Here is a 64,361-nt window from a genome sequence, read left to right on the forward strand (position 1 = left end):
CACATCTGTCACTCCCACTCATCAAAATAGTCAAAAGATAGTTTAGTTATAGAAGCATTCTAAGTTTCCAACGACTTAGACAACAAACTCTAAGTCTATAAATTTGGAATGTTAAACATACACCATAACTTCCTAAACAATCTCAAGGTCCACCTTAAAATGAACTGAACCTTATGAGTCTTACTTTTATGTCTCGCAAAATTGTCTTGAGTCTTACAAACCAAAATTGCTCAGGATCAATTTTGAAGAAACTAAAGACGTACTCTATTTAATGCTAAAGAATTTATTAAATAACAGTGCACCACAAATTAAATATTTTGTTCTAATAAACACCTTAATATTGTTACTGCATTTTCTTAAATATGTTGCACAACCATTATGAATTAATATGAACAAATATAAGATTAATACTTGTGAAATATTTTAGACTTATTGTTTGACATACAATCCAATTTGGGGTGTATGAAGCCAACTAAATCCAAAATCTTTAGTAGAGTATCTTAATGATCCTTTTCTAAATGATCACTTCCACTGATTAAGATATTCTTCAGCGAAATTAATGATATGCGTACTCATAATTGATTTGGCCAACTAACTAATGAAGATATAATTCCCCACCATTAGTTGGACATACTAAATAATCAATATGTTGTTCCAATTATAGTCCAACTAAAGGAATAACTAATGAGGACATAACTCACCATCATAGTTGGACATACTAAAATAATAAAATACACTTTCCAAAATCAAGTTAAAATTTGGCTCCAAAGATACATTTTATTCTTGGAATCCAAAGAGGTATATCATATCACATAACTTACTATAGTTGATCCAAATAACCAAGTAAGCTTCATGAAACAATTAATAAAAGGTGGTAAATTTTGGGAAGTAACTAAATACATATTTTGCTGATTGCGGTAATTTGGGGCAAACAAAGGAGTATTCGAGTTGTCGAACCACAGAGAGATGGGGTACTAATCACTAGCTACTAGGTTACTCATATGAAACTAGTCTGAACGAAACTTTAAGGTTGGGTAATTGCAGAAAATAACAATCAGAATAAAATAAATAAAAAGGTTTTGTAAACAATAAAGCAAAACATGATTCTTGGGATCACAATGTTTAATCACCTAGTGCCAATTTAATCGTTTGTAATATTTAGTTTGGAATTAAGATTTGTATGGGAATGCAAGGTGGAATCGAATTACTCCTGTAATCTCTATTCCTAGTGAATTTCCACTCCCGTGGCTTAAACACCCAATAAGATCGAAGATCAGCATTCAATTATTCCCAATTACTACCATCTCCCGATTGGCAACAATCTAGAATAAGATTCCCCCAATAAGTTCTCCTTTCCCAATGTCCAACCATTAGGTGCAATCGTGTGTGCCCTAATTTATGCCCCAACTCTCATTGGTGACACAAACATGACTATGAAGCTAGTAATTTAGGCCTTTAATTACCAACAACAACAGATTAAAGCAAGATTGCAACACAAATCATAAAACCAAACATAAATATATTAAGAAATTAACGAACTAGGCACATAGGTTCATAAACAAATTCACCCAAAAATCCCTAAGGGTTTTAGCCACTCATGGCCATAATAACAATCAATTCAACGTTTAAAGATAAACAAATAACAAAGGGAATAAGAGAAAGAGTGAAAGAGTTCTCCCGAATCTTTCTAGCCAGTTCTCTATTCCAAAGCTAGTTGTAAATCTTCAAATTGGTCCTCTTTGTGTTTTGCTCTTGATTGCCTTCCAAAACCCAAAATCTAGGAAAAGAAGAATTCCTAGGGTTGGTGGAAGATGATCCTTTTATAGCAGCAACCGAATGGAATTATTTTAGGAAGGTTCCAAATTTTAGCTTTCCGCTATCTCGACGCGTCGAGCCTCTAATCTGGGCACTCTTGAAGCTACTGGAAATTTTCGACGCGTCGAGAGGCTGCTCGACGCGTCAAGGCTGTGATGCTCCGACTTCTTCATCTTTTGATCCTTTCATGCTTGAAATTCTTCCCTTGCTTTTACACTTAGCCTGTAATGGTGAAAAAACACTACCAAGCACCGTAAGGTATTCAAAACAAGTGTAAAATCATATTCTAACGAGAAAGCAAGGAAAACAAGTATTAAATAGGCACGATTAGGTAACTTTGCTACTGAGATGAATCAAAATAATTATAAAAACATGCACAGATGTGATAACATCATTTACCCATGCAAACTATGAAACTTAAAATTATAAGTGAACTAAATTTATAAACTCCAAGAAATTGTGATAACATTATTATCCCTAGTGGGTTGAGGGATTTATTGACATAAAACTTGCTTGTAGGCTAAAGTTTTGATTCTATTAAATCCAATTAAACCCTTATGATAATATTTTATCTCAATTACTAAATGGACAGAAGAAGCTAGTGACATAAAACTTGCCTGTGAGCTAAAGTTTTACTCAATTAGATCCAACTGAAATTTTATGATGAAACAATTATCAAATAAGTTGAAGAATCAAGTGACATAAAACTTGTCTGTAGACTAAAGTTCTACTCAATAAGATTCATCACAACTATTATGATAAAAACTTTAAATCATGTTCATTTCCTTAATCCCTGTGAGTAAATTAAGAAATATGATCTAAAATTTACATCATAAAATTAAACTTTATGATAGAGATGAAAATTATTTACAAATAACCATAAAGTAAATAAAATTGATTTATTTCTATCATCACTCATAAAACTACTAAACTACATTCCGATACATAATTGTATGTGGGCTAAATTATGAGCATAGTTCATTATTTCATCCTAATTAATCATACAAATACAACGAAATTGCCTGTGGGCTAAATTTCACCATATTACATACAATTAATCACAATTGATATGTCTAAAACTTTATGTGACCCAACAACTCAATATATGATTTTAATTGATAAAGGATGCTTTGGCTACTCCCCAACTAATTAAAATTATAAGATCACTAGACAATTATCATTGCCATCTTTATGTAATTTAAACTTTAGACAATTTTAGTAAATTAAAGATGTTGTGACTACTCTTTAATTAATCTAAAATTGTAATCACTTGGCAAAAGGAGAATTTAAAGCCTAACAAACAAATTAAACCAACACATGATAGACAATTAGACAGAGTAGCGTCGCAAGGGGACTAGTAGCAACAAGGCTTTTAAGCCAGGGCCATAGAACTAGTATTCCTCTCCAAGAAACTTTCCTAAGTCATGCGTTCTCATGTTTGAAGTAAAAATCGTTTGGAAGATCTAAAGATTGTAGATTCACCAATGGATAAGGCTTTAAATTGATGAACTAAATTAACGGACTAAACGTGCTTAAATTCAGACACTACCGCAACTAATTTTATGCATAAAGTTCAACTTAATAAGGAACTGAATCCATTCTCAAACTATGCTTTCTAAAGGCATAATAAATCGCATAATCTAAAAATAAAATATTATGCTTGGAACAGATATGCATAAAATTAATTAATAAACTCATATATTCTAAATAAATTGCATAACTTAAAGCAATTTATAATATGAGATTTTAAAGTATAAACTTAATATTCAAACATTAATGAGTCCCAATTAAACCAAAAGGGACCCATCATTTTGAATAATAATGTAATAAATATATACTTTTTAGATTGTAAGTCCATGGTAAAATGTTTTAATGCATAAAATTAAATTTATGAGAAATAACTGAATTGACAAATTATAACAATATCAAGCCAAAAGTATATGTTATCATTTGTAAATCAAAATCTCACAAAACCTAATTACAAAATTAAACTCAATATTATGCACTTAATGTGATCAAATATTCATTTATTCATACTTAACCAAATATGGGCAAAAACATTGATCATAATTCAAAGACTAAATGAATTATGGAATAAATGTACAATAATGACAATAGTTAGTTGACTTAAAAAAAAAAATTTACCCATTGCCACATAAACATAATTGGAAAAAATTCAGGATTCATAAATAAAACTATAATAATAATGTTATTATTAAAATATTAATGGTAATAAGTAACCTTATAAACACCATTAATATTTGATAATAATAACCAAAATATGGTAATATACCTTCTTTAATGTTTCCATTCTTCTTAAAGAAATAAGATGTGACAATTTCAAATTATAGCGGTCAAACTATAACTATAGCACTAATTACCAAAAAATAATGATAAAAACTTAATGACTTGCCTTAATGATGCCGATCGCATCTACCATAGTATTAAAATTCTCTCATCTTCACCGTCAGTGATCTCGATGCAACGTCTACTAGTGCGTAACAATAACCACCAAATAGGTAATCATTCCAAACATAATAGATTACCAAGCAATAATAATTATTATGAAAGTTAATAAACGAGATTAGCCCCTAAACTTAATAACAGTAATTAATAATGTCATTTATTAACTATAATAAAAGGCAAAATTGTAATTAAGGAGATATCAAATGGCAATCTCATATTACCATATAATAATTACCAAAAACTATAATGTCTTTTAAGGAGACTAAAATTAGGGTAATAATCAAATTACCATTGTAAAGGCAATATATCAACTATATTGCTTATTATATTATTAAAGGAATTAATATTATTATTAAGGCTTGAAAACTATTGATAGATTAAAAATATAATCAACTTAAACAATAGTTGTAATTCTTAATAGCCAAACTAACAATTATTATAATCCTTAAATTCTTAATGGCTTATAAATAGGACCAAGACTATAATTATAGCACTTAATAACTCAAATTAGACCCATAAATCTCAATGGTCCAAGTGAGCTATGACATGGATATAAAATGGTCTAGTACTGAAATATATTCAAACTTAATACCAATAATGAATACCATTAACAAAATATGGTAGTAAGTAATAATTAAGACTCAATTAACATGTTATGCATAATAATCAATATCATTACCATAATAAACATGTTACAAGTCAAAAATAAAATAGCTATAATTATCATTAAATATCACTCAATAATGATGGGATCCAAACTTTAATGACTCAAGATAGATCCCAAATAGCTTGTTCAAAATAGATTTTAAAGTCCCAAGTAAGATATATGACTAAAATATGCTCAAAATTAAATGAGAAACCAAACAAGCTATTTTAATAGGTCATAATGTCCAAAATTAACCTAAGGATCCAAAATTGAATGATAATCAATAATAAATTTATGGACTATGAATTAATAATATGCTAAATCCATTCTTAAAACATGCTTTTCTAAATGCCTAAGTATAACAATAAAATGATTATGTAATAAATACACATAGCATGCTTGGATTTGCATATTAATATATTATTAACTCATATATCCCAAATAAATTGCAATACTTCAGGCAATTTAATATACACATCAATATTAAATTAAAATTCAAATAGCAAATTTAAAACTTAATATTTATCTAAAATTAAATAATAATTTAATTATGAATTTAATGTCAAAATTAATAGGAAACTAAATGGCATTAATATTTCAAAACAAGCAATTACCATACATTTACCATTTTTCAAAATAATATACAATATTAATTAAGATAATATAAATATGGCAATTTGAAACTAAATAATTACCATGTACCATAATTAATATGTAATATTAACTAAAGCAAATAAATATGGTAAAAATAATAAATTAAAGGTAAATTGCTCTTTAAGGAATATACCAGTACGAACTCTTTCGTCTTCTTCCTTGCGTCACCAGAAAATCAGCGCTTATGTTCCGGAGGCGAAGCTTATAACAGAGGACCGAAACAAGAGGAAGAAAAAAATTGGCAGCCTTGAAGCCCGCACGCCTTAGATCGAGCAACAGCGGCAAGAACAGCTAGCATCATTGCCTTATGCGTTTGTTCTCCTCCATCCGCTTCTCCACCGCCCGACCGGAAACACAGGGGAAATTTGCAATAGGCTGCCGCCGTCGTATTCATCGCGACGCCACAACCGACCAACGAGAGCCTGGAGAATCATTCACTTATCACCGTCGTCGCACCGTGGTCACCAGAAAACCATCGCCACCGCCGATAACCTTAGTCACGTCGCTTCTGGTCGCCAACAACTCCATGTTGCATTGTCGGCGCAAGCTTAGTTCAATAGCATCTCCATTGTCCACTCAACGGTCGCCGACAAGAGAAAAAAAATTAGAACCTTTCGAGATTAAAAAAATGAAATTAAATTGCTTAATGCCAAAATAAAAATAAAAATCATCAGTCCAAAAAATCATATACAAAATCTTAATGTATTTTTAAAAAAAATTAACATTGTTTGTAGGCAAAACAATCAACCAGACAGAGATTGATAAAGGCTCTGATACAAAATGTTATATTTAATATAATCTAACCATACATAGTAGGATCTACGAGAGATCTAACCTCGTAGTAGCGGAAGAGGAAGCAATGCAAATTTCCAGCCATAGTTGTTGTGTTGCATCTTGAACGGTAGATCTGCAGAATAGGGTTAGCCGTTTTGTCTCATACTTGACTCAAAATCATAGATGGTGTACTGATATTTTTTGAGTAGTATGAGTACCATATAATGAATAATGTATCCTGTATCCCATCAATATAGCCTTCATATAGGAACATTGGTGGAGTACATACTTAAACCTAAATGTCCAGTCTAACCAATTACTTAATGGGCATAGTCCACTTGCACCACATAATTAAGGCTCATAATATATAATATATAGTACACGGGAAAATCTTATAAAATTTACACAAAGCATTAATACTAAGTGTACCTAACGTTATAACAAGTTACACCTAACGTTATAATTAGTTGCACCTAGGTGCACGAATGTTAACAAGGTAAATTACTTACACTTGTAAGTGATTTTACTTGCACGTTTTACTTGCAAAGGTGCCAGCTACATGTACTTATAACACATTTACTTGCACCAAAATTTGAGTTATTTATGAAAATACCACCGTGTCGTTTTTTTTAAAAAAAAATTACATCTGATTCATTGATCTGGACACATGAACAACTGTATATGGTTCTTAATTTTCTCCTGGACACTGGTTCTCATTAGAGTGTGCCCATATATATATATATATATATATATATATATATATATATATATATATATATATATATATATATATATATATAGGGTTGCATTCAAGTGAAAACACCCTTAAAATACAAACCTATGGACTAATATGGACCATTAGATTAGATTAGATGAAGGGATTAGATTATTGTGGGAAAAAATAAATCAGAATCCCAATCAAATATTACAAGGGTAATTAAGACAATGGATGGGAGTATTAATTTAGGTAAAAATAGGATTGAGATATTTAACATAAATTAACAAGACTAATTTAAGTATAATTGGATTCTGATGAATCACACACCACACTACACGGCATTCCAAGTCTCCGAAACCCAGCGAGAAACTACCCCCATTGCAACAGCAAGATACGTACGAGAACGAAACTCCGACATCAGCGGCACCAACGGCAAACAACGACCGTGAAGAAGCAGAGTCAACAATGGATTACACATCACCAACACAAACAGGTAATTATTTTGTTAATCATTAGAATAGGTGAAACATAGAATACGAATAGACATTGCATAGCCCATTTTGTGAATATGATAATTGTGCTCCGCGGTTACTCTGTACAGTAGGAGTAGTTGAAAAACATAATAACGCATATGGCATGAACACACACTGGTTGTTGTAAAAAAATGACAGTAATGTTGGATGCACACGCACAGAGCATACAGCGCACACCTTATACACCAGTAGCAATAACATACACCACTGTCTGGGCAAACTTAACACCCGAAGTGCACGCTTTTGTGTGAGTCCATGCACAATTTCAGAATCCCACGGAAGCATGTTTAAAACCGACTAAAAAAAAATTGAAACAACCACACTGACATTCACGGGGTATATAATGTAATTAACAACTGACGAACACCTGTAAACTCTATTTGGTGTGATGAACAGGTGAAGATAATTGCGGACACGGAATACACGAATGTCAAATAGAAATAGGCGTAGACGGTCCGAAATACTGGAGACCGGCAACTGAGAAAGAGAAGACCCCATACGAGGGACAGCAATTCGAAACAGTGGATGCCGGGATTGATTTCTACATAGCATACACTAAGGACGCGGGATTTGACGTTAGACACGGGTCAAAGCGTAGAAATCGAATGGGAGAAGTATCAATTAAGTACATGCTGTGCTCAAGAGAGGGGTACAAGGCCGAAAGAAAAGACACCAACAACGACTCAAAAGCACGAAAGAGACGAAGGAGAGTGTCTAACAGGATAGGCTGTAGAGCACGTATGGTAATGACGAAGTGCGACACTGGAGGATACAAAGTCCACGCACTCGTGCTCCAACACACACATTGCCTATGCTCAGAACAGGGAAAACCTTTCTTAAAGATAAATCGGCAATTAGACATCGGCCACAAAACTTTTTTGGCACACTGTGCAAAGGCAAACACCGGGCCAACTAAAGCTTTCAGGTTATTCAAAAAAATGGTGGGAGGGTTTACGGATATAGGAGCAACATGCATCGACTTCTGCAATTTTAGTCGTGACCTATTAGCGTACATAGCTGAGGCAGACGCATAAATGGTGATTGAAGACATGTTCAAAAGAAAAGAAGAAAATCCGGACTTCTATTTCGATTTCGATATAGACGAAGAAGCTCAGTTATCTAGGTTATTCTGGGCAGACGCAGAATCACGAAGGAATTATGCTTGCTTCGGCGATGTGATGTCATTTGATGCTACATACAGCACAAACAGGTACTACTGAGAATAAATTATGCTTATGTTACGCCATCTGTGCATGCGATTGAATAATGTGTGCGTAGCAGGTTTCTGGGTTTACGGAATTCACATGTGTGCGTTCCGTACATCATTACTGTGCGCAACAGCACATCCACGTAGAGATGTGCGCAAAACTAATTCCAACCACGCTTACATTGCAGGTACAAGTTAGTTTTCGTCCCATTCACCGGAGTGGATAATCACAAAAGGTGCATTACGTTTGGTGCGGGACTAATTGCAAAAGAAGACGTAGAGTCGTACGAGTGGCTAGTACAGAAGTTTAAAACCGCGATGGAATACACCCCAAGATGTACGATAACTGACCAAGATCCAGCGCTAAAGATAGTAATGCCACAAGCTATGCCAACAACTAGGCACAGATTCTGTATGTGGCACATTATGACAAAAGTAGGGGAGAAGGTAGGGGTTGCGTTGTGGCATAACACCGACTTCAAGAAGGCACTGAATAGTACCGTATGGGATGACACATTGACCATTGATGAATTCGAGCGAAAATGGGACACACTTATAAAAGACTACCAACTTGAGGAACATAGATGGTTTGCCCAATTGTATGAAGCACGTGCGTCATGGATACCCGCCTACTTCAATGACATAGAAATGGGAGGACTCCTCAGGACAACTTCACGATCAGAATCCGAAAATAGCTATTTTGGTAAATTTACAAACCATCACAGCAGCTTGGTAGAATTTATAGCACAATTCAACAGTGCCATCCGAGAGCAGCGTCATAAGCAGAAACGACTCATCGCAGAGAACGAAGGTTCATACCCTGAAACTAAAACCCCTTTGAGTATTGAGAAGCACGCTGCTAAAGTGTACACAATCAACGTATTTTATGAATTCCAAGAAGAGGTATGGGAGGGCAGTTTCAAGTGCCACATCACCGACAAAAACAACGTAGATGACATATGAACTTACAAAGTTGAGGAAACAGGAGGAAAAATGTATGAAGTAACCGAAGCTCCAAACGAGACGAAAATAGAGTGTGCATGCAAGAAATTCACCCGTGTTGGTATACTTTGCAAACACATACTAGCAGTTATGAAGGCAACAGGGTACGAATCAATCCCAGACAAGTATTTAGTTCCACGATGGAGAAGAGACGCATGTGCACACCCAATACACGATGTGCCGTGGGCAAAAACTACCAATATCCCCACCACAAATGAATCATCACGAGTAACCAATCAACTTTAGAGCGAATTCTACAACTGCATGGGATTAGTGAGTGGTTGGCCTAACAAAATGGACCAAATGTTGTCAACCTTGCAACAATTGAAACAAGACCTACAAAGGGAGCGGCAACAACCACCCGAGAGTGGAAACACCGAAACTATGTTCGAAACACTACTAGGATCAAGCAAGCCATGAGACATACAAATAAAACCACCAAAAGTCGCAAAGAACAAATGAAGTGGGAAGAGACTCAAAAGCAACAAAGAGAAGGCAATCACAAAGACCCAAAAGAAGAAAGAGATGACATGCAATATATGCGATCTCCCAGGCCACAACAGCCGCACCTGCCCAGAAAAGGTAGCACCGGATGAGGCTTAGAATACTCTTTATTCCAATAATATTGAACAATGCAATTTAGAATTACGAACCACACTCATTGAACCGTACTTTGTGTTTTTAAGTGAACATTGCATATTAAAACCTTTAGGACAAAAACGTACAGCCAACGCACACATCCCAACTAGGTGTGCACAGATGCGAGTTAAAAAACCCACACCAGCCGCGTGTTGAAAATTCATGATGCAACGTACACACCGACCCACCACGCACACGATTAACACCATACGGGCACATAAACCCATGATACTACTTCTGCCATCAAAACTGAACAAAACAACTTCACAACCATACATGTCACATGAAGCGTTATGTTTACGAACCAATTAACCACAAACCAGTTATTAACCATGCTTAGAAATAGGAATAAAAACACAAACGCGAAACCCTACGCACGCAAACACAACAAGCTCGCGCACACATGTCGAAAAGGGGTAAAGAAAGCCACAAGACCCACAACAGACGTAACGCACATATGGTACCACAATAGTGCACACATGGGAGCAAAATAACACTACGGCCATTACCGTGAACCACGCTTAGAAATTAAAAAAAAAAAAAAAAAAAAAACAACCACGAAACCCCTACGCACGCTGGCACAACAAGCTCGCGCACACATGTCGAAAAGGGGTTAAGAAATCCACAAAAGCCAAAACAGACGTACCACACACATGGGACCACATAAGTGCACACATAGAAGCACACAACACTACGCCCATTACCGTGAACCACACTTAGAAAAAGAAAAAAAAAAACACAACCACAGAACCCCTACGCACGGTGGCACAACAAGCTCGTGCACACATGTAGAAAGGGGGTAAAGAAATCCAAAAACGCCAAAACAGACGTACCGCACACATGGTACCACAACAGTGCACACATGGAAGAAAATACCACTACGCCCATTACCGTGAACCACGCTTAGAAATTAAAAAAAAAAAACCACTTAACCCCTACGCACGCTGGCACAACAAGCTCGCGCACACATGTAAACTGTACAAACAAAACAAAAGCAAACCCAGCCGTACCGCACATATGGTAACAGAACAATGCACACATGTAAGAAAATAGCACAACACCCATTACTGTGAACGGAAATCATGAGTAATCTTAACGGTTGTTAGCTACACACATGTTAGAAATAGAACGCGCACACCCATTACAGTGCGAGTGTATAGGAAACGAGATAGAACCAAAAATAATAGAAAGACTAGGCAAAAGTTAACATCACACGACTGCCATGCTTAGAAAACAAACCATGTCAAGTCCACTGTAACAACATAAACGTCCAAAAACAAACATCCCAACGCCAAAAACAAAGCACACTGATAAATAGGGGTGTGCACAAAATACCAAACAGCCAACAATGACTACCTATTTAATCCACAAGTCTACACAGGGGGCAGGGGGGCCGAAATGGACTGGTACGCTCGCGAAAGATTGCGCTGCCTGTGCACGTTAAACTCCGAAATCACAATCTCCAACATGTAACGTAGCCTAAGCTTGTGCAAAGTAGTAGTGTCCCCCTTCAATAGACCGCAATCCCAATCACGAACACGCTGGCCAACATATGTCTCCATATGTCGCATGAGAAAAACCCCGCAATCAATCTTGTTTTTCGAATCCCGCCAAGACATTTGCAAACGCTTCGCCTCAACACAAACACAAGTAGCAGACCGAGAAGGGGAGCGAACCTCGTAGAAACGGGAAAGAGTCCCCATCTGAAACACAAAAAATACAATATCCATTCAAACATCACTCACACCAGCAACACCGGATAAATGAAGTCCATAAACAGAGTAAAAGAACGAAAGGGGTGCAGAGAGGGCCACACTAACCAAATCCTCAACACAATCACCATATTTCTGAGCCTTTGATTGGGGATTCGAATCATTGTCGATGATGACATAGCGAAACCGTGGGAAATCAACACAAAGCAAGAAAAAATGGCCCCGACGCAGAATTGGGAAAAACAACTGCACACAACAAACACAAACATAAGGGTGCAGTCTAACTGTGCACGTAAGTGTACACTGCCAAGCACAAAAGACGATAGCAACGCACACATCGTCAAAGAAAGCCACACACCACCACCCAATTAAAATACAATCATACAAGAACGATTAAAACAACAAATGCATCGAGTAACAAATACAGCCCCACACTACTATACATACTAAAAGCATTACAATTACAAATTATAAAGGAGACAAAGTTGACACAAAAAAAAAAAAAAAAAAACCAACAACTAAAATAAATTAAAAAATCAATTAAGATGTACATCTATGAATCTATGATGAATTTTTTATGTTCATTTATAATGCAGAAAACCCAAAAAACAATAAAAAACAAGAACACCACATCTGTTCTGAAAAAACAACCTGCATTATGAAACTCCAATATACACACACAGTTTGATATACAGCCCCACACTACTATACATACTAAAAGCATTACAATGACAAATTATAAAGAAGACACAGTTGACAACAAAAGAAAAAAAAAAACAACAACTAAAATAAATTTAAAATCAATGAAGATGTACATGGATGAATGTATGATAATTTTTTGATGTTCATTTATAATGCAGAAACCCAAAAAAAAAAAACAAATAAAACAAGAACACCACATCTGTTCTGAAAACCAACCTGCATTATGAAACACCAGTAGAAATACCCACCCCCCACCCCCGCATAAGCAACCAGAATTAGAACCACCCATTTACCCCCACCCCACCCCCGCCCCCCGACCCCAAAAAAAAAAATCCCCCAAAACTGCCACCACCAATCCCCCTCCCCCAACCACCACAATCAACAGCCGGAAAAGCCCCAAAACCACCCACCACAACGCACGGCCACCCACCGGAAGTAGAACCCCCCGCCCAACCGACTCTCCCCAAAATTCAAAATAGAAACCCCAATAAACCGAACCCAAACCCCAACCGTACCAGCCAGAAACCAGACATCACCGGAGACCCCAACCACAACCCAGAAACACCACCCCCAAAAAAACCCTAGGTACCCAATCCGGCCACGAAAACGGCAATACCCACCCCCCACCCGCATACGACCACAGCCCCAACCCCCCAAACAGCAAAACCCCCCGGGAAAACACAAAAAACGGAAGAAAAACACACGAACTGAAAAAAAGTATAAAAAAGGGGGGGAGGGGGGGGGGGGAGAAACAAACAAACCTCGACCGACAGCCAGTGGTCCCCCCCTCTTCAGTGTGTCGCGGTCCCCCCCTGACAACCATGGCTACGTGGAGTGGACGAACAGAGAAAACCTCGTGGAAGAAGCGCGTGATGCGGAAAACCCCCAATCGCCAACTCACGAACGGACAGTGTGAGAAAGAAAAGAGAAAACGTGTGACACTAAAACATACCTAATCTGACTAGGTTTTAATGGCTAGCAAAAAACCCAAACTACCCCCCCTTAAAATAAAAACACATTAAAAAAGCCACTTACCTGCGCGAGAATCTCAGCCTTCCATTAGCAAAAATGAAAGGCCAAGATCAGTCCACAGGTTTCTACACTAAGGGATGTTTTCACCTGAATGTAATTCTATATATATATATATATATATATATATATATATATATATATATATATATATATATATATATATATATATATATATATATATAGTTAATTCCACCAGAGGTCAATTGTCTTTGGTGACAATTTCAAATTTAGTCCCAGATTGTCGTTTTTGCCATTTAACATCCCAGACTATTATTTTTTGAACACTTTTAGTCCTTTTTCATTACTTTTCCTATTTTTAGTAAGGGCATTTTTTTCTCTTCATATTTTTCTTTTGTTATTTTTCCGATTTCAACCAATTAAATTGGTTTATGACTTTACAAAAGACTGGTTGAAAAATATGGTTACTAAAAATCAGAGGTTACCTAAAGTTCTGAACTAATTAAACCGGTTGAGATCGAAAAAATAATAAAAGAAAAATATGAAAAGAAAAAAATGCCTGGTAGGGTATATCCCGACCGTCATAGCTTGGGTTTTCTCGTTCTTAGTGCAGGTTTTACAGGTCGGATATTCAAGAAGGAAGACGGTCGGACCCAACCGGTGGACTTCCCGACCACGGTCTTTATCACCCGACTATTGGCCTTATCTTACGAGGAGTCAAGGATTTCGAGAAGAGGCACGTGGCAATGCTACACGTTGACAGAGAGGGCTAGCTGGGTGAAGACGCGTGGATGCTACGTGGGCTACATGCCGGCCGGCCGGAGGTGTGTCTCCGGCCAAGCGGCTATAAATACCCACGTCGGCTACAGTGTGAGGGACTTTTGGACGATCGATAGATTATCTACAGAGCTGCCCGACCGCAGTCAGTCGGCCCTCGGGATAATCACTTAGATTGTATTAGGTCCTCCTTGATCAATAAAAGACTTCTATTTCTTTTTCTTGATCTTATTTAAGTACCTTGACCGCTTAACACGTGGAATTAGTATTATCATTTTGGCGCCGTCTGTGGGGACCGGGTACGAAAGCTATCGTAGACGAGTACCAGATCCTTCTTATCATCATGTATCCGTTCATGTACCAAGCACTTGAAGATGAGCTAGCGGACACAGCAAGTTCATCCGATCATCAGCATACCCAGTATCAGGGTCAGACCGTTGACCTGAACCTCAATTTATCACCACCTCGTTCGGCGGCCCAGAACCCGGTCAATTACATTCAACCGGCATATCCGCCGCCCGGTCCGCAATATCAATTTCCAGGACAATATCCATACCCAGTTCCACCTCCTCAATATGGGTATTGGCCCGAGACGCCGATGTATTATCCACCACCGACCGGTTATCCGCAATATACGCCTGCGTATATGACTCTAGCTTCCGCTCCTCCGATTTACCCGACCATGCCGATCGAGCCGGAGCTTCAGCCCGCCCCCCGGGCTAGGCGCTCGGCTCGTTCGAGGTTGGGGTAGCATGGTGCCGAGGTCATGGAGGAACCACGGCAGGCTCCACAGGTTCAGCCGGAAACCCATGCTCAGGAGGGTGAAGACCCTGAGTTAGAAGCCAACCGGGCGATGGCATTTGAGTGGCTCTGACCAGCAATGTGGCAAAGATTGGGACCGTATGATCCAAATAGACGCTCGGTTGATTCGCCCATGCGAGCGGCAAGCCAGGAGGGGTCGTCCGGGCATAGTGGGTCTAAATCGCTTCGACGACGCCGGGCTCGGGAACCAGCCCGAACGGTCGAACAGGACAAGACCCGAGGAATGCTCAACGAACTCCGGGCAGAATTCACTCGTTGGCAAAACGAGCATGCTGTGAGGTCTCCTACCGATCAGTCAGCCTCTCTGTTGAGGACACCCTTCACGGCGGAGATTATGGCTCAGCCTTATCCGCTCGATTTGCGCATCCCCGGAAATAAGGAATATGATGGGCGAAAGGATCCAGAAGTTCACGTCAACACCTACTATGGCAACATGTTGATGATGGGCGTGTTTGACGCCGTGATGTGTAGCGCTTTTTACTCCACGCTCACTGGTCGAGCGGCGGAGTGGTTCAGAACATTACAACTGGGCTCTATTTCTCATTTCGCCAGTCTGGTGATGAAGTTCAACCGGAAGTTCGTAACCTCCAAGGTTATACGGAAGCCCTACATGTATCTCGAAAAGGCCAAGCAATTGGAGGGAGAAAGCTTGACCGAATTTTTAGTCAAGTGGAAGGCGGCGGTCGGGGAGGTCGAGCCGATGGACGACCTGACGGCCATTCATATGCTGCACATTTCTTTACGAGCTGGTTATCTGTACCAGGACTTTATACTCCACCCTCCAACCACTTATGAAGAAGCCCTCCGTAGAGTGACGGATTATGCCAACGCTGGTGAGGCAAATGCCGTCAAGAGGTCGCAAGAGGTCGGGACATCATCCGGGAAGCCTTCTGGTCGGGCGGATCATCGGTCGGTTGAAAGATCATCCCCGACCCCGTACCCGGACGGGAGAGTTCACGGCGTTGAACTGATCAGCGGCGGAAGCCATGCAGTACGCCCAATCTTGCAACCTCATTCGTTTACCTCCTCCCGGACCAGATGGTAGAGACAAATCGAAGCATTGCGCCTATCATCGTTGTGCGGGGCACGATACGGAAGAATGTACACACTTGAAACAACTCTTGGAAGAATTTCTCAGCTTGGGTAAGTTAGACAAGTGTGTTGGAAAGCGGGAGGAGACCAAGAAAGCAACTGACAGAAGAGATCATAGACGGTCCCATCATCGCTCTGATCGATCGGATTAAGACCGCAGAGATCCCGATCCTCCATCTAGTGGCCGACCGGCATCCAAAACAACTATCCATGTTATATTCATAGGTTTGGAAGATGTTTCCCGACCTTGGGAAAGTTGCTCGGTCGCGATCGTCGACTCCCGGGAAATCGGTAAGAGGCAAAAGATGGAGCCCATTACCTTCACTCTAGAAGACCAGCAGGAAAGCGGCGATCATGGGATGGAAGCCCTAGTTGTCACTATTGATATTATGGGAACCGATGTCCAGAGAGTGATGGTGGACACCGGAAGCAGCATGAACGTCCTTTATTTGGACGTGTTTGAGAAGCTGAAATTGGACAAGCGGGAGTTGATTCCGGTTGGTGTTCCATTGTCAGGATTTACCGGGGCCACCATTCGCCCCGAGGGCAAGATCGTGCTCCCGGTTGAGATCGGCACGCCACCAAAGTCGGTGATGACGAAGCTGGAGTTTGTTGTGGTCAATCTCCATTGTGTCCACAACGTCATCTTGGGCCGACCGGCCATTATGAGGGTCGGCGGAATCATATCGATGCCCCACTTGTGCATGAAGTTCCCCACTCCCGCTGGGGTCGGAGTTGTGCGAGGCGATGTCCAGTCGGCGAGAAAATGCTATTCTTCCAAGTTGGCACAAGATGCTCCTGAACACATGTCGAAGATCACTCGGATTTTAATGATTCCGAGACATAGCATTCACCATTTCCCGGTTGCACCTATCCAACCGGCCGAAGAAACTTGGGTTTCTGATCTAATGGAGTATCTTCAACACGGTCGGTTACCGGACGACCCTCAACGGGCCCGGAAGGCGAAGTTAAGAGCACCACGGTTTCAGGTTCAGGATGGTCGCTTATATAGACGGTCATATGGAGGTCCGTTGATGCGGTGTTTGACTGCCTTTGAAGCGGACTTAGTGATGAATGAATTACATTCGGGTATTTGTTCGTCGCACCAAGGGGGCCGGTCACTTGCCCGACGCATCATGGTGATCGGGTATTATTGGCCCTTTATTTAGTTGGGTTGTGAAAAGCTTGCCAGAGAGTGTGAGACATGCCAGTTATGCGCAATTCCTTTTGCTCGTTGGGGGGTCGACATCTTGGGACCCTTCCCGCAATTATCCGGTCGGAGACGCTTTGTCATTGTGGCCATTGATTATTTCTCCAAGTGGATCGATACCGAGCCTTTAGCCATGATCACTTCTCAATAATGCGCCCGGTTTCTATGGCAAAATGTTATTTCCCGGTTCGGCATGCTCGTTCATCTGATCAGTGACAACGGTCGGCAGTTCGTAAGCCAATATTTTCAAAATTTCTTGGCAACGATCGGGACAACCCCAATCCGATCGTCGGTGGCTTACCCGCAAGGCAATGGACAAGTAGAGAATGCCAACCGAACTATCTTGGAGGGATTGAAGAAGAAGTTGCACTCAGCCAGTCCTAGCTGGGCTGAGGAGCTCTCGTACGTGCTTTGGACATATCGCACGACCCCGAGAGAGGCAACGGTTGAAACGCCGTTCGCTTTAGTCTATGGTGCTGAAGCACGGTTACCGATCGAAGCATGGATCCCGACCACCAGGGAACGATCTTACAACGCGGAAGAAAATGAACACTCCATGGCCGTGGATCTAGACGGCGTTGAGGAGAAAAGAGAGATTGCGACTCGGCGTATGGTCGAGTACCAAAAGAGGGTCAAAAGCACAAAGGACGTCCGGTTCAATCCCCGCTATTTTCAAGTCGGAGACTACGTATTGCGACGTCGAGAGGCAAGCCAACCATTAGAAGGAGGCAAGCTAGCCTAGAATTGGGAAGGCCCTTATGTTATTACGGCCGTTGTGCGCCCGGGTACTTACCGGTTGGAGACAACGACCGGGAGAGTAATTGAGGGCACGTGGAACTCGGAAAATCTTGTATTATTTAGACATTGATGTAATCGTGTAACTGTAGATGGAGTGGGGGCTCAACTTGCGAGTGAGCACGTCCATCGTTAATCGCCTTTGCAAAGCTTGTAAATATTTTACCGTCTGTGTACGGGAACAAATAATGTATCATCGATCGGTGATTGCTCGACCATTTATATATGGCGGCCCGACCGATTTGCGCTTCATTTAAATCTTACGTAGTTTAGTAGAATCTACTTCGGAAGTTGGTCTTGCTCGTGCTTCGCCCGACAGGGACTCAGCATCAACAATCGAAGAGGGACGTAAGCCCCATGACCACAATGTTGCTTAAACTTGCCCGAATATACCGGGGTCTAATCTCAGTTATAACTGATAAAGGTACACACATCTCCCTCGGTCCCGACCGATAGGGGTATAAACCTAAATTGGCTTTAAAAAGTCATCTACATTTCAGCCGGACAATTAACAACGCCCGGCTTACAACGCTCATATTCGGCGGACACTCGGGTCACGCCATTGATCGGGAAAAGTAGAGCCTCAAGATATGTACCCGATCAGCATCACTTCTTTCCACTATCGCACTCACTCGTGCCTCATGTGCACGGAAGTGTGGGGGCTAGGGTAAAGGGAAGGAATAAAGGCCAAGAGGTTGGGCAAGCACCCGGACGAAAAGGCCAACAAGTCAAAAGAGGCCAAAAGGCCGACAGGTCGGGCAAAGAATGACCAAGAAATGATCGACTAACGTCGCAAATGATCGAGCAAAAAAGAAGCTTGACAAAAAGTTAATACATTTAATAATAAAATTGCCCGGCACAAAACGGGACCGGGCTCCCGATGAAGTACACTTCATAAAAACGCAAAAAATAAATCATTACATGATCGGCCACTACACGACCTTGTCTACATTCTTCGCAGCGACGCTGGGCTCGGCCGTGTCTTCGGAGGCGGACTGGTCGGTGAAAGGTGCCAGGCCGGGGTCGGGAACCTCGTCGGGAAGGGTGGACAGCACGGACTTTAGATCATCGCCCTCGAAAACCTCCTCCATAATGGATCGGGTTTCCTCCCGCATAGTCCGCTTGCCGGACTTGAAGGCCCAGTGCCCGAACATCCAGATCATATCTTCTCCGAGCTTGTTCTTCATCAGCTCATTGAAGAACTTCTCGGTCGAGGCCTCATCTCGGCAAAGGAACTTTGCCAGGCCGGAGAGGTTGCCCAGTCGGGACTTGAGCTCGGCCGCTTCCACCAACGCTTCCTGAGCGGCTTTCTCGGCAATAACCAGAGCATCCTCGTTCGACTTCAATTTGTCGCGGAGCTCTGTATTTTCTTTCCCTCGCCGCTCGGTGATCTCCCTCAGAGCCTCGGCCTCATTGGCCAACAACGCTCGGCGTTGGAGATGCTGGATCGCTCGGGATAGCTGCCAAAGAAAACCCGTTAGTTCGACCGATTATAGTTGTACATAAAAGTAAAGAAGTAGCAAAGTTATACCTCTACCAGGTCGTGACCGCTCTTTTCGCCCACCTGCCCAGGCGTCAGCTTGGTGAGGTCCTCCTTGATCGGCTGGAGATTACCGATCCGGGTAAGGATAGACTCGTCACCAGTGATGGCCCCGCTCGGGGGGCTGTTCTGCTTCCATCAACACTTCAGCGCAATGCTGTCCTCCATGTCCTTCACGGTCAGCTTTTCCTTGCCCTTACGGCTGGCTGCCCGTGGAGCCAAGGCACCGGTCGTCGTCTCCTCGACCACGGCCCCTTTGGCCGTCGTTATCATTGAAGCGCCCAACGAACGAGCGTCGGGATAGAATCGCCTTTGGCCACCGTATCGCCGGATGACCCGGCGTCAGCCTTCTTCTTCCCGAGCGTTATTTTAGCTCGGGGGGCTCGGGGTGCGCTGGCCGTCTGAAAGTTGCGTGGCGGACCCATTTCTGCAAACAAAAACTGCATGGTTAGAAACCCAAATCAAGTTACGATCGGGAGAGTTACGGTCGGGAAAGCTAGGTTAGCGTTAGACCTTCGTTGATCGGCTCGACCTGAGGAAGCGCTACTGCTACCGGTACGCCCGTTGGTCGGGGTTGGTACTTCTGTTCTAGGTCGTATCGAGGTGGCAGCAGTCGGTCAGCGTCGTAGCTCTCCCTCGACCGGAATATCTTGTATTCGTAGATTTCGCTTGAGATCCGGAAGGTCGCGTCTCGAAGAGCTTGGGTCTCGTCCGCCTGCACTTGCTTTCTATAGTGTGTTCCCCATGTCCGGTCGACCGGGATAATTCATGGGTCGTACTTGACTGAGAATATGCGGTTCTTCCACCCTCGGTTGTTCCCGGGCAAGTCCTCGATCGAGCACAGATCAGCCCGGGATTGAGCCATCAGGAAGCCACCCCCATACTTGGCCGCCAAGGGCTTGACCTGGTATATGAAATTGAAGAGCTCCATCGAGCATGTAACATCGTGCCGAGCACAAATTTGCGGGAAGCACGCCAAGATGCGATGAGCGTTCGGGCATATTTGGGTGGGTAATACCCGGTAATAGCCCAAGAACGCGGTCAGCAGGGGGGGGGGGAAGGGGAAAATGATCGGGGCTAGTAGCGAGTCGAAATGTAACCCGATCCACTTTCCTTGGTGACGCTCCTTAATCCCACCGAGGCTCCGTCGGGTGTCAAATTGCACCCGACCGCTTAACCTTGCGGCAATCTTCGCCGCTTCGTGGGTCGTCAGCAGGCATTCTTGCCGCTCGACACTCTCGCTGTTTAAAAACACGAACTCGGGCGCAGCAGTGACTGTTGTGGTCGTTTCTTCCGCGATCGGGTTGGGTGTGGCGTTCCTACCATGTTCAGGAGTGGAAGCCCCGTTGTCAGCTCCTATTGTCCTTGTGGGCGTTTCCCGAACGTCCTCGGTCGGAAGTTCACGGGCATTGGTTGAAGTATCGTTGCTGCTGTCACTGCCGCTGCTTGAACCGCTTGAACTGCCCGACCCTGATGAGCTCTCGGAGCTAGAAGACTTTCGTCGCTCGGGAACCTTGTTCGGTCGTTGAACGACCTCGACGACCTCGGGCGAGGACGCTTCTATTTCTACTTCCTCGCTGAGTTGCTCGATCGCATCATCGTAATTCGCTCCCGAGATATTCTGACTGTCAGAATCCGACATTTCCCTTTCCTAAAGGAGACGGTCGTGTTTTCAGAAGATGGGGTCAGTTATGGTTCGGTCGGGGTTAGTGGAGCGCCGAAGTCGGCCTTTATGCGATAAAGTAAAAGACAAGGAAGAAAGAAGAGGGAAGTGAGGACTTACCAAGTGAGTGATGTTTGCTGAAGAAGTTAGAGTTTCTTGCTCGATCGATGCACAGTACTGCTCGCTCGGGAAGCTCTGGTTGATTCTCGCAGAATGGTAAAAGTTCAAATGACCTCAGAAATGCCTATTTATAGGAAAAATTTGGGCTGGAACACGACCCACTTGCGCGATGTGACTGTTGCAGACTCCGAGACGCGCAGAAGCTGACACGTGGCACAACAAGCGACAGCTGTCCGGTCGGGATCGAAAGCCAAGTGATTGGACCTTTTCATCTCATCCCGTTTTTTTCACGAGCGGTCAAAAAGGCCCGGACTGGGGGGGGGGGCTTTTGGTAGGGTATATCCCGACCATCGTAGCTTGGGTTTTCTCGTTCTTTGTGCAGGTTTTACAGGTCGGATATTCAAGAAGGAAGACGGTCGGACCCGACCGGTGGACTTCCCGACCAGGGTCTTTATCACCCGACTATTGGCCCTTATCTTACGAGGAGTCAAGGATCTCGAGAAGAGGTACGTGGCAATGCTACACGTTGACAGAGAGTGCTAGCTGGGTAAAGACGCGTGGATGCTACGTGGGCTACATGCTGACCGGCTGGAGGTGTGTCTCCGGCCAAGCGGCTATAAATACCCACGTCGACTACAGTGTGAGAGACTTTTGGACGATCGATAGATTATCTACAGAGTTGCCCGACCGCAGTCAGTCGGCCCTCGTGATAATCACTTAGATTGTATTAGGTCCTCTTTGATCAATAAAAGACTTCTATTTCTTTTTGCTTGATCTTATTTAAGTACCTTGACCGCTTAACACGTGGAATTAGTACTATCAATGCCCTTACTAAAAAATAAGAAAAGTCATGAAAAGGACTAAAAAAGTCCAAAAAAAAATAATCTAGGATGTTTAATGGCAAAAACGATAGTCTGGAACTAAATTTGGAATTGACACCGAAGACAATGGACCTCTGGTGGAATTAACACTCCATCTCTCTCTCTCTCTCTCTCTCTCTCTCTCTCTATATATATATATATATATATATATATATATATATATATATATATATATATATATATATATATGGGTGATTAGGTGGCTAGGTGAGTTGAGTGAAAGTGAAATTATGGTAGCTGCCGACGACATCATTATTAATTAATTCTCTTCACCGCGATCCATCGCACATGGTTTGATCAATAATCGGCTACCGATGAATCTTTCGGTCATTGGTGCGCAGCCGGCGTCTTCCCGGCATACAGAGGCGGTGGACTAACATCGACCGCCGGCGATGGCCTTGGCTCATCTGTGGCTATAGTTTTTACCGGTCTGGGTTGAATTCGATAGCCCCTGGTTGGAATCTTAGCCCGGGAGTGGCGCTACCCAGCCAGTCGAAGTAGTCTCGAGCGTGGGTAGGGACTTGCAACGGAGATTGGGAAATTAATATTTAATTTGTAAAAAATAAAGTTTAAAATATTAGCTTGATTAAGAATTTCAAACTTATGCAAAGGAGGATGTGAAGTAACGATAGAAAGAAAGAGAAAGGTAAAAAGAAAATATAATAAAAGACTTATTCTTGAAAACTCAGGGATAGGTGCTATTCCTCCTTTAGAGAGAATGAGCCATTTCGAAGAACATTTTTCTTAGGAATATAATATAAGTGGTTACCGAATAGAGGAATGCACCCATTACTGAGAATGCTATGTCATTTCAAGCCTATTCTGCGAACCAAACAGCCCATTAGGATGAGACTATCCCAACAAAGTCTCCATTTGCAAGATGATATGCCCTCCCAAGAAAGCATTGCTTATTGGATTGGGTTGTCCATGTGACTAGTAAATTTGCTAGGCAGCTTACTTTTTATTTTTATTTTTATTTTTATTCTTTTTTTATTTCTTTTATTATTATTATTATTATTATTATTATTATTATTATTATTATTATTATTATTATATTTATAATATAATATGAAAGTGATAATATTTTTGAAAGTGAGAGAGGTTTGCAAGGATGTAGAATAAATAGTAGAGAATTTACATATTTAATGATGTAGAAGTGAGACTCATTATAAAAAGTGAGAGAAATTTGTAGGTATAATAATGACATCAACAAGAGCAAGTACAAGAATGGTGTTAGCATTTGTGTCATGATGATGTTAAACATTCCTATAATTCACACTACAAATTAAAATCTTCCGGTAACTATAAAATTTCAAATTCAATTAAAATTAGAGCGACCTATATATTTACCTTCTTAATTTGAGTTGGTCATCAGTTATGAACAATTTAAGATAGTTTACTTCCTTGATCTTTTATCAACTAAAGTCACAACATAAATTTATCATGTGTACACCTTTGAATAGTGGCTACAAATTTTCCTCATTACTCAAAAAATTGAAATTCTTTCTTGATACATTATCTTTTTTTGAAAATCTTGATACATTATCTATAATTGAATAATATAAAGGAATAAGGGTCAAATAAGCCACTGAATTGCACACGAGATTGCAATTAGGCCACTGAACCTAAAAAGTCTACAATTGAGTCTCTAAACTAACCAATTTCATTCAATTTGTCTATTTTTTAGGTTTCTTAAGTTGCTAACAAAGTTACCCTTCCACCTAAGCTGTTTATGTGGTATTTTTTAAAAAAAATAATTTATTTTTAAATTAGTTTTTTTTTAATATTTAATAAATAAAAACTAAAATAATTTTATTTTTAAATTAGTCTTTTAATGTTTAATAAATAAAAACTAAAATAAAATGTTTTTTTTTTAAAACAAAATAATTTGTATTTGTTTAAAATTCTCAAATTACCAATACAAACTAATTATTTTAAAATTCAAAAATCACCAAATCACGATAATTTCGATTAAATAATTTGTTAATTGTTTTATTTGTTCCTGGCCACGATACAGTAATTGAATTATATTATACATTTGGCAGTAATTAAAATAAGTAAAATAAATTACGCATCTCTAATTTGAAGGTGGCTGTGATGAAGTCTGCGAGAAATTTTCCCGCGATTAATCTCTTTGACCTAAACAAGGAATCCGATTGTTTAATAGGAAACAAATTAGTAAAATAAATTATTTTAGTTTTTATTTATTAAACATTAAAAAAATTAATTTAAAAATAAATTATTTTTTTAAAAATGTCACATATGCATCCTAGGTGGAGGGGTAACCTGTTAGCAACTTAGAAACCTGAAAAATGGACAATTGAATGAAATTGGTTAGTTTAGGGACCCAATTATAAATTTTTTAGGTTTAGTGGCCTAATTGCATTCTCGTGTGCAGTTCAGTGACCTATTTGATTCTTATTCCTAATATATAAAATATCTCTAGAGCAATAATATTCGAACAAGTATAATGACTGACTCAACATCATCCATTACATTGGGAGGCAAATTATTATGTGGACCAATTAAAAATATATTTTTAATTTTAATATATTTAAAATATATTAAAAATACATTATTTATGTATTGATAAATATACATTATTTAATAGTACACTAAATAATGTACTTATTGTCCTTAAATAATGTAGTTTATTAATATAAATAATGTAATTTTTTATGAGGTTTTCTACACAAAAATGATTCATATTTATTTCAAAAAAAAAAAAAATGATTCATATTTGGAGGGGTCGGTCCGGGACCTTATTAATTCAATCCGTCAATAGTGGAACAACCCAACGGCTAGATCACAAAATAGTGAAATTGTGGGGTTTTTTTTTAGTAGTCGATCGAGAGTTCAAAATTTGTCTTCCGCCGCTACTGCCTCACCTCTATGTTGACATTGAAGATCGCCGCTGGTCCTCCGCCGCTGAGCCTTACCTCGCCGGCGCTCTCTCTCTCTCTCTCCTCTCTACGCTGGTGCTACGACTTTGGTTCAGTGTGTGCAGTTTTTGTTCCCGGTTCTGTAGTGGGGCCCAAATTACAGCCTCGCCCTTCTCCGGGCCGACATCGTCTCCGGCCTCACCATCGCCTAGCCTCGCTATCCCTCAGGGCATCAGCTACGCTAAACTCGCAAATTTGCCGCCTATTATCGGACTCTGTAAGTACAAACATTTATTAATATTTTTCATTAATATTACTATATAATTAATATATGTTTGGTCGTCGGATACATTGGCAGATTCCAGTTTTGTCCCGCCGTTGATATATTCAATTCTTGGGAGTTCTTTGGGTTTCTTCAGGTAGGCTAAGGTCTTGGTATGCTTTTCATGGTTGTACAGGTTAATTTTGAGATTTTCTGCTAAAAATCTATTATGTTGCTATGAAATTTTGAATCTTATTTTCTTTCATTATTTAAATCAATCTTGTGGTGAATATTGATTGGCCAACATTCAACACTTCTTGTTTTACATATTAGTTGAAACACACATATTTTCTTCTATTGAGAAGAAAAAAACAAGCAGCTACTCAAATAATGCTGTCAAGATTCAAGAACCCATGCCCTAACTTTCTGCAAACTGTTAATTTCTAGAGAGCGAGAGCAAGAAGAAGAAGAAGAAGAAGAGGGGAGATGGATACGTGTTTGGGTAATGAGAGGAGTAGATGCCAGTGGTGAGGGTGGCAGTGTTGGGTCAGATAAGAGGATTAAAGCCCTCTGTAACCTCATCAATGCTGCTTCCTCTGCAACTACAGTTAATTTTTATTTATTTTTTATTTTTTCACATCAATTTAAGTCAAAATAAATTTCACCTGCATCATATTATAAAAATAAAACAGTATACTAACCCTGCATATAAAATTTGAAAATTGTTATGGTATACACTACACTACATGATATCATTTAAAATTATTATGAATAGTATCTGATACAGTATATATTATGATATTAGCACCATGTATGATGTAACTCACCATTTTTTTTTTAAACTTGAGACAAGCATCTCGACAATAGTAAAAATGAGGTGAATGCAATTTTTAAAACTGCAACTTGTTGGTCCCAGTAGTGACTAAAGAGAGTCTAGAGGGGGGCTGGGGGGTGAATAGACTCTACTCGATTTTTGAAAACAACTCCGAGAGAGTAATGCGCAGTGGAAAATATATATGTTCCTTTTAATGTTTCTTTGCACACTTTCGTTATAAGAAATTAAGGTTTGATGATCGTGGATGATATGCAAAGCAGATAAATGAACGAAAGTAATGATAGAGAGAGAGATTTTTATAGTGGTTCGGTTGTTAACAAAGCCTGCTCCACTCTTCTTTCATAACTTGTGAAAGGGTTTGCACTACCACTCCTTAGTACAAACTAAGCTAAGCTTGCTTCCTTGATCACTAAGTCGGACATCAACTAGCTAGGTTTTTCAACTCCTCCGAGTCTACTCCGTCTCTATCAACTTCTTCTTCAGAGTTGAGGGTTGGAAAAAGATTGATGAATTTCCAACTTGAAATCTTGGCTTGATGTAGCTTGATCTTCGAATAAAAGCTGTAAGATTTCCTTGGTGTTATGAAGACTTAGATGGCTGGATGATTGTAACACCCCGTGTTACGGCCTTCAATCCCGGATTAATTATTTAATTAATCCTGTTAATAATAATTAAATATGATTTAATTTGGTTAGGTTTCCCTTTAATTAATTAATGAGGTCCACCATGAATCGTGGACCCTTGTTTAAACTAGAGTTTTAAGCCCATTAGGAATAAAAAGAGTAAACCTTTTACTAGTCAGATTCCAATTAGGAATCCTAGACCTATACATCCATTAGGAATAAAGAAAGTAGGCCTTTACTATTCAGATTATGATTAGGATTCTTGATTCTATAAATAAGGAATTAGAAAGTAATTAGAACCCTCACCACCCATAGTTATATTGCACGAAAATATTCCCGGGAGATTCCCCACCACCAAGCCTAGGGAGATCAATCGGATGAAAATCTTAGAGAAGAACCTTAGTAGCCAAGGATTCTGATTAAGGCTAAGAGGTAACCCATGTCTCAACAAAACCTATTTTCTTCGCTATAAACTCCTTCCTTAGCATCCTTCTATATGCTTGTGTCTTGATTTATTCCTCTATGCTATTTGTGATATATTCTTGATGATTGATAAGATGATTTATGTGTATTCTTGATAATCTTGATGATCTTGATGTTGAAAAGAGGTTCTTGATATTGATGGGATGATTCTTGACAAATCTTAATATTTCTTGATGTTAAAGATAAATCGTGATTTTGATGATTTGGGAGGGATTAGAGCCCTAGGGTGGATTGGGAATTTGCGTTATAATGTTCTTGATATATATTTGGGTGGGAATTCGCATGTTCGGGTGTTGTTTATTTTTAGAAGTCATAATAGGATGAGTTATACGTGATTCTTGCTTTTGATCCGTTAATTGCCTACGTGGTGTCGTTAATTGCGTTTAAAAGTGTCTAAGCATGGTTTCGGGTTCCACAAAAGATCCCGGGACGTAATTGTGATGAAAGAGTCAGTGGGGGGTAGGTGGGGGTAGGGGTACCCGCCACCTACCCACTGCCCGAGAATCATCGCCGGGCAGCGGGCAGGCGTTCGCCCGCCAGCAACCCGCTGCCCGGGCGATGATCTCCGGCAGGCAGCCGGCGGGTGACCCCCACCCACCGGCTACCCGCTGGTCCGTGCCCACCCCGGGTCTTCGGCTTCCCCGTTTGATGTTCCCCATTCCCCCGTGGTGTCCCAACGGACCCCGTTTGTCGTGCCTGAGTCTAGTTTGATGTTTTGGGTACCATTCGTAGGATAAAAGAGTCTTAGGAATTTCATGCTAGTCGAATCGGTAACCCGTTGACCTAGGTGGAAGTCGAATGAACCCCTTAGGACTATTCTTAGTATGTGAATGATCACACGTAAGCTTATTTATGTGTCTTCTCCTTCGCAATGTGCTATTATGTGTTATGTGATGCATGATTCCCCAATTTGGAGATCAAATTGGCTATACGGGTAGTTGGATGGGTTGAGAACCATCCCAACTGTTAACCAGGCCGGTTGCGATCGGTCAGGTATATAAATATTATATAGGGCTGCGGTCCACTGTTGGTTACTTATGAGCTGCGGTTCATCCTTCTGGCTACGGTCAGTGATTCACTTCTTGGGCTGCGGTCCACATGGGCCTCGGGTATGATGACCCACCGAACTGGACGCGCCAGGCGGTGTGTAGGGCCAATAAACCCGAGGAAGGCTGTAGTCCACCGACCTGAGTAATCAGGCGGTGTGTAGGGCTACGGCTGGCTGCGATCCACCGAGTGATGGGCCAGCGGTGTGTAGGGTCGTAGTCTCCGAGGATCTTCGCCCACCGACTGTGTCCCTCAGCGGTGTGTAGGGCTTGATCCGCTACGGTTCACCGACTGTGCTCGTCAACGGTGTGTAGGGTTGTATGTCCCCCCTTGTAAAGGGGATCACAGTCCACCGACTGGGCGCGTCAGCGGTGTGTAGGATTGTGGTCCGACGTTGAGTTCGTTAGCGGTCCTTAAAGGGTTGGTTGCGATCAACTCCCTTCATGTTGCGGTATGAGGTAGGGTGCTGCGGGACCGTGTTAGTGCTATATGCGCTAACCCTCATGTTCGGGGCATGCGATTGGTCCCGTGGCGCCAGCTCAGTGTGATTGAGTGTCACAAATGATGATTGGACGATGATATGATTGATTTGGAAATAGACTGTGACCTTAGTTGCGTATTCTTTATGATGATTCTCCTTAACTGTTATTATTGATTGTTGTGTTTACCCCTATTTGCTGAGTCCATTCCTGGTTTTTAAACTAGAGTCTCTTAAGTATATATCTTTCTGCTTCGAAATGATTTTCATATATCTTTCTATAATGTATTTCAATGCATTGGAGTGGCTTACCAGCATCATTCGTTGAACAGATATATTTGGCTTTCAGTCACAGATGAGTAGACACCGGAGCGCGCTAGAGATCCGGAGCATAGAATAGTTAGTTTCCCTTTCGGCTTGCGTGCCATGATTATGTATTGACATTGCTTGAGCATGTTTAGTTAGTTTAGCCTGTGCATCTGAGTTCTCCAGCTCAGATGTGGCATAGCACCCCGCACTCTTATGTTAATTTTGGGATTTAATGAGAATTCACCTTTATTATATAAACTTTAAAAGTTTTCAAAATTTCGGGGTGTTACAATGATCTTCTTAGAAAGAGTCTTCACAACTACATGCTGGTTAGCAAAGCTTGTAAGATGAGCAGTTTGAAAGCTTTTTAGATAGCAAAGAGTGATAAAAACTAGCACCTTCTTCAAGTGATGAAGAGGGGTATTTATAGGGTGCGAAATCCATCTGTTGGAGGTTGATGAAAATTTCAAACCTATTAACCAGCGTGTAATGACCTTTGGGTAAGGAGGTTTAAATGAGGCTATACTATTTTGCTGTTAGTTTCAAAAAGCAACCAACCATTTTGTCATCTTGTACGGACAAAAGGTACTAATGATTAAATGCTCCTTGATATTCGAGATTTCATTCCTATGACACCATTTGTGTAGAATGATTTACCCAGCTCTGAGACTTAGACAAACATGCTTCTAATATCATATGATTCTTGTATAATCAAGTCAAGCTTTGACTTGTAGTCTCGGGTCATTATCAACGAAAGATTGTCCTTTCCTTTCGTTGAAAACCTCAGTCAAATAATCTATCTTTATCATTTGATAGTTACACGAGAGATAGATCATTCCATGCTTCGGTCTAAACTGATCTCTTGGTCATCTTCTTCTCTAGATTCTTCTTCGTCTTCGAGGAGAACCCTGATTCGTGTTCATGCTTATTTAAGCACGAATCCTCTTTGAGCATAGTATACACGAAAGACACTAAACACAGAAAGAAAAAGGTAGTTGAGGGGTCTAAATTCTTAGTGAGCTTGGTATCATCAAAATCTGAATACATATGTTCCTAACAATGTCCAACTTCAGTCGCCACTAAAATATTATTAGTGATTAATCTACCAGGATAAAGGCAGTTTGATTCTCGGTGACAATATTATCAATGATCCTTTTCATTCTGTTTACAATCATTTTAGCCATTACCTTGTAGGTGACGTTACAAAGAGCAATAAGTCGGAGATCAGCTACCGTCTCTAGAGTTGATTTCTTGGGTATCAAGGTAATAATAAGAGCATCATTAAGTCCTCCCGGGGTAAAGGAATGAGTAGTGTTGAGACATTCTAAAATAAATTTTGTAGTGTTAGGGCCGACAAGATTTCAATAGTGCTGATAAAACCCGTGATTCATTCCATCAGTTCATGGTGACTTATCCAATGCATAGAAAAAATGGCTGATTTTACTTCGCCACTTGTGAATGGAGCTAATAGAGAGATGTTTTGTTGGTCAGTAACAATTCGAGAAGTGGTATAAGATTGGAATGCTTCATTAAGACCATTAGTGGAGAATTATATCTTGAAAATAATGTTGCACCACTGGACGCAGACTCTCACCGTAAGCCCAGCTTCCATCCAATCTCTTGAGTCTACTAATCCGATTTTAATTTCTTGTGTCTTGCTGAGGCAAAGGAGTGAAAATATTTGGTATTCAAGTCCCCACTTTGGAGCCACTGTCTTTTTGCTCTTTGCTTCCAGAAAGACTCTTCTTGGTCCATAAGCTTTTGGAGTTCACCTTGGATAATAACAAACTGATCCAGGCTATAAGCATCCTTTTTTGGGCGCAACAGCTCCATCCTAGCTTTAAGTGATTTAATTCTCCGACCAAAGTTATTAAAAAGCTCACCTCCCCATCGTGAAAGGGCATTGCTACAGTGGGTGATTTTCTCAGGAAGAGACACTTAGGGAGCTAATTTGATCCTCTTACCTATCAATTTTAGTTTAATTGTTTCGCTTTGGATTGTTCTGTGACTTAATTGTAATTTTTTAAATTTAATGATATAATTACATTTTCGCATTAAGTTCGATCAATGGTGTATTGAGCATTATTCCTTCTTATTAATTTTGATGATTCTGATCACCTAAGGGAAAATTTAAGATTAAATTAAAATATGATATTCGTTGATAACGTTGTTAGATCAGATCGATCAAATTATCTTAATATTAATGAACTGGATCAACAAATACTAAAGTTACGTTGTAATTGAGTAAAACCATTTTAATTTTAGAAAAAGCATACAAAACGGATAAGATACTCCATTACATAGATATATGGAATTTAATTGATAACATGCATTACGCAGAATTTATTAAACTAGCAATTCAGTTTATGAGTTCGTGGATCAAAAACCCATGACTTCCAATTTCCAAATCCCACAAAGGAACACAAACATCCCAGAAATTATTCTGCGAAGATGATGAATCTTCTACGGATTCTGGGACAGCCTGCGGATGGGAGGAATATGACTGCTCCGCTATGGTTTCTGGTACAGTTTGCAGGTGTGGAGATGGCGGCTCTGCAGCTCGAGGGACAGCAATGGCAGCTGGGGCGGACGTACGGTCGCCCGGTCGAATCCGCGGTCAAGCCTCGCCGTCTTATAAACTCGTGCCGTAACTGCATGAGCATTGACATTGTATAGATCAAACCCTTACTACTAAGTCAAAAATTATAATTCATAAAGACAGAGTGTTGAACTTGACTTTTCAAGAGTCAGAGTGTTGAACTTGACTTTTCACAGGCCTACGTTAGCAGTCCCCCTAGCCACAGACATAAATATTTTGTCTGGACTAATGAGAGAAACTTACAACTACTAGGCAAAGGTATGCATGAGATAAATTCTGCCCACAGGAGATAAACTAGTCTAAGTTGTCCATAGCAAACGGATTCAAATAAAAAAGATTAATCGATTGCTTATATTAGGAGTTAAACTTGTAAACTTGTGGTTATTAAGTTAACAGTCTTACCAACTTAATTCGATAAATGTTGAAGATGGAACAGAATACATACCTGTACATCAGACATTGTAGCTGTAGGAGGAGGTTGTCCCAGAATGGCTTTGTACTCTATCATCTTCCATTCTGTCTTTCTGCCTGTGGGAGCCCTACCTCTGTAGAAAATCATGGTCCTTTTACCTCCTATTATTTCATTATTTGAATAGATGAGAGTGGGGGTACCAGCTGCTTTCCAGTATCCTTCTGGTGTAAGCCGGTTAGGTTTTCCTCCACGGGATATGTTTTCTTGCATATCAACAAAGAAAAAGCACTCTTCTGGGTCACCCCTACAAAGCTCTCCAACGAACTCTGTTCTCATGTCATATATAAATAGTATTATTCAGTAAATGGACGCACAAAGTTAACCATTTTCACTAGCTATATCATCTCCTAATCTCTAGCTACTATGTACGTTCATGATAAAGCAAGAAATTACTAAGCCAATGCTTCTTTCTCTTTCTTGCAAGAAATTCAAGAAAATGCTTTATTGCTAAACTATTTTCGAATCTCTTTCGGAAAGTGCTAGATATGGGTTTAATGACTTTAATCGGACCAACTGGTCTACTATGAGTAGGGACCGAGCCAGAAATTCAGTTGAGGGGGCGAAGAAGTAAAGAGGGATTCAGAAAATTTTTCAAGTATAGACGAAACATTAAAATAAATTAAATTAAAAGAGATAATTTAAAAAAAAAAAAAGGAATTACCTAATAAATATAGTTGTAAATATTGTTAGATATGGGCGAAAAATAAAACACATCGAAACTTTATAAAAATATTCATTACAAAATATGAAACATAATTAATTTGATAAAATAATTTGAATAGAAAACACATTATAAATTACACATCTCATTATTAATATAAAAGAATGTTATATATATGTGTGTGTGACATGACTGTGTTAATGTTAAAGGATTATTCAAACCCTTGACCTTTACTATTACCAAACATGTGGTCTATCAACTAATCTAACTCATTTCTTGTTGACATTTAATAGTTTTTTTTTATAATAATACTAAAACATGTACTATATATACGTATATACATACAAATATTATATATGGGGTGGGGGTGGGGGTGGGGGTGGGGGTGGGGTGAGGGGGGCAGCTGCCTCCACCCCCTTTGGCTCCTTCCCTGACTATGAGCAATAAACATCAAAATTTGAGTGGGGTCAATTGACCTCACTCAAGTAAAGGTGGCTCCACTAACAAGACCTAGGTGGATCTAGTATGGATGATCATGTTTTGATTCGAACTGAATCGTATATTGTAAAAATTATATCAGAATTCAAACCACCGATTCTGATTCTATTTTGATGAAATTGAGAATCGAAACCGCCGATTCGGGTTTCAAACCAGAAACCAGAAATTAAAAAAAAAAAAAAAAAAAAAAAACAATAATACCAAAGGAGAAGCAAATGACTCTTTAAAAATATAACATATAAAAGGTAAGAAAATTAGGTGGACTTTGGTTATTAAAATTTTGATAAGATAAGTAGGTATAGTAATGTAATTTGGTAAAATTAAGTACAAGTATAAAATTATTTTATTTTTTTATTTTAACTTTAAAGTTTAAATATTTTTCGATATAACCATTTTTAAAAAATTTCAAAATAAAAAAAAAATCAAAAAAATAATTATTGAATTTAGATTATTTTATAAATAAGCAAAATTTATTAAAAAATAAAATAAAATTAAACCAGCAGTTTAAATCAGAACCCCCGATTTTGATTTTTCATTTTCCACAACCATGAACTGTCAGTTCATAACCGAACCTTTAGCTAGTTGGACCAAATTCTAATTGCGTTCTTGATTTTTGATCCTTTTATTTTAAATTTTTTATTTTAACTCTTGATTTTTCGTTGTACTAAGAAAATAAAAAACTAATTAAACCCTACAAGAAATGTTGCAAGAAATTAGTAAGCAAATGTTTCATTCTCTCATACAAAAAATTCAAGAAATTCTTGAAAGTGCTTTTTTAATTTGCAGAACTATTACTGAGCCTTCTAAAAAAATATTAAACATATGTTTAATATGAACTTGACTAGCTAGGTTTAAATCTAGTTCATCTGATCAGATCGTGATTGTCTTGTTGATTTATTGTCCTTTTTAATTTTTCTCTTTTGAACATTTGATTTTTTCAGTGTACCCATAATAATAATAATAATAATAATAATAATAATAATAATAATAATTAAAAAAAAAAAAACACTTCTAATAACCCCTATTACAAATATATATATTTACACATATTATTTAAAATGAATCCTAATCATAACAATAATCACCTTTCCCAAAGGAGAATTGAAGCATGAAGAGTGTAGATCAAACATAAAGTAAATGATTTGCAAGGGAAACTATAATATGTGTAATACTACTATAAATACTAACGAGGTAGATCCCATGGACAATGATCATAAATGTTGACAACTGGAATAACCGCATCAATGTCTTCCCTGTCGCCTTGGAGCTTATGTTTGAGATAGAAGCAAACTAATTCTTCCTCAGTGGGGAAGAATCTGAAACCCTGTGGATAATCCTCCATTATTATTGTCTCATCTGCAACTATATTAAACATATTATATTATTATATATTTATATAAGCTGGCCGGTAGAGAGATGATGATGAAAGACTAGAAAACCATGTAACGAAGAAAACCACTAACCCAGTAACCCATCCGTTGGAACAAAGAAAACCGCCAACCTTTTCCAACATAGTATTGTAGTTGATGTGGATTGAGAGTGGTTTCCAACCCTAAATTTCAAAATACAGTGGGACCCTGATGAATGTGAAGCAATTTTACTTTCATTTTCCTGCTCTTCTGTTTTATTTGATGATGATGTTCAAATTGGAGTTGAAAAAACTAAACTATGTTAAAGAATATTTGAAAGGATGAATTGATAGAATATTTGAAAGGATGAATTGATACTTTTTGGGCAATCCCAATTCGTCACTCTATTGACTTGATAATTACGGAGTACAAGCTTTCAAGTTCGAATCTCAATATGAGCAGTCTATTTACTTTCTTGATTTGAACCGATATCGCCTACATCCTTATTATCTTTTGTTGTTGCGAGATTTCCCGTAAATCAAAGAATGAATTGATAATTCTTCCTTCTAAATGTTGTCGAAGTGTCTCAAAATATACTCATAAAAAGGATAAGTATAGTTTTTTAATTGTAAAGTATTCTGAGTTTATTATTATGCCAAAAGCTACAGCACCACGTTTTGATGGCAAGATGCTGAACTAGTAGCAAATTCATAACTTTATTTATTTATATTTGTGTAGCAATTAAAGCTACATATTGATACCAAGATTTTGGGCAACTTTATTTTCTTATACTTGTGTAGTAGCAATCAGTGCCACATTTCGATGGTATTATAAGTCAAAAGATATAACTAGTAGTGAAAGTGCAACTTTAGTTCCTTATACTTGCGTAGCCGTCAATGTCACATTCTAATGACAAAATACTGGACTCAACTCTTCGAGCTGCCACCCAACACAACAAGTATAAAATATAAAAATCAATACATGAAAAATTAGATTTACCAACTACATACTACTAAGACTGTTAAGAGTTACCTAAGAGAAAATCTATAAGTAATTCAATGAAATGCATAAGTACCTAATTTATTTACCAAGGGATTTTTGTAAGAAAATAATTAAATATATATGTATTTAAGCCATTAGTAAATCCATAGTTATTTCAAAAATTTTGTAGAGTGGATTTAGAATTAAAATTGAGAAAATAATAATAATTTTTTTGGGTGTAACCCCATCGCAGAATTGTAGGCACCTTTATTGGGTGGGATATATAGCTAGCCTAGAAATTTAAGACTGTTCCATATCCAAAGCCAATGATTAAACTCTTGACGTTTGATTAAGGATATATGAGTATGAGTCTCTTTCACTCAACCACACTCCCAAATAGTAGTAGTAGTAGTGAGAGTACAAAAAATTCATTACACTTAACTAGCTAGAATTTGCACTGCATATGTTGGGTTGAAGCTTAGAGTACCGAGTTCAGCATCTTACCATTGAAAAGTGATATTGACGGTAATGTAAACATAAGGAAATAAAATAACACATTTGTTAATAGCTATAACTCACTGTTGGAAATTATGAAATTTCTGACCACCTGAAAGTGATCTTAAATCAAGTTGAAAGTCTTGTTCCGACCACTTTTGGTATCCGAAAAAACCTTTGTTGCTATTTCCGACCACTTTTAACTTTCGAAAACAACATTATTTGAATGTGAACTTATTAATTGCATAAGACCGTGGTCTTTCGAGAACAACATTCTCGTCTGTGCGCAGATCAAGGCGGGGATGAGGCCGGAAGAAGTGGATTTGAATGTGATCCCTTGCTGGATCCAAATTCATGGGCTCCCAGCGATCTATGCATCGCTTGATTTCATCACCAAGATCGGTAATTATGTGGGTAGCTTCATGGCCTCCGATCCGCATAACTTTGGTGGTACCTGGAGGAGCTACGTGCGAACGCGGGTGCTTCTGGATGTCAATACGCCTTTGAAGCGGAGGATGAAGTTGATTCGGCGAGACGGCACATCCCAATGGATCACCTTCAGATACGAGCGCCTCAACATTTTCTGTTTCTGTTGCGGGCTCTTGGGGCACACAGATAAGTACTGCAGGAAAGTGTATGAGGAAGGGGTAGAGCCGGATGATTTCCCCTACGGAGTCTGGATGAAGGCTGGGCTGAGACGTCAAGCGAAGCCTGTTGGAGCACGTTGGCTCCTGCCAACGAAATCGACGGGGGTGATCGCGAAGTCTGAGGCGGAATCCCCGGCCTTAGCGCTGGCAGTCGTGGAGGAAGGCAGTGGTTTGCAAGGCGAGCTGAAGCGTCGTAGGGAGGCGGTTGACGAAACGGGTGGTGACTCGGGAAAGGATGTGGTGATGGAGGAACATTCGAAACAATGCTTTTCGGCGGGACTGGAGGCGCAGTCCTGCCAGTCACCATGAGTGTTCTGAGCTGGAACTGTCGGGGTTTGGGTGGCACCCAGACAGTTCATGAGTTAGCGGGTTTGGTGGCCCGCAGGCGACCCAGCTTCGTCTTCCTAATGGAAACGAAGTCGGTTACTAGTAAGATCGAGAGCTTGAGGATTCGGTTGGGTTTTGAGGGTAAGGTGAGTGTTGATTGTGTGGGCAGGAGTGGGGGACTGGCGCTCTTGTGGAGGGATGCAGAGATGGTGAATTTGCTCAGTTATTCTAATCACCACATTGACGTGGAAATTACATGCCCAGGCAAGCCGGTGTGGCGTCTTACTGGCGTCTATGGACATCCGGAACAATCGAGGAGACAGGAAACTTGGGACTTATTGCGGCAGTTACGGGATTGGTCTAATCTTCCATGGGCGGTTCTCGGAGACTTTAACGATATTACCAGTCAGACGGAGAAACGGGGAGTGCAGCTACAGCCGGACTATCTTATTGATGGCTTTAACGCTACTTTGGAGGATTGTGCACTTCTGGATATTGGTATGACGGGGCCGCGTTTTACATGGGAACATGGTCGTGGTACAGACAGATGGGTTGAGGAGAGACTAGATCGGGTGGTTGCCACGATGAGCTGGATTGACATGCATGATGGTGCTGAGGTTCAGAATGTGCTGATGTTGGAGTCTGATCACAATGCGATTTACTTGGAGCTTGAACCGCGGCCAGTTCGGCAAACAAGGAAGGTTTTCCGTCTCGAAGCAGCGTGGATTCTGGAGGAGGGCTGCGGGAGAGTTGTTGATCTAGCGTGGCGGCTATCCATCGGCAGGATTTTCAGCAACGCCTGGCCATTTGTGCGGAACAGTTGGGGCGGTGGGGTGGCGAATACAGGCGCAGATTTGGCAGACGTATCAGGAGGTTGTACAGCGTTATTTGGCGACAGAGAAAGAATTAAATTCCCTTTTACGCCAAGAAGAAATCTTCTGGAGACAGCGCTCCAAGCAGTTATGGTTAAAACATGGTGATTCAAACTCCAAGTATTTCCACAAGATGGCCTCGTTCAGGAAGCGATGTAATACACTGATTCGGTTGAAGGATCAGCATGGGGTCTGGCAGGAAGGGGTGAATCTCAACAACGAAGTGTTAAGGTATTATAATTACATTTTTCAATCTGAGCACACCTCGGACAATTTTTTTGATCGGATTCCCCAGAGGGCGACCGATGATATGAATCTGATCCTTAATCAGCCGTTTACGGTGGCTGATGTCAAATCAGCTCTTTTCTCAATGGCCCCGGATAAGGCCCCGGGCCCAGACGGAATGACGCCAGGCTTTTATCAGCATTTCTGGCCAGTTTTGGGTCACGATCTGGCTATGTTCGTGCTTCATTGCATTAATACGGGTACATTCCCACCTGGACTGAACGACTCGAACATAGTGTTGATTCCCAAAAAGAAAACACCGGAGAAGGTCACGGACCTTCGTCCAATAGCCTTGTGCAATGTTGCCTACAAGGTGATTGCGAAAGTCCTGGCAAACAGATTAAAAGGGGTGCTTGACCGGGTGGTCTCGGCCTCTCAGAGTACCTTCATTCCCGATAGGCTGTTAACAGACAATGTTATTGTGGCCGGGGAGGTGGGCCATTTTTTGCGCCGTAAGACTCACGGGAACATGGGTTGGGCGGCCCTGAAACTCGACATGGCCAAGGCATACGACCGGATGGAGTGGCATTATCTGGAAGGAACTTTGCAAGCGCTGGGTTTTGATCGACGATGGATTGATTTACTTTTACATTGTGTTTCAACTGTCAGGTACTCTGTACAGGTCAATGGGGAAGGCGTAGGGACGGTGTGTCCTACCCGTGGGATTCGACAAGGCGACCCGCTCTCCCCGTATCTCTTTATCATATGCGCGGAAGGCCTGTCCGTTTTGTTACAACAGGCGGAGGCCAGTGGCGCCATTCATGGGGCACGAATTGCCCGAGGAGCTCCGGCGATTACACATTTGTTCTTCGCAGACGACAGTCTCCTGTTCTTCCGGGCCGCTCAGACTGAAGCACAATATATTAAGGGATGTCTGGACCAGTACAGCAAAGCATCGGGACAGTTGATCAATTATGACAAATCCAGCGCTATGTTTAGCGCGAATACGGGCACTGAGGTGAGAACAATGGTTACTGATTGCATGGGTGTACGTGAGACACATGATTTCGGCCGGTACCTGGGGCTACCGTCGGTGCTAGGTCGAAACAAGTCGGCCACTTTTCGGTTCATCGAGGATAAGATCCGGGAAAGATTGGGATCGTGGCAACAACGGCTATTATCTAAAGCAGGTAAAGAAGTATTGATTAAAAGTGTTGCCCAGGCTCTTCCGATATTCACTATGTCCGTTTTTTTGCTTCCAGTCAGACTGTGTGATAGGATTGAAAAATTGTTTAACCGGTATTGGTGGGGGGGGGGGGGTGGCAATTCCAATAATCGAGGGGTACATTGGATGAGTTGGGCCCGCATGTGTACACCGAAATGTCGGGGTGGTTTGGGTTTCAAGAGAATACATGACTTCAACATCGCTCTTCTGGCTAAGCAATGTTGGCGAATCTTGACTTCACCCCATTCTTTGGTTAGCAGATTACTTAAAGCGAAATACTTTCCAACATGCGATTTTATGGACGCAGTCATCGGTAACAATCCTAGTTACCTGTGGCGGAGTATTCTAGCAGGACAAGATGTTTTGCGGCGAGGTTTAGCGCGACGTATCGGTGACGGAAAGGAGACGAAGATTTGGGAGTGGCCATGGTTGGCCGATGCTGCCAATCCAAGCCTCGACACTGCCCCGGCGAGTTATCTTCGCGATGCGGTGGTGAATGGCCTGGTCGACGGGCGTGAACGTTGGGATACCGAGGTGCTCCGTGACCTCTTCGTCGAAACAGATGTCCGAAGAATTTCTGCGTACCCCCATTGCGACTCACATGACTGACTCTTGGCGGTGGATGGGTGACATCAATGGAATGTATGCGGTCAAACACGGGTATGGAATCTTAACGGCTGTGGCGGCTGAATCTGGTAAGATTGGAGCCTTCGACTCGTGGGAGAAGTTATGGAAACTCCCAGTTCCGCCGAAGGTTCGCCATTTGCTGTGGCGATGTGTTCGGGGTATCTTGCCGGTCCACGAAAATCTCAAGGAGAAACATATATGGATAGGGGGAGGTTGCCCGCTTTGCAGTCAACATGCGGAGACCACTGAACATGTGTTGGGGGAATGTTGGTTTGCTAAACAAGCCTGGAGGGATGACGATGTGCTTCATGGCTTGTCCATACCTGCTTTCATTGAATCGAAATTGGCAGCTCATCTTCCGGAGGCAGCAGTTCGCATGGCAGGTATCATTTGGTTGCTTTGGACCGCTCGTAATGATAAAGTGTGGCATGGGAAGATGTGGACGACGGAGGAGTTTCGCATTCGCCTTACAAGTCTGATCAATACCTGGAACGAGTGCTGCAAACGTTCTTCCGTTGGTAGGGTCGAGAATGTGAGTTGGGAAAGGCCTGCACTTTAATGGGTGAAGTGTAACGTGGATGCCGCGCTTTTGGCTACGGGTGTGTCTTTTGGGGCGGCAATACGAGACCACGAGGGTCGATTTCTGGCAGCCAAGAGTGGTTGGTTAGTGTGTGATCGTGATCCCCTTATGGCGGAAGCATGTGCGGCCAGGGAGGCGCTTCTTTGGATTCGTGACCGGGGTCTGCATCGTGTGGTTCTGGAGTCGGATTGTTTAGTTTTTTGTAATGCTTTCAATTCCTGTAATTTAAATTTGTCGTATGTAGGTCTTGTTGTGAAGCAATGTTTACAAATTGCTAGTGACATTGGGGACGTTGTGGTCCGCCATGTCAAGAGATCAGCGAATCAGGTGGCCCACGTATTAGCACGGGCGACTGGTTCTTCGTCTGACTCGAGGTCTTGGTCTGATGTACCTCCTGATTGTATTTCGAATCTTTTGATTTAGCAATAAAGTTTTCCTTTGGTTTCAAAAAAAAAAAAACATCTTTTCTATTAAAATATAGTGTTGGGACGTGGTATCACAATTATAATTAATTTCATGCAAGTATAAAAAAAAGGACAAAAATAAAATAAAAATTACACACACTATTAATTATAATTTTTATCGTAATAAACATTTAATCTTAATAAGTGATATCACAATTTAAAATTCTGCTAATTAAAAATAATTATACCTGGGGCACAAAAATTCTAACCTACCTGTTAACAGAAAACCAAGTAATGTTGTTTTAGTTTAATGCTGAGTCAGAAACCAATGTGAAGTGGAGTGCATGTGCTGTTAATTATGTTTTTCAAAGGTTCACATGGCTGATGTGGAAAGTTAGAAAAGAATATATGTAACTTCAAATCTTATTTTCTACATTTTAATTTTTGATGTGATGAGCAATAATAAGCTACTCTCTCATTTTATCTTCTACTTGCTATTCATTTGTCAAACCAACTCCTTTTTCTTTGTTTACTTTTTTTTAATATTTTTTACTTATTTTTAAATTTGATTTTTTGTGTTTAATAGTACTTTTACTGTAGTTTTTAAATATATAAATTTTGTATACTAATACTAAACTTAATATTATGAAAAATTCGATTAAATAAATCATTGTCAAGCCTCGTTAACCGAACTAGACACATAAAATGGGACGAAGGGAGTATTTTTTTATGTGAGTTTCAATGCAAATGTTTACATCACGATTTTGTGTGTGAAATTAAAAGTTGAAAGCAAACATAGAGTACACATAGTATTTTTTTCGAGAAATTATGTCTTGTGTGACATTGTCACTTCTTTTTTCTTTTTTTTTTTTTTTTTTGGGTGAATATTCTCTTTCTTCCACATATTCTTCCACCATAGTTGATGGATTTTAAGAAGATTTGTGTGTCATTAATATAATGTTAATAATGACATGTTTGGAAAATGTTTGGCAATCATATATATAATTAAATCAAAATGTTGGCATTAATGTTCGATCAAAGCATTATAGTATCTTCTTCCAAAAGGTTGAACTCCAATCCTAAGGCCCCGCACACTCCGATCCGACAGAGCATTTAGGAGGATGTAAATCAGCATTATAGTATCTTAAATCTAGATATAATTGTCATGCATTAGGTCTAGCGCCATGCAATCAGATAGGTAAAATTATATCGTGGATCCTAGTTTGCTTTACATTGTGAAAATTAGATTAATTATATTTTGATTCAAATTATGTATCTAAGTTGATATTATATACATTTAATTAATAAATTATGTATTATGAATAAACTTAAAATACATAATATATTAACTGTAATCTGCAAGTATATAATAGGGTAATTGTAATCGATACATAATCTGTTAATTTAATTTGAAGATTTATAATATGTTAATTGTATGTACATACAAAACCTATCATGCACATATCGAATCTTAGTCCATGATATAAGGAGTGGCAAGATTTGAGCTTTACGCAGCACCTTGGGCCTTAGTTACGTCACCTTTATTCACCTTCAGAAATTGTATATGGAATATTAATGATATATATGCGATAACTCTTTACAGCCATTAATGGAGACCTTGAAGCCCACAAAACCATTTAATCTAACTTAATACTGGAATGATTAAATTAAATTAAATTAAATTAAAAATCTCAAATATTTGAAAAAATAAGTTGTTTAGAGAACTTAAAAATCTCTTTATTTAATTACCTTATTGTAGGTTTTTTTTTTTTTTTTTTTTTTTTTTTTAAATTTACCTTATTGTTATAAGATTTGTGTTCTAATAAGACAATTTTTTTGGTGTGCTTGAGAAATTTCTTGAACTTCTTTGTTATTAATGTCATCTCTTTTTATATGTTGTTGCTTTATTTTATTTATTTGATACGTCAAATTAATGAGACCCAAACAACACTAGTTTGTTTGTGGTTGCTTTTTGACATGCATGGAGAGCTTTCCTAGTAACCTTGAGGTTGATGGTGTCTCTATTCTAACTAATATGCTACTATTACTCTTTTTTGTGCCGCCTCTTTCTTTTCTTTTCTTTTCTTTTCACTCTAGCCCTCCACCAAAGTGAGAATTCACTTATATATTTATTACAGAAATGCAAAGTGGTGCAACCCTTTCAAGAAATTCAACCACAAAGTCATTATGTCACTTAGTTTCTCATCTTCCTAGTCCTTCAAAGTAAAGATTTATCACCAAATCTCTTTACTCTTTATTACTCCGTATTACATAGCCTTTCTTCACAAGGAACAATCATAGGGTCTCCTTGTAGTACTCAACTACCAACATACTTTTTCCAATAATGCCTAACTCAACTTCTCAAGTTGCATATTTGCCTTTTTTTTTTTTTCAAGTGATGATGAAGTGAAACGCTGGTTGGACACTTTTGAGTCTAGATGATTTAATGAATCTTAGAGAGTTTCTAAACTTGCTTGAATATATTGTAAGTTTGTAATTTTATCTCATGCAACACTCTGATCTTGGATATATAAGGCTTGAGAAAAATGTTTGAACTTGCCTAATAGTGTTTCAATCTTCATAGATGTTGATGGATAATACACTAGGCCTGGGCCACATGGACCGGCCCAAGAAAGCAAATGGATTAAGGAAGTCCAAGAAGGATACCCAGTACGGAACAACTCGAGAGTTCACTAAGGATTGAGCTTATTATTTCCAATATAATCATAATTGGACTCAATATTTCTTATATAATAGAATTAGGTTTTATTATTCCCAATGTAACTAAGACTCCCAATATGAGGCAGTCTAGAATTTCTATTCCTTATAGAGCTATAGGCCCAAAATATGTATAAATAGACCCCTCACATAGAGGAGAGGGGGTGGGGGGGGGGGCAACTTTCAACGATCTACCAACAATATTCTTCAATACAAAGCTCCTATATTTTCTCCATATATTTTCCCTAGATTCTTGTTATTCTAACGGCAGTGTTGGCTTACCGTTGACTGTCCAAAAGTCATAAAACCAACATTGGCGCCGTCCGTGGGGATCGATATGAAAAGCTTTCGTTCATTCCCCAAACCCCAAAACCATGGTAACTACACGACGAAATACCCAAACTGACCAACCAGTCACTGAACCCGTCAGAGATTCAAGAGAAACACTCAGTCGACCCCCCTCGTAGGTATCATTTGGTCAGCAGATTCCCCTTGAGAGAGAGGTTGAACTAGGAGATCCCGGAGAAGGGGAGGAGGTCCACTCGAACGCACGCCCATCGTCCGTCGGCATCCCACGGACCCAACCAGTGGAGCTCCCACATGAGATAGTGGAGGCCGATGCACGCTTCCTAAAGGCCCTACATCACGACTAGATTGCTAGTGCAAAATCCCCAGAACCCTCCCGGGTAAACGACAATGGCCAGGTTGCCAGCGCGAATCAACCACCTGAAAGAGAACAGAGATCGGCTTCACCCCAGGAACACCGTCGCGCAGTCTCTGTTCGCGACCGTATAAGGCCCCAAAATCGGCGGACAACCGTCCCACAGCCTAAACTAGGAGGCACCCCGGTAGACAGCCCGCAACAACGAGCCAGGCACAAACCCCAACGACAAGTTAAGGCCACCAAGGCGACTGGTCCTCGCATGGAAAGGATGAAGGTAAGAGACCCCGACAAGGGAAGAATTCCGCAAGACATGATGGATGGCAGCGGAGAGACTCCAGAACTTGGCTAGGTAAACCGAAATCAAGATATGGCAGAACTCATCAAAGAAGTAAGAGACCTCCAAAGGATGGTTGAAGGTGGGAGAAATCAGCCAACCGCTCGATCTCTGTTAGCTGCCAGTCCATTCTCTGTGAGGATCCAAGAATATCGCGCACCAAGAGACTTCAAAGTCCCAACGATGCCTACTTACGATGGAACGGATGACCCTAGCAATCACCTGGTCGGCTTCCAGGCAAAGATGATGGTAATAGGGGCGGAAGATCCCATGTACTGTTGTGCCTTCTTCTCAACCCTGGGAGGGACAGCACAGCGATGGTTCCTATCTCTACCATCACGATTTCCATTGACCGCTTTGAAACCCTAGCCGAACAATTCCTAACCTACTTTGCGGGAAGCATAAAAACAAAGAAGAATTTCATGACTTGAACAACATTCAACAAGGAGAAACTGAGACACTAAAGGAATTCTTAAAGAGATGGCAGAAAGAGGTACGGACAATAGAAGACTTGAACGACCGAACGACTCTCACCTTGTTCATGGAGGCCCTTAGGTTAGGAGATCTGTTCACCAGCCTACCAAGGGAAACCCCAGAAACATATGCACAGGCTATCCAGTCTGCCAATAAATACATAGAAACAGAAGAGGCTTTGCAACAAAAATAGAGGCAAGAGGCAAAACGACTCCGCAACAAGGCAAGAGCACGTCTAGCGGACCGATCGTCCTAATGGGAAAATAGACCAAACACCAATCAAGGGCTACCCCCATCCACACGGAGCAGTCCCCGCCTTCAGACCCAGACCAGTGCATAAAGGTTCGATCCCCTCGACTAGTGGAGAACAAGTAGAGAAGACGCATTCAAGGTAGCTCAAGAAGCTCTATCAATTGTTGGAAAAATAATCTCGTACAGTTAGTTACTATGTACAATGAACTATTATATTATAGTATCGTAATAAAGCCATCAGTTCGATCTAAAAGGTTATCGCACATACCCTTTAAATAGGGTAAAGTCACAATGAGGATGAATTAAAGATTGTTGGTTACAGGACAGGCACCGCAGAAAGACAATAGGGATCGTCACGCGAAGACGACCTCCACTATACATAAAATCATCCAGAGTAAATGATCAGATTTAATAGAGATAACCTACCTACAAGATCAATAAACTGCCTCAAATGTCCTCAAAAATTCTAGCAGTTAGTTTGGACAAACCGCGCAGATGGACTGGTTATCCTAACTGGTCACCCCGGCTGATCATCTAGGTGGACTAGTTATCTTGGTTAGTCATCCCAACACTCAGGGGTCAGTCGACCCTCTCAGGACTCAGCAGACAATCCACCCTCTAACCACTCAGTGGTCAGTCGACCGTCTAACCGCTCAGTGGTACGGTCGACTATCCTTCTCACCTCTAAATGGTCGACTCGTCCTCATACCACTTGGTGGTCAACGAACCTTACCACTTCTCAGTTGTCGACCCACCTTCCAAACCCTCGGCGGGCGGTTCACAGCCAGATCACACAAAGCAATAATCAAATTATGGTAAAATAAGAAAAAATACTGCCGAAAGAAGGAGCCTGTCAATATCAGGTAACAGAAAGTCTAATAGATAACATAGTGTCATGGGTGAAGGGTCTAGTGCAGAGTCTAGGGGTTATAGTAGAGAAGTCTAGTCGGTATAGAGTCTAGGAGTCATCAGGGTAAACATTGTCGAGAGGAAGTGGTGAAATAGAGTATGTATCATAAATTTGGCGAATGGGCATACTGGTTGAAAACGGGAGACATTATCAAAAGCCTTTGGCAAATGAACATACTGGCTGAGAACGAGAGACGTTCTCAAAAGCCATTGGCAGATGGGTATACTGGCAGAGAACGGGTGACGTTCTCAAAAGCCGTTGGCAGATGGGCATACTGGCAGAGAACGAGTGTCGTTCTCAAAAGACATTGGCGGATGGGCATACTGGTTGATAACAACTGACGTTCTCAAAAGCTATTGGCGGATGGGTATACTAGCAGAGAACGGGCGACGTTGTCAAAAGTCATGGGTGGATGGGTATACTGGCAGAGAACGGGTGACGTTCTCAAAAGCCATTGGCGGATGCGCATACTAGCAGAGAACGTGAGACGTTCTCAAAAGCCTTTGGCGTATGGGCATACTAGTTGAGAGAGGGTGACGTTCTCAAAATCCATTGACGGATGGGTATACTGGCAGAGAACGGGCGACGTTCTCAAAAGTTATTGGCGGATGGGCATACTGGTAGAGAACGGGAAACGTTCTCAAAAGCCTTTGGCATATGGGTATACTGGTTGAGAGCGGGTGACATTCTCAAAAATCTTTTAGCGGATGAACATACTGGCTAAGAACGAGTGACGTTCTCAAAAAAATCTTGACGGTGAGGAGTACTGGATATCAAATCTGAGAGCTGGATACATTCTCACAAATCTGGCAGAAGAAAAACAAATAGTAAAAAAACCTTGCAAATAATGGAAAACATCACGACACTAAAGCACTATCAAACGCGCAACCAGGAAATGCTAAAAACGAAGGCAGAAACAAAGAACAGAAAGCAGAATAAGCAGTCGTCATTACAACACCCAATGCTAAAAGAAAAAAGAAAAGAAAAAAAAAAACCTGCTACATGTCATCTAGAAAGCAAGACCGCGACGGGAAGCATCCCCTTGCTCGGCCTCATCCTGGCAACCAAAATCATCAGCTCTTGGACCTACACTATCCAATTGCACAAAAGACACGTCGACATTAGAAAATCAACCAGCATTTGAAGGTTGGTGGTCGAGTCCAAATAATCATGATCTAGAAGAATCTCCCACCGCTCACTCAAGCACTGTTACAGTCCGGAACCTGGAGAAAGAAGGGTCAGAAGTAGGTTGTGACATAGACAGACAAATAAAGTATCATGAGCATATCATGGACCTGGAAGAAGCAACAAATAAATAAATAACTTGAAAGAGACTAAGAGATGCTGAGCAGAAAAGCAGCAGTATCGTCAAATGGTCTAAAGAGAGAGGAGGTCAGGTCAGGTCGGAGGACATGACCGACCAGTCAGATAGGTGACCAGACAGCCAGTCACCCGTGGGTAACCGACAGGCCGCACAAAACCAACGGCAAGGGGCTACATGTCACTATCCAACACCTCGTCCAAAAAAAAAAAAAAAAAAAAAAAAAAAAGAGGTGCCGAAACTTACCAACAGTGGTGAGAGAGCACATCCAGGAAAGAATTACCAACCAAAGAAGGTGATAAACCAATCCAGAAGAAGTTTAGTAGAGAATGTAGAAAGAAGAAGAGAATAAGAGAAATTAAGGGGATGAGTGGTGTTTATAAGCATTAAAAAAAAAGGTCGGGAAGGATACTCTGACATTTCCTCCTGTAAACACTTTTTTGACTTGCAACAACCCACTTGAATTTACAAAAGATCACACCTGACTCACAAAGCTCCCAAGTTATACAATATCTGTGCACTACATTCGAGGAGGATTTAACATATTTGTATAGCGTGCTAGAGCAGTACGAAGAGTGCACGGACCAATAGCTACAATGATGAACTTCAAGGGTATACGTATACCATCATCTTTGGCAGTATGCATAGAAATAAGTAAATCTAAAGGTCCCTCCCAAGGGTGTACCATCAACTCGTGTACAACTTTGATGCTCCCTCTTTTTCATCACAGTTTTCAGCATAGACACCCACGTGGTCTCAAGATTCATATCTGAAAGTAGCTAAATGTGCCTGCCCCTATGCATGTATACATCGCAAATATGATAGAAAATGATCGGAAAAAGAATACTACATCAAGCTAGTATGGTAAAGCGATGAACACATTATATAACAAGCACAAAAAAAAAAATTGAAAATGACGCTACGGTTGGCCAAACTAGCCAACCGCAAATGAAGCCTGGTCGGTCACTGCGACCGACCGGCATTGTTCGCGGCTGGCCAAACTGGCCAGCCACTGGCGAAGCCTGGTTGGTCGCAGCGGCCGACCGATCGGCGCGCGGCAACGACGACCAGTCTCTTTTGGCATTAAAGAAGAAAAAAAAGATCTGAATATGGATGAATATGAGCTGCAAGCAAGATCAAAACAAAGGAGTATGGGAAAAGAAAGCAGTCTGAACGCTTCTGCATGTAAGGGTGAAATCCTGGAAACTCACGCTGCGCACGAATTTCTTTGAAGGAGATGGGATGCGCCGGAAGTCTTCGCTATCGCCGTTATCTTGAAGCTAATGCCGAGCTTCACCACCAGAAGAATGAGAGAGATGGTCTAAGAGATACAGGGAAGGTATGGTATCTGAGCATTGCTTTGTCTCTGGCAGGCTTTATTGGAGGGATTACCTAAGCATTTTGTTTCTCAATATTTTGGTTGTGAGTTCCAACACCTGACAAAGCAAGACATAGCAAGGAAGAGAACGGACTTTTAAAAGGTTTGACTTTTTGTACTTAGCTTTGGTTTTTCCCTACTTACAGAGTTACAGGAGGTGTATAGTAACACTGTTGGGCAGCTTTGAAAGCATTTCCTGCCGTTTACCAATTTCGCCATTTCTGATATTATTATTATTATTATTATTATTATTATTATTATTATTATTATTATTATTATTATTATTATTATTAACGGATAGTAAAGTGAGATACTTTCCTGAGACAGCGAAATCTCACGAAAGTGGGGGACTGGATGATGGATAATCAATCGGTATGCTATGGTGCTGGACACGGTAACGGTGCCGTTAGTGGCACCGTTATCTTCCACTTTTTTTTTTTTTTAAATAATAATTTCAGACCGCTTCGTTATAGGAGTATATGTTCATAATTTTATCACTATATGTTCATAATTGTAAGTTCATAATGTCAGAGTTCTGTGTTCATAATTTCATAACTGTACATTCATAATTCCGTAACTGTATATTCATAATTCAATAACTATAAATTCATAATTTTCGAAGCTCTGTTCACAATTTTAGAGCTCTATGTTCATAATTTTATCACTATATGTTCATATTGTAAGTTCATAATGTCAGAGCTCTGTGTTCATAATTCCATAACTGTACATTCATAATTCTATAACTGTACATTCATAATTCCCTAATTGTACATTCATAATTCCATAACTGTACATTCATAATTTTCGAAGCTCTATGTTCATAATTTTATCACTATATGTTCATAATTGTAAGTTCATAATGTCAGAGCTCTGTGTTCATAATTCTATAACTTATATTCATAATTCCATAACTGTACATTCATCAGTTCATAACTGTACATTCATAAGTCCATAACTGTACATTCATAATGCCACAAACGAATAACGCCGTTAACGTCGAGACAAAATCAATAATTTTTTTAAACTGGAATGCCGCGTTTTCCCTGAAAACGACGTCGTTTTGGACTCGTGTCCACAATGCATTGTGGATACGAGTACACAACATAATTTGCGGATGGATAATACGCTAGGCCTGGGCCACATGGACCGGTCCAAGAAAGCAACTGGATTAAGGAAGTCCAAGAAGGATACCCAGTACGGAACAACTTGAGAGTTCACTAAGGATTGAGCTTATTATTTCCAATATAATCAGAATTAAACTCATTATTTCTTATATAATAGACTTAGGTTTTATTTATTCTTCAATACAAAGCTCCTATATTTTCTCCATATATTTTCTCTATATTCTCGTTATTCTAACGACAGTGTTGGCCTGCCTGCCCAAAAGTCATAAAACCAACAGATGTATATAGTGATAATAGTTGTGTTCAAGAATTATTTTTCAAACTTTATTCTTCTTTGCTTGTAAAAATGGTTTTCTTCTAGCTTTTTAAGCACAAACTTAGGCTTTATTACATTATCGTTTGTTCCTCATATAGCATACCTGATATCTTCTCAGAATTTAGTGATGAATACGATAACTCTAGTCTGCCTCATTTAAGATTCAATTTTTGTCTTATGATCCTAACAAAAAATCTCTTCTGAGGTAGTTTTTCTTTTGTATTGCAATAACTTTTGTTAGCATATCTCTTCTATTTGCTCATACACTTCCATTTGACAAGTTGAGTAGGTAGATTTTACCAAGGCTTGAAGTCGATCTTCTCGAGCAGAACTACTTCTTCTGTTTTTATGAAGTCTTTAATTGTGGACATAATTAGATCTCTTTTTGGATATATGTAAAGCCTTTTCTATGGGTTAGTAAAGTTTAGATGTCTTCTAATTAGAAGACGTTTTCAAGAACAAACCTATAGTTATAGAAGTTAAGGCTTCGACTATCTGCTAATTAAATCGTGTCTTTTAAACTCCTTTTTCAAACATTCAGTAGAAATTATGTTTTATATTCCCTTAACTCTTCCCAACGGTCAATACATTCACTACTACAGAATTCACATACAACGTCGGGTCTTTAACGTCGGCTATATAAATAGCCGACGTTAAAAACATTTAATTTTTTTTATAATTAAGTTTATAACGTCGGCTATTTAGTAATAACCGACGTTATAAAGTAAACATAAAATTAAAATATAAAAGAAATACGTAACCTACGACGTCGGCTATACTAATAGCCGACGTTGTAGGTCGTTTATTATTATTTTTTTAAAATTATTATATATAACGTCGGCTAAATCCCTTTAGCCGACGTTATAAAAAAAATAAAAAAATAAAGAAATAAATCTAATACGACGTCGGCTGTCTATCTAGCCGAAGTTGTATCCTTTTAATTATTTTTTTTTATTTTTTTTCTTTATAACGTCGGCTACCTACGGTAGCTGACGTTATAACCTTTATAAAATAAAACCAGATCTCATCAGCTCAGACGACGTACGCCATCTCCTCCAATCTCTTCGATCTGCTCCCCTCTCCTCCATCTCCTCCATCTCTTCTTCCCCGATCTGAGACCACCACTGCCGACACCGCTGCAACCTGCCGCCGTCGTCCCCGACGCACAGTGCATCCCCGCCGACGTCGTCTCCACGCCGCCGCTACAGCTTCATTCCTCCGCCGCCGCCGCAACTGCAACCCCCCGTCGCCGCCGCTTCAACCTCTCCTCCACGCGGCCGCAGACCGGCAGCTTCCCTCCGCCGCTACGCCATCGTCGACGGAGGCATCAACGGACTACCGGTAAGTTTTATATATATATATATATATATATTTTTAATTATTATTAATTAATTTCAAATTTTATTAAATTGATTTGCAATTTAGGGTTTGTTTGTATATATTTGTAAGTTTTATTGATTAATTTCGAATTTTAGTCAATTTATTTGCATTTTAGGGTTTATTTGTATATATTTGTAATTTTTATTGATTAATTTCGAATTTTAGTCAATTTATTTACATTTTAGAGTTTATTTGTATATATTTGTAATTATTATTTCTTAATTTCGATTTTTAGTCCATTTATTTGCATTTTAGGGTTTATTTGTATATATTTATAAATACTAATTGCATAATTTTTTATAATGTTGGTATATATAAAACTTGTAAATCAAATATTCTGATGGTTAAAACCAAATTTAATATTTACTCTTTTATTTCTTTGAGTGTCAATAAAATTAAATAATTTATTATTCAACAAAATATATAATTTATATATTTGATAGAGTAAATTGTTGAATGTTGAATATGATTAATAAGGATTTCAATTACTTAAGATATTATACAATGACTAAGAGTAAATTTTTAGTTAAGTCACACTAATGACATATGACTAGAAGACTTCTCACTTTTGTGGAGTGTATACTTGAATTTTAGTCAATTTATTTGCATTTTAGAGTTTATTTGTATATATTTGTAATTACTAGTCTATTTTCACCACAACAATTATTTTAGATAGAGTTGAATCAATGTTAACAAAAGTTTAATTGGAATTAATATTATCCTAGATTGACTTGTGATGGATAAAAGTTGGATGAAAGCTTCTCGGTTGAGTACGGAATATGATGCCGGAGTTAGAGAATTTATAGAGTTTGCAAAATGTCATCTTCCAAATAATGATGGAACATTTTGGTGTCCTTGTAAGAAGTGTTGTAATCTAAAACTATTAAGTGCCAAGGACATATATGATCATCTAATTTGTGATGGAATTAATCAAAATTATACATAATGGATATGGCACGGTGAAGGAGGAAGAGAGACTAGTACATCTAACATGTATGTTGACAACGAAGCAAATGAAGATGATGAGTCTGAAGATAGGTTGGACGAAATGTTTCGTGATGTTGGAGAAGAGTTCACAAATCGATCAAATGAGTTGGATGAATTATTAAATAATTCAAAACAACCTTTATGGCTCGGGTGTAGTAAATATACTCGCTTATCTGCTGTTTTGAAATTATTCAACTTAAAAGCTGGGAATGGATGGAGCGACAAGAGCTTTATTGCTTTACTTGATTTAATAAACGATATGCTTCCAGAAGATAATGGACTCCCGAAGAGTACATATGATGCAAAGAAGATTATGTGTCCCATGGGTATGGAGTATGAAAAGATACATGCTTGTCCTAACGATTGCATATTGTTTAGGAATGATTACAAAGAATTGAATGCATGTCCGATCTGTGGGGCATCTCGGTACAAAATAAGATAGCATGGTGTTGGTAAGGCAAGTTCGAAAGGGCCACCAGCTAAAGTTATGTGGTATCTCCCAATTCTTCCAAGATTTAAGCGTATGTTTGCAAATCCAAGTGACGCGAAAAACTTAACATGGCATGCAGATCAAAAAATTTCTGATGGCAAGCTTCGACACCCAGCTGATTCTACTCAATGGAAAACCTTTGATAATGTTTTTCCTGAATTTGGCAATGAGTCCAGAAATCTTAGACTTGGCCTTTGTACAGATGGTATAAACCCTCACGGGAACCTAAGTAGCAAGCATAGCTCGTGGCCAGTTATGTTAGTGATTTATAATCTACCTCCTTGGTTGTGTATGAAACGCAAATATATATTACTGTCCTTGATGATTTCTGACCCAAAACAACCCGGTAATGATATAGATGTCTTTTTGGCACCTTTGATTGATGACTTGAAAAAATTGTGGGATGAAGGTGTGTTAGTGTTTGATGCCTACCGGAAAGAGAATTTTAAGTTGCGTGCTATGCTTTTTTGCACAATCAATGACTTTCTAGCTTATGGAAACCTGGCTGGGTATAGTGTAAAACTACATATATTTTATTGTTTTTTATTAAATAAAATTTTAAATGTAATTTAATTCAAATGTAGTGTGCTCAACAAGTTGGAAGTACGTCATGTGGATATTATGTGATGAAATACATGCTTGAAATTCTTTCCAAAGAAGCATGTGCGGGAATGGATAAGGCATGTAATTTAATATAATACCTTTCTTTTTCTAATTTTAATGCTACCTTACTAATTATTTAATAATTATCAACTTTGTAGATTGTTGAGAGAGTTGGTAGATCGAGCTACACTCAACAAGAAATTGATCAAGTAAGAGATGTATGGGCCGACTTCTTTGTTGATGTATGGTTAAGTATGTAAATTTGATATTAGCTTTTGATAATGTTAACTTGTATTATTAATTAGTATCAAATTGTGAGATTTATTACTTTTATTACTTGTTTCATTATAAATATTAGATTCTACATATTTTGCTGTGGTTGTGGTGCAATAATTGAGCAGGTTTTGGTTGTGGTTGTGAGAAATTGAGCAAGTTTAGGTTGTGGTTGTGGTTGTGGTTGTGAGAAATTGAGCAGGTTTAGGTTGTGGTTGTGGTTGTGGTTGTGAGTAGATTTGAGCAGGTTTTTGGGTATAAATGGACAAATAAACTGTATATTAAAAAAAAAAAAACATACAACGTCGGCTATTAAGTAATAGTCGACGTTGAATATATTTTAAAAATAAATAAATAAAGTTTACAACGTCGGCTAATAGCGTTTAGCCGACGTTGTATCGTATTTTAAAAATAATTAAAATACTTACAACGTCGGCTAAATGCTATTAGCCGACGTTGTAGGTATTTTAATTATTTTTAAAATACCTACAACGTCGGCTAATAGCATTTAGCCGACGTTGTAAGTATTTTAATTATTTTTTAAAATACCATACAACGTCGGCTAAATGCTATTAGCCGACGTTGTAAACTTTATTTATTTATTTTTTTAAAATAATATATAACGTCGGCTATATAAATAGCCGACGTTATAGATAATATTTACAACGTCGCCCAGAACAACTACGGAACATAGCCGACGTTAAAAGCTCTATTTAGCCGACGCTAAAAGCCTGCTGTGTAGTAGTGATTGGTCAAATTATCTCGATCTTCTGGATTAAAATCTCTTCTTTCGACTAATAAGTCTTTTACCAAACTACTTCTTGTATAGTATAAGTTTGTATCGTGAATCATTGTATCCAAATTAATTTAGAAAAACTTGAAATTAATCTAACTAAAGAAAAAGTATTTATAAATATCATATCAATGAAGAAGATGTGTGATTTATAGTGTATTTCCTATTCAAATCATTTTATCCAATTAATTATTTTTCATATTTTGTTGTGGATATTTTTATCACATTATGAGCTGGTTTGATTTATTGTCATGTGTCATCGCGATTTTTGGCTTCGTCCTATTTTGTAAATTTTTTATTTTATAAATTTTTATTAATAATTAATTTATTATTTATTGTGATAATAATTTAATTGTTTGTAAACTTATTTGATTTTAAATATTTTTGTTTTTCATTTTTATAAATTATACAGTAATTGTTTTTTTTTTTTTTGAAGACATTGACTTACAATTATTGATTATTTTGAATTTAAGAAATCACGTAGAATTTTTCTCATCGGTAAAAATTATTTTATTTATTTATTGTTTTTTTCTTCAATAGTTCAATATATTATTTAAAGTTAATTCCATTTTGGGTCCTAGATTTATAGGTGGTAATTCATTTTTAATCTTTTTTTATTAAAACATCCACATTTGGTCCTAGTATTATTGTGGCATGACCAGTTTTGGTACTCTATTAATAAAATAGTTTTAATGCCATTAAATACAAAGCCATTTCGGTCTTCAGCTACAAATTCTTTTTTTTTTTTAATAAACATAAAAATATAACAGGATCAACTCACTTTGTATAAAAATTATTAAAATGTCTTTGTATTTAATGACATTTTAACGATTTTGTTGACGAATGACCAAAAATAGTTATGTCACAATAATACTAGGGCCAAATTAAATTTAGATGTTGTAATAAAAAATGACTAAAAATGAACTATCACTTATAAATCTAAGACCAAAAATTGAATTAACTCTATTATTTAATAGAAGCATTTTTCTACTAAAAGAATTCATTTCATTTGAAAGCATATGCCGTAAACAATGGAGGATGATTATGTTGTGCGGCTTAACTTTGGTGGAAGGAAAAGCATTTTTAGTTTTGCGTTAAAATTTATGTTTAGGCCCTTTGTGAGGGGCAACGCGCTTGTGCTTTGAAATTTGAAAGAAGTTTTGTTATACATCCCCTTTTAGACCTTAGTCGGAGTTATTTCTTTATATAATTGTATAATGTATTGTATGTGAATATAATATTTATTAATATATATATATATATATATATATATATATATATATATATATATATGGAAGGGATCAGGTGTATTTGTTGCTTCCCGTACGGTTGTGCGGTGGATTAATGTGCGTGAGGTTTATACTTAATGTGCGTGAGTGTTGTGCTTAATGTGCGTGAGCTTTATGTTTAATGTGCGTGATGTTAATATGTGTGAGTTTTGTACTTAATGTGCCTGAGTGTTGTGCTTAATATGCGTGAGATTTGTGCTTAATGTGCGTGAGTAGTTCAGAATTACGAACTCAAAAAGAAGCAGAACAGAAAATCACCATATAACTATGCTACTGAAAAGAGAAGCACACATATAGTCATGATAAAATGTTTGCACCAGCACCCTTTTCGCACCTTCATTCTTAAGAATCTGAGCTATGCTACTGAAAAGAGAAGCACTCATATAGTCATGATAAAATGTTTGCACCAGCACCCTTTTCGCACCTTCATTCTTAAGAATCTGAGCAAAAGCATCAAGAGAGCTCTTGTACTTGACGGCTTCACCAGATGTCATCATCATTTTTTCTCCGGACATTGTGTCAATTGGGTAAGAAGCAATACCAGCACCATTTGTGATAACCCATCCGAGAACAAAGCTAGCGAAGAAACTATCCTGTATGTCTCCACTTTTCTGCTGCATTTTACACATTCATGCACATTAAGTACAAATCTCACGCACATTAATAACCGCACAACCGCACGGGAAGCATTCACCCGCACGGGAACCTGAGTATATATATATATATATATATATATATATATATATATATATATATATAGATAAATTTTATAATATTATTTCTTTAATTATAAGTCATATTGATAGATTTATAATTAATATAATATACTAAAAATTTTAAAAATAATATTTTAATTTTATATAATTAATATAGTGTATAAGTATATGTATTTATTTTAATTTAACAGATTTCTAAATATTTATGAATACACATTTAAGTAATTTTTAAATTTTATTTCATTAAATATATTTTATATTTTCTTAATTTTAATTAAGAGAATTACATTAGAAATTAAAAGAATTTAATTTTTTTTTTTTAGAGGAAAAGCTTAATGCATTATGTCAGAACCAAGAATGTTCACAAGAAACAAAGGAGGGAAATAATGTCACTCCCCACAACCTGTCACAGAAACAGCTTCCCTAGCTAGAGCGTGGACAGCGCGATTCGCAGATTGCCTAGCAAAACAGAAGACTACATCACTTATTTGAGATGCGGACTCCTTTACATCATCAATTATTAAACCGAAAGGAGAATTATAGTAATTAGAGAGTAAAGCATAATATACAATCTGGGAGTTTGTCTCCACATCAATATCGATAAGCACATCCCAAGTCCTTCACCCAGCTCAGCGCCTCGCGAATGCTCACAGCTTCAGCCTCCTTGACTTCATAATTCCCAGTTATCAACGAGCTTTTGGCTGCAAGGAAAGCCCCCGTAGCATCCCTCAGAATCCAACACATGCCCATAACACCATTACCCGCATCCATGGCCACGTCGGTATTTAGCTTTAAGCGTGCATGTTCCGGCGGCTTCCAAGTTCCAACGTTCATCATCAATCGAATTTGTAGCAAAAATCCCTTCTTCATTCACTGCCTTCCAGCTATTCCAAAGAGACAATGCAGTTCGCAGCATGGTGTCCATTGAATAGGGAGTATTCTTCCACACAAATTCATTCCTGCTACACCAAAGCCCCCAACATGCCATTGCAAATTTACACAAGCTCTCCCCTTGTAACACCCCGTGTTACAGCTTTCAAATCCGGATTAATTGTTTAATTAATCCCGTTAACAATGGTTAAAAGGGATTTAATTTGGGTTAGGTTTCCCCCTAATTAATTAGTACAGTCCACCTTGGATCGTTGACCCTCATCTGTATTAAAGACTTTAAGTTGGATAAGAACAAGGAGTGTACACCTTCTACCATTCAGATTCTAATTAGGATTTCCCAATTCTATAAATAGGAAGCAATTAGAAACCTCTCACCTCCCTTAACTCTGTTACACGAAATTACCCAAGAAACCTAGCAAAAGAGATCCCCCACCACCGAGCCTAGGAAGATCAATCAAAGGAGAATCTTAGAAAAGAACCTTAGTAGCCAAGGGAAAATTGATTAAGGCTAAGAGGTAACTCATGTCTTACAAAATCTATTCTCCTTGTTATTGTTTATTGATTGGCTCCGTTGAACGATTGAATGTGTGATTTCATATTTATGCCTTGTTAGAGCTTGTCTTTGGGATTTGTGATATGAATTATTGTTATTCTTGATATTCTTGGTGGCCCTGTGAGGTCTTGGTATGTTCTTGTATTTAATTGTGTTTAGAGTTTGTCCCTAGGGTTTATATCGTAAATCTCGTTGTTGTGGTGTTCTTGGTGACTCTTGGGTGGGTTTATGCATGCTCGGGTATTGATTCGAGGCTAGGACTTGTTTCTAGGGTTTTGCATATAGATTTCTTGATAATATTGCGATTCTTGATGCTCTTGGGCCGTATGTGTTTAATCTTGAGTCTTGGCATGTTTAGGGATTGTGTTTAGGGTGTAATTGAGGTGTCTCTTGGCCTAATTCTTGTTGTTCGAGTCCATGTTGTTGTTGATTCGTTTTGGGATATGTTTGGACTTAATTTCGGGTTTAATTGATGAATTCCCGAAGGGGGAAAGTGCTGTGTTACCATCATACCAGCAGGGGGTCGGTGGGGGGACAAGTCCCCACCTGACCACCCGCCGGTTATCGTCCCCGTACCAGCGGTACAGTGCCGACCGCCACGCGTTCGCACCACCCGCTGCTACGGGTGGGGCGGGGTGTTGTTTTACCCCATTTGTTGTTTCCCCATGCCCCGTTGTGCCCCGGTTCGTGTTTGTGAGTCTCGGGTGATGTTTCTGTGTGCCGTTTTACGAGTTGTGTGTTGTGCTTATTGTTGTTGTTGAGCTTTGTTCGTTGTTGTTGTTGAGAATTGATTATCGTTGTTGATTGAGTGGGTTGGTTGTTGTTATCGCGGTGCACCGGTGGTTGTGATTGATTTTTCCCTGAGGGGAAATGTGATGTGATTGGTGGAAAAGATTTGTTGGTGGTTAGCACAACGAGTGCTCGGTCATTATGCTATAGGCACAGACCACCCTTGATTTGCTTGCTAAAGGCATGGATCAAGTTATAAGCGCTGCGGTGCCATATCTTTGTGCTATAGGCAATACCCCTTGATTATTGTGCTATAGGCACAGATCATGTGTTAATAGTACTGCGACGCTATTAGATCGGTGGATTTGTTGGCGGTATGTCAGTGGGGAGCATGCGTGCTCCGGAGGGATTTGGGAGGCGTTATAAGGGTGGCCTGGAGGTACATGTTGGAACTGAAATAAGGATGGAGAGGAGTAAATGTTAGAACTTGGTATAAGGTTGGATTATGGAGGTACTCTCTGTTGATTACTTATTGTGATTGATTGTTGTTGAACCCCATGATTGCCGTTGTTTGTTATTATTGAGCTTGATTATTATCTTATCATGCGAGTTTAGGATGCATGTTAGTATCTTTGTGGTGTTCATAGTGTCAACTTATCGTTATGCCTTGATCCTGGTTTTACAGCTAGCGTTGCTTAGGATTATATATGTATTCCAGTCTCCAAACGATTTCCTATACTTATACTTATTGTACTCAACGGGTGTGAGTGAGTTACTCAGCATTATTCGCTGATGGTTATTACTCCCTATGTTTTTCAGGTACAGATCAGTAGCTTCGGAGTGCGCTAGATGGCCGCAAGGACTTAGTTTAGATAGTTTTAGTCTGAGTAGATGGCTTGCGAGCCCTGACTTGTACTTCGGATATTGAATTTGAATTATGCATTGTGATAGTGTTAATTGCCACGTAAGCGGAAATAAATAAACACAAGACCAATTAAAGCAATTAAAAGTCTTTTATTGATCGAGGTGAAGGCCCTAAGTACAATCTAAATGGCTGTTCTGAGTACCGACTGACTGCGGTCGGGATTCTCTAACAACAACCTATCGATCATCCAAAAGTCCCCCACACTATTGCTATCGCGGGTATTTATAGCCGTGGAGTCGGAGACACAAGTCTGGCCGTCCGGCATGTCGCCCACGTAGCAACCACGTGTCGCCCTCCCGGGTGCCCTGCCTGTCAGCATGTAGCGTTGCCACGTGTCTCTTCTTAGCTTTCTCGCCTAAGGGCTACCGATCGGTAGTCGACAACGCTAGTCGGGTACTACCGATCGGGAACCGACCGGGTTCTTCTACAAAATCCGACCTGTAACCTGCAAAAATAAGAACAAAAGGACGAAGGCATGTCGGTCGGGGTATTCCCTACCAAGAGCCCCCCAGCCTGTGCCTTTTTGACCGTCCGGGAAAAATGGGACAGGATGAAGAAGGCCAATCGTCCGCTGCCAAACCGACCGGCCAGCTGTCATTCCCCCCCTTGCCACGTGTCGACGACTGCCGGCCTCTGCGACCGCAACAGTCACCTCGAAAATTGGAGCGGTCGCATCACGCAAGTAGACTAGTTTCCCGCCCAAACGCTCTCCTATAAATAGGCATTTGAGGCCCTCATTTGAACTTTCCTCAACCTTCTGAATCGATCGGTATACTCAGAGAGTCCCGAGCGAAGCACTTCAGCAGATCGGTCAAGAAAGCAGCTTTCAAGCTTTTCAAAGTCTTCGCACTCGTTAAGTTCTCTGGTCCTTAACTTTTACTTTTCACTTTATGCTCTCACATAGCCAACTGTAGGCAACAACTAACTTCGACCCAACATCCCGAGTCCCTAACTAACCCCGACCGGCCTTTAGGTAGACAAAATGTCATATTCGGACAGCCAGAATGTATCAGTTGCAGACTACGACGATGAGGTCGAACAAATCAGCGAAGAGGTGGACTTTATGTCCTACTCCCCGGAGGTCGTTCAACGACCAGAGAGAGCCCCCGAGCGAGCCCCCGAGCAAGGAAGGTCGTCAAGCTCGTCTGGGTCGTCCGAATCCAGCTCGAGCGGATCAGAGAGCTCGAGTAGAGAGAGCGTGGAGACGTCCACAAGCGGGTGAAATCTCCCGACCGAAGGCGCTCGGGACATGCCAACCAAGGTAATTTGGGGACTACCCTCAGGCCGAGCCCCAAGGAGGTGGTCAAGAAAACATCGCAGAGCCGGTCGACGAAGACCCGGCTGAGCCGGCAGTACCGGCCGCGGGCGGATTTGAATTCTTGAACAGCGAGAACGTTGAACGTCAGATGAGCAAACTAACGAAGGGAGAAGCAGCTAAAATCGCTGCAACACTCGCTGGTCGGGTCGAGTTCGACACCAGTCGCCGGCTTGGGAATGTCATCGAGCGGCACCAGGGAAAGTGGATCGGGATGCACTACGACTCACTGACGGCCCCGATCTCTTTCCCCTTCTACGGCCTTCTAACCACATTCCTGGGCTATTACCAGGTCATCCCAGCACAAATCTGCCCGAATGCGCACCGGATGATCGCCTGCTTTCCTCAAATATGCGCTCGGCACAAAGTGGCCTGCACAATGGAGCTCTTCAACTTCGTATATCAGGTGAAGGTCCTGGCGGCTTTGTATGGGGGCGGGTTTCTGATGACCCAATCCCGAGCCGAAATGTGCACGATTGAAGGTCTGCCCGGGAACAACCGGGGATGGAAGAACAGGATCTTCTCGGTCAAGTATGACCCGTGGATCCTCCCGGTTGAGAGGGTTTGGAGCACCCACTTCCGCAAACAAGTCACCCCGGTCGAGACAAAAGCCCTTCGGGATGCGGTCACAGAGATCTCAGGCGAGATCTCCGAGCACAGGATCTTCCGGACGGTTGAGAGCTACGAGGCAGCCCAATTGCCCGAGCTGATCTACAACCTGACGGAGAAGTACAAGCCCGAGCCGATGGGCGTGACGATCGCAAGGGCACCCGCTCGGGGCAAGCGAAAGGCCAAAGGTTTAACACTAACCAATTGTCCCCGAGCCTAACATCCCGATCACTCTTTATTCCCGAGCCTAACCCACTTATGTTTATTTGCAGGAATGGCCGCGAGAGGATTTGAAGATGAAGGCGCAAAGTCGCCCCCCCCCCCCCCCCCGGGCAAAAATATCGCTCGGGAAGAACAAGACCCCGATCGGGTCGTCTGGAGGGGAGCAGATGCCAACTGCCCGACCCCTGGGCTCGACCACCACCATCGTCACCCCCGAGGGCGGCGTTGTCGATACATCCGATACCCTGATCACTCGGGTGGGTACCCGCAAGGGTAAAGAAAAGGCGGTCGAGAGGGGCGCCGGAGACACCGCCCCGCTGAAGCGTCAAAGGAGGCAGAACAGCCCCGAGGACGGGGCAGTTGCGGTCGACGCCTCCCTCCTAACTCAGGTCAACAACCTCATGCCGCTCCCGACCGAGGTGTCAAAAATGACTCCGACCCAACTGGCCGAGAAGCTAAGCCGCGACCTGGTCGAGGTACGATAAAGTTGTCAATCTTGCTTTAATTTCTTAACTGCTTCTGCTCGGGCTAACCCGCTCGGTTTTGTAGGCTTCCCAAGTGGGTCTTGCTCTTCAACGCCAAGCGTTATTGGCCAACGAGGCCACGGCGTTGAAGAAGGTCGCCGATCGGCGACTAAAGGAGGTTGGCGATCTGTTCGCGGAGCTGAAGAAGGCCAAGGCAGATCGGGCTACGGCGGAGAAGGCGGCGCAAAAATCGCTCAAAGAAGCCGCCGACCTGAAGGCTCGAATGGCAGACCCGGCCGAGATGGTCAAATTCTTCTTCCAGAACGTCGAGACCGGCTTCAAATTCGTCCGGGAAATGCGGAAGAATCTGGTCGGGAACGAGCTGATGTGTGAGTTCGGCCGATGGGCTTTCAAGGCCGGGCAGCGGAAGATGAGGGAGAAGACTCAGAAGAATATGGAGGAGGCGCTCGAAGGCGCAGACCTCCGACTGGTCTTGACCACCCTCCAGAGCGCTGTCCCCGATCCCGATGAATCCCCATTTGGCCCAGAAGACGAAACGGTTGCCGAGCCGAGTGGGGCTGCTGCTGCTGCGCCGAGCGATGCGGAGGCTACGAAGAAGTAGATTTAGTTTCTTCTTCGTTTTTTTTTTTGTAAGTGAACTCGATTGGGAGCCCGGTCCCGAGTTGTACCGGGCATATTTTGAAGTTAATGAAACTCGTTTTTTGTCCAACTTATGCGGCTCGTGATTATTTATGCTTTACTTTATCTTCGTGTATATCGATTGTTTTAATGCCCGACCTCGCGGCCTTATGGCCTAATCGTGCACCCTCCAACCGAGACATCGACGTTTCAATGACCTGCCCGCTCGGGGTTTACCCGACCTTCTGGCCTTGTCGATTTTTTGAACACTATTGGGCCTCTTCGTGCACCCTCCAACCGAGACATCGACGTTTCAATGACCTGCCCGCTCGGGGTTTACCCGACCTTCTGGC

At 40.2% G+C, this 64,361-nt stretch overlaps 1 protein-coding gene and 1 long non-coding RNA gene across 2 annotated transcripts; one reads left to right on the plus strand and one right to left on the minus strand.

Annotated features, from left to right (window-relative positions):
- Positions 1-9,559: 9,559 nt before the first annotated feature.
- LOC109168474 lies at positions 9,560-26,562 on the plus strand. The gene is made up of 3 exons (XR_002052085.1): positions 9,560-9,570; positions 11,651-11,656; positions 26,265-26,562. It is a non-coding gene; the product is annotated as an uncharacterized LOC109168474 (long non-coding RNA).
- A 5,472-nt stretch (positions 26,563-32,034) lies between these two features.
- On the minus strand, positions 32,035-33,002 carry LOC109168477 (NAC domain-containing protein 90-like). The gene is made up of 2 exons (XM_019317498.1): positions 32,722-33,002; positions 32,035-32,328 (listed from the first exon to the last, which is right to left on the minus strand). The coding sequence occupies exons 1-2, from the start codon at positions 32,956-32,958 to the stop codon at positions 32,116-32,118; spliced, it is 450 nt and encodes a 149-aa protein (XP_019173043.1). The 5' UTR covers positions 32,959-33,002; the 3' UTR covers positions 32,035-32,115.
- Positions 33,003-64,361: the final 31,359 nt, after the last annotated feature.

The sequence above is a fragment of the Ipomoea nil genome, unplaced genomic scaffold (assembly GCF_001879475.1).
Source record: "Ipomoea nil cultivar Tokyo-kokei standard unplaced genomic scaffold, Asagao_1.1 scaffold3199, whole genome shotgun sequence".
Taxonomy (NCBI): Eukaryota; Viridiplantae; Streptophyta; class Magnoliopsida; order Solanales; family Convolvulaceae; genus Ipomoea; species Ipomoea nil.

Excerpts from the sequence above, each read along its gene's own strand:
- LOC109168477 (XM_019317498.1), bottom strand. The coding sequence starts at position 32,958 with ATGCAAGAAAACATATCCCGTGGAGGAAAACCTAACCGGCTTACACCA. Across the intron at positions 32,329-32,721 it reads CTACAATGTCTGATGTACAG|TTACGGCACGAGTTTATAAG; the intron begins GTATGTATTCTG and ends ATGCTCATGCAG.